Here is a 72,089-nt window from a genome sequence, read left to right as displayed (position 1 = left end):
TGCTCGTGCTGCTATTTTTAATGCACCAACTCAAGCAGAGCTAGCTCATGTCTGTCTACCCAGGCTGGGAGGCATGCTACCAGCTGCATAGCCTCAGAGACAAAGGAGAACTCACACCTTCCCTCTTCTGCAAGCTGTCCCATAGGGTCTTCAATAACGAGGGGTGTCCAGTCTGACTACCTACTCTTCCCCATGTCTATTCCCCGTACTTCCTTTGCTCGGCAACAGTCCCTTAATTCCACTCTCAGGACTTGAATACTCTCTGCCAAATACCGCCCATTTTGAGGGATAACTTACCTAGAAATGTGGCTGCCTTTTTAGGTCTTTTCCCAGGCTCTCTCACCACTCCTTTAAAATGTCCCTGCCAGGCTCTGGCGGGGCAGACAAAGAGCCCAAGCCCCTGCCATAAGACTTACAACAGGTATTGTTTCCTCTTGTGTCTCTCTTGCAGTGAAGAACAGCAAGATATTCAGATCCCTGCCCCCCTTCCCAGCATGCACTACTGCCAAACCCTAAATTCCCATCAGCTCCCAGAATTACCTGTTTTGGGCAGAAGCCAGGAAGAGGGTCCTGGTGGAGCTACACCCTCCCTTAAAGAGCCCTATTATACCCAGGCCATATGGAAATTATATTGTGATTAGACAAACTCTATGTATTTATATGGCCCCCAACATCATGATATGTGAGCACCTCCCATTTCCAACTGCTGGCTGCCTTTGAGTTTTTCCAACACATATCCCTATCCTTAAAAAGAAAAGGAGTACTTGTGGCACCTTAGAGACTAACCAATTTATTTGAGCATAAGCTTTCGTGAGCTACAGCTCAAATAAATTGGTTAGTCTCTAAGGTGCCACAAGTACTCCTTTTCTTTTTGGGAATACAGACTAACACGGCTGTTACTCTGAAACCATCCCTATCCTTGCCACCAAACTAACATTTCACTTGCATTTAGCAAAGCTTCCCCTCCCCCACTTTAGAAACCTTCCAAAATTCTACCACTACTGAGCTTTACTAGACTTGATAGCAGTTGTTAAACTGTTATAAATTGTACAAGCGGAATGAAAACATGCGGGGAAAATGTGCCCAATAACTATTGCTAAGTTATAATGAAACAGAATGTGCATCCTGTTCATATGAATACTAAATAAGTTCGTTGTGATTAGGGCTAAAGTATAACAATGATTTCCAAGTGTAATTCATAATAATGGGCCACAAAGGAAAGTTCTTGTCACATGCAGATTGCTTTAATCGCGTATGACAGATGTGGTTAAAACGAATGCATATTTGTGCAGGCTCTTTCAGCAGAGAAAGTAATAAGAAATAGCAAAACTGTATGCAATATTACAGATCCATATAAATAACATATTACTGCATTTGAGGTGCTTAGTAGGAATTAAACTTTAAATGTTCCCATGCAACACGTGATGGTGGGCATCACAGATTGTTAGTGACTTGCTGGAAGGGGAGGAAATTGATGTCCAGCAGAGAAAAGCACATTTTCGAAGGCAAGAAAACATTTGAGGAACCATTAGAAAAGCGTATATTTGGTGAAAGGGAGGGCCAGTTAGTTTAGTGTTCTCAAAAGAAGAATGGCAGTAGAACTAGATAAAACGTGGTGTTATCTGGGAACAGGACTTTTGCAAGTTTCTTCCACACAGCTCTGCCAATCCACTAGCACCTTACTATTCTAGTCTTGGATGTCTCCTAAAGAGAGAAGGCAGCAGCCGGGTTGAACACTGTGATGATCTTGTGAGGTAGATGAAAAGCCATTAGAGAGCAACTTGAGTCCAAACTATATCACTTGTGACCCATCAAAGTTTAGCCCCAGTTTCCAGTTAGAGAACATTTAACTCACTATTGCACCTTGTCTAGCTGGGCCCTGTCGACCTAGCCAGTATGAGTAACTTCCAGTATCTTCAGACATGGTTATCAACTGTAAATCATTGTGGGACATCTCTCATTTGGCGCCATTATCTGTGACAATCCATTTTTATGAGCAGTACTTCTGGGTGTCATGTCTCAGAAAAAAACCAGCCTCTGGTATGACACAGCTGCGTACTCTGATACTTCTGAGTAGACCTGTGCAAATAACTCATTTTTTGGTTGGCTAGAAATGCTGGAAAAAAACTCAAAACATTTTCTAGTTTGGGGTCAACCTGAAACCATTTTTTTTTAAACTTTCAGCGAATTGAAAAAAACGAACAAACAATAAAAACCCTTGCAGCAGTGAGTCTCAGAGCCCAGACCCGCTGCAGGCTTCTAAATGTCTGCTTAGCCCTTCTCTGAGGTACAAAAGCCTCTGAACAATATACGAGGATGGAGAATGTATTGGTATGAAAGGCCCAGAATATACAGGAAAAATAGCACTTCTGCGGCGCAGTGGAGTTGGTATAAGGAGCAAAGAGCCTTCCCAGAGAATTCTGGCTTCCTGTGTGCCATGAAGGTAAATGCCTCTCTACATGGAAGTGCGGAAATGGGATTGTGCAAGGGCTCCGGCAATGGGTCTCAGATCTTTGTGGATCCATTGGCCCACAAATCCAGGTAAGAGGAGGGGGCACAGCTGTTCACGGTCATGCAGCTTTAGTAATGTCTGTGTCCTCTGAAGTCCGGACGGGGTAGGGAATGTTACATTCCTCAACAATCCATATAGATCTTCCATCAAAACCTTTTAGATCGGGTGTGGTACAGGAAACCAGGGTTTGGACTCTAGTTATAGGCCATTCTAAAAGCTGGAGAAACTTTGGTTAAAGGGATGTCCCTGGGGACCCTTCCCCAAGAGATCTGATAAACAGCAGGGGCCAGGTCTGAACACTCTTCCCTTCCCCATATGCCAAGGGGAGATATCTTCCCACCACAGTAACTGTTGTTACTGAGGGAAAAGAGAGTAAATGAGTGAATGTGGAAAGGCTGCGGGCAGAACATGTGTGTGACTGGACACAGAGGGTTTGTGACTATGTAGATGAGTTGTGTGGATGAATGTGGAGTGAGTGAGAACATGCAACTGGTCATAGGAGAATACATGTGGAAGGGTGTCTGCGGCATATGGATTACAAATAGGCCAGCACATGCAGTGAGTGACTCTCAATGTGAGGGGGAGAGGGGTGGAAGTACATCAGGTGGAAAGAAAGGAAGAGAAACAAGACCAGCTCACAAAGTTTTCCACTTTATCTTTCTGCAGTTTCGGGGTTGTCCAACCCTATCTTAGCACTGACCACGTTTTAATACAGAGATTGTCTTTTGGACATCTGCCCTCACATTCATGGCCACCTAACATCTCTGGGCTAGGTTCACAAAGGGGACTTCGACTCAGTGTTGCCGTGCCTAATGTTTAATTGCCCTGCCACCCCATGGAAACTAGAGCCCTGAGTTATTGGCCAAGACTCCCTACACAGGTCACGGGGAGAGTCAGGCTGTCTAAGAATGGAACCCACATAAGCCAGCAAAATGAGTGGGGAGCTGCTTAAACTAGCCAATCTGAAATGCTAAGGAGAGGGGTATGGCCTAAGCCACCAAAGGGAGTTAGGCACCTAAATTGGGCCAGAGGCAGATGCTTCCCGCAGCTTGGGACTCACAGCCATGGACACTCTCCTGGAGTAGGGACCCAAGCCCTGTCTTTCAAAAAAACAATGGTGGTGGTGCCACTGCCATCTCCACCTTATAACTTCTATGCCAGTAGTTCGGGCACTGTGCGAAGTGGGGCAGCTTCTACAGAAGAGAGTAAGAAAGGCCCACCCCAGTGGTTAGGACACTGACCTGAGAGTTTAAATTCCTGCTCCACGTCAGGCAGAGGGTGGATTTGAACCTCAGTCTAGAAAAGTGCTCTAAGCACTGGGTAAAGGTCATGGTAAAGATACTACCACCACCACCTCCTCCATTTTTGTTTGAGACCTGAAGGAGTAGGTGGGCTCTGAGTGAATCAGGCCCCGCAAGCGAGACAGGCCAGTTAACTCCTACTTTGAGGATCCCACTAGGGCTCAGATGTGAGTGAGGTAGCTGCATGCCCAGTAGCAGAAATTTAGGTACCAATGGAAACTTAGGTATGGGCAAGGTTTGGCGGCAGTTGAGCAAGGGGGATTGAGTATCTAAGTGCTGGCCTTAGGTGCCTAAAGTGGCAGTTAGTTGCCTAGGTCCCTTTGGGGATGAGCCCTCTATGGCAACTACAGCAGTTGCTAACATGGAAAAGTAATATTAGGAATATATTTTTCACTTTCCTTTAATGCAATTTGTTATGATACAGATATTCAGGCCTGTCTGTAAAGGCCTGTACTCTAAGAATTTAGGTGTATTCTTATCACTTGGCTAGTTATAGAGGTATAAAAGAAAGAATCAAAATCACTGTAGGCCGGTGTAAGGGCCTTCTCTTACTGTGACAATCTGAGGCCCTGTGCTTAGGCTAAGGCCTTTGGCTAAGCAACACAGGCAGCCATAAGCTGGGAAGCGACCGGTCACCTCCTCACATTCCAAACTAGTCACATTGAAATAAGGTGCTATTGGGCTGGGAGTGCAGGCCCTAAGTTTCCTGTCTAACAGAGCTGGTTGAAAAATGGAAAGAACAATTTTGTGAAAAAAATTCAAATTTGTTTCAATTTTGCAAGGTTTGAAATGGAACTTTTCATTTTTTTCAAAATGTTTAAAAATTTTAATTTTTTAAAAATTTTCATATTTTTAGTATTTTGAATTTTCATTTCCTCCCTTTTCACTCTTTTTCCTTTTTGTGAGGAGTAACTCATTTTGTGCCTTAGCCTTTTTGATTTTGTTCCTACATGCTTGTGCTATTCTTTTGTACTCCTCCTTAGCAATTTGTCCATGTTTCCACTTCTTGTAGGATTCCTTTTTGACTTTCAGGTCATTAAAGAGCTCTTGATGATATTCTTCCTTATCTTTCCTTCGCATTGGGATACTTTGCAGTTGTGCCTTTCATATTGTCTCCTTGAGAAACTGCCAGCTCTTCTGACCCCCTTTTGCCCGTAGATTTTATTCACATTGTACCTTAGCTTCCTGTTCTCTGAGTTGGTTAAAGTTGGTTCTGCTGCTCTCACTCCTTCCTTTTAGAATAATAAAATATTTTATGATCATTCACCTACTTCAGATTCACAGCCAGTTCCGCCCTGTTAGTCAGACTCAAGTCTAAAATAGCTGCCGCCTTGGTTACTTCCTCCACCAAATGAAACAAGAACTTGTCCCCAGTACATTCCAAGAACTTATTTGACATTTTGTCTTTTTCTGTATTATTTTCCCTATAGATGTCTGGGTAGTTAATGTCCTCCATTATTACAAGGTCTTGTGTTTTGGATATTTATTTGTTCTACAAATGCCTCACCCGCCACATCTTATGAGTGGAGGTCTATGGTAGACCCCCACTTTGACCTCTATTTCTCCCCACTCTTTTATTTTCACCTAGAGATTTTCAGCAGGTCTGCCTCTCTCATCTGGAGCTCAGAATGAATGTAGACTTTCTTTATGTACAATGCAGTACTTCCTCCCTTGTTTCCCTTCCTCTTCTGCCTGAACAAGCTACACTTCTATACCAATAGTCCAGTCACGAGATTTATCCCACCAAGTCTCTGTGAGGCCAGTTATGTCCTTATTTTGCTTGTATACTGAGAGTTCCAGTTCTTCCTGTGTCTTTCCCATACTCCATGCATTTGTGTATATTGACATCTAAGATATTGAGGAGATTTCCCCACTGTTTTTGTTCCTTTGACCCTATTGAAATTTTCCATGACTCTTCCCCCTTTTCCCCAACTTTCAGCCATCTGTCAGGGTCACCTCTTTTTACACTTACCCATGGGCTTTTGTCACCTGCCCTCTTTGAATGTAGTTTAAACCTTCCCTCACTAGTGAGACAGTGTCCAAAGATGCCCTTCCCCTTCTTTGTCAGGTGGACTTCATTTCTTCCCAGCTGTCTTCTTTCCTGAAACACATCCCTTGGTCAAGGAAGCCAAAGCCCTTCTGTCTACACCAGATTGAGGCATTTAGTATGAAATGTCTTTTTGCCACACACATGCACCTTTTAGACATATATGTGGAAGAAAGCATACCCTACAGAGCAAATTCATTGCTATTTACACCTCTTTAAATTACCCTGGAAGCAGTAACACACCAGAGGTAGCTAGCACGAAGACAAAAGTTTGGATTATAGGTGCTGAAGAATTAAACAGAGGTAAATCAAACTTTAATAATGGCACATGGTACCAGGGCAAATCTCACCTGTTTTCCAGTTTCTGGTCTGCCAGTAAAAATAGCCAGGGATGATGCAAATCTTTTCATTAATCTCTCTCAGATCTTAAATTGTTCCTGGAATACCTAATGGAAGCTTGTTATATAGCTGCATCAAAGAAGATGAAAAGGATGAAGCCCATTTAAAGGATTAGTTAGCATTGACCCTGAGTAGCTCTAACGTGGTTTCTTTTCTCTAACTTTCCCTTTATTGTAGCTAACTATGTGCACGGTTGGTGTTGAGAAGATGTGCAATGTGCAACCATTTTGTTGTTGAAAGGAGAGCTGGGAAATGACTGATTTTTTCAGTTCAGTAACTAGCAATAAAGCAAACACCAGGAAAGGATTTGGACTGTACACAATGGGCCAAATCCTTGTTTCACTGAAGTCAGTGGCAAATGTCCCATTAACTTAAATGATACTGTGATTTGGCCCATGTGTTGTCTTCAGAGCAGGGTGGGAGTTACATCAGCTCACATAAATCTGTAACTCGGACTTGAGTATGTGTGGTCTCTTGGGGTCTAGAGAATGTACTCTGAAATTTATGGTGCTGACTGTGAAAAGCAATCTACATAGATGGACCTCTATATTTTTAACATATGTTGACATTTCTAATCTATTTTAACAAGACCTTTAAGAGAAAAATATTTTACATTTATATAAACATGGATTTTTGTGGACAGAATGAGAGATATGTACATGTTAAGATGGAGTTATTTTATTTCCAGAATAGAGATTATACCAGATAGCAACAATGATATACTATTCATAAAAAACATGTGTCAATTGCAGGTCCATAGAGCCTGGAAAGTATCCATGGGGGATTTAAATTTAGAGTTGGTCAGAAAATTGTGATGGTTAAAATTTTCTGTTGGTTGAATGCAGTTCCATCAAAATCTAAAATCTTTGTGAAACTGTCAATTTTGTAGAAATTTCATTTTGGAGAAAAATGGGGTTGGGGGGGGAGGGTTCCAACAATGTCAAAACATCTGGTTTCATCTGGTTATAATGAATATTATAGAAAATAAAAAAGTCCATACCAAAATTAAACAATTTTATTTGAATGAAATACTTCTATCCCTTTCATCAATCTGAAACAATCCCTGCCCCCCTCCACCCTCAAATTTTCCTCTGTGGAGACTTTTGAAATTTTCAGGTTTTGTTCCAATTCAGAAAAATCTCAATCATTCATGAAACTGAATTTCCATCTCCTGCACAACTCGAGTGTAAATATATTATAAAGCCACAAATATGACTAAAAACTGTTTCAAAGATGCATTATCTCACAAATATGTACAGCTTTGTGTATATCCACAATAATATAAATAGCTCATCGGGATCATTTAAAATATCAGTCACCTATATGTGGAGGAGTATAATGAATTAGAATAATCACCATACTTTACACTTCTTATATGACAAATATAATTCTTCTTCCACCACATGAATGTTTTCTGCTCTTCCCTGACAGTTAAATTCCTTGTTTGGTGAATTACAGCACGAATGCATCAGTAGAAGTATCTTTCTCTAATTCCAGTTTATGCTTGTACAGAATTCTGAAGCATGAGGATGACAAACTCTCGATAGGATAGGATTTCTAACAGGAATTACCTAGCTGCATGAAACAAAGATAGGGAAGATATTCCAGCACTACAAACTATACTATCATTAGTAGATCATAATGGGTAGCAGAAAAACATCTATTCTCACTCATATTCACTCAACTCATCTCTTTGCCATGTAATTTCTCTTATTTTTTCTTTGTCAAAAATCAATTGATTTAAATGCCTGCTTATACAGTGACAAATAAACATGTATGCAATTAATGTTATAAAGAATTAATATTTTCTAGAGAATAAATTATTATATCTTTCATTTTAGACTTTCAGTCTGCTTTTCTTTAAGTGTACCACAAAACAAATAGCTACATCTGGTGAATAACCAATTCGATCAGTACATTTTAATTTATTGTCAAGATAGTTATTTTCTTGAATACATTTGTTTTTCTAAACTGTTTGCTAAACAATTTCTGTAAATTTGTGATCTGTACCAGTTTGTGAGCTGTTCATTGTATCTGGCATTTGAAATTAGAGTTTTCATTGGAATTATAGGTCAGTCAGTAAGTTTCTGTTCCCTCACTGGATGAGAATAATTTAGATTAGGTTTCCAGTATGAATCCTCAAAACTGGGAATTTTAAATATACTTCCTGCAAATATTCAGCAAAAATTTGTCTCCGTGAATAACAAGCCCATGAATATTTTTTGCCAGTACATTTATTTTCTATAATATTCAATATTATTACAAGTTATTTATTGCAATAATATGATTTATTTATTAAGTGCCAACAGTGTGCTTATTGCTGCATGAGATGCAAATACAAACAGCCCCTGCTATAAAGAGGTTTTAGAGCATAAACAAGCAAATTTTATTTAAAAAGCAAAAACGTCAAAACAGGCACTTAAAATATATTGTAAAAATGAACATACTTGTCTAAATGTTTTCTCTTGCCATGAGCCTACTTCTATATATCCCATTAATAGGTAGTGCTTCCATTAAGTATTTGCCTAAGATACACTAGAGATCAAAGATATTTGAAAATAAAATCCTCTCTTACAGAGCTTGTGGTATAAAATCTTTCTTACTGTACACCAGCGAGCGGAGTAGATGAATGGCTGTAATACCCATGTACTGCTGACATTTAAAAATGTCATATTCCAGACAAATAATTGGACAAGAGGATTTGCACTGTTAGCCCCAGCCCCCAAAAGATAGGTCACTGAAAACAAATATACAAATTCATATAGAGGAGACAGAGCCAAATGTCTCATAATGAATTACATAAGGAAAGGAATCCTGAAGCCTTTAGACTACAGTATCTTCTTCCCTGCTGAGAAGTTAATAACCTGTTGGCCACGTGTGCTTCTTTTGAACATTAGTTTGAAGAACTTCCATTATTTTTGGTACTAGCTTGAGCTGAAAGCAAATTCTTTGCATCTACTGTTATGAAAAGCAAAATAAATTGCTCTGCCATTTCAGTCATGAAACAAGCCTTTCAAAGAACATCCCTCCACCTTCTGCCCACAGAATACCTGCAAAGATCTTTGACTCTACTCTCACCCCAAAACCTTTTGCTGGGCCCTGCTCCATTCATTTGCCCACTGATTTGTTTTTTCTTCAATTTGCCTCTGAGGTTCCCCACAAACAACTTTTTCGTTTCCCAACTTCAATGGAACCTTGAGGGATGGATTCCATCTCTCCATCCACACCCTGGACTTAACCAACATAAACCATGATCGCTCTGGCTTTATATGGGGGAAACAAATTTCACTCATGAGGACTGACTTGTATACACCTATCCACTGAGCAGAAGGCTATGAAAGTTTTTTTTTTTTAAAGCCTACTTTGCATTTCTAACAAAGCTAATGGTAATGGTGATAAGAAACTCTTCGATGGAGCCTCTCTTAGTATAAATGTTTGGGGTTTAATATAACATAGGAGGAAATGAAAACTATAACCTCAGTAACATTCCCCTCTTCTGAGCTCCGACTGACTCAGTTTCACAAGCTTCAATCTGGAGCTACATGGCCATGAAAAACTGTTTGCCCCTAATAGCAGCTCTCACTTATTTTGAACCTCAGCTCAGTGGGATCCACTTTACTTGCACTCCCCTGCTGGATTCCTTAGTCAAGACTGACAACAGAATCCCATTCCCTGTCAGAGAGAGAGAAACCAGGATTATGGCTTCAGTAAACAGTTAGACAAAGTAGAAAATAAAATTGAAATGACAGAGCTACAATTTTATATTACAAACACCTATTTTAAAAATCCATTATTATTATTAATTATTATTGTTATTGTACCTACAGGCCCAAACCAGATTGGGGCCCCCTTAAGTGCTTCCTATGGGCAGATAAAGGAAATATATCACTCTGACTAGGAAATGAGAGACACAGAGATCAAGAGCCAGATTTCCAAAAGAATTAGGTGCCTCAAGACGCAGATAGGTACATAGTGGGATTTTCTAAACACCGAGATGTGTAACCCCTGTTGAAATTCATGGGAATGGGGCACCTAAGCTGCTGAAGTGCTTTTCAGATTTCAACTAGGCCCCTATCTGCATCTTTTGATGCCTAAATAGCTTTGGAAATATAGGCCGAAGTGATTTCCCAAAGGTTATACAAGAATTCTGCAGTAGAATCAGGAATTGAACCCAGATTTTCTGAACCCCAGTCCACCACTTTAATCACAAGACTAACTTTTCTTTCAGGATGCTTATATGACCCACCCATTGTTTGGGTTATATTTGTGGTAACCAAGCAATGAGTGGGCTACACAAGCTTAATGTGGATTTCGAATATTCTCCCCTCACTCCATGGTGACATAACACTTTCAGTTTTCTTACACCCCCCCCCCCCCACATAGTATTCTGCTCATCAATGAAATCAATGAAAGACACAGGCTCTTATATTTTCCAAAGCTCAAATTCAATTTTTTTTTTGTTAAAGAATTCTTCCTCTTCCCCTTTTCCCAGCTAGCTGGAGTCAAGTCCCCAGGTCTGTCTTTTCCATACTTGTTGGTCCAACGCTCACTCCCCATCCACTTCATCCTCCTATACATAGTCCAGTGGTCCCCAAAATGCGGGGCATGTCTGGAGGGGCATGCGGTGGGGCTCCCTACAGGGGGTGGGGAGGGAGTGGCATGCTTCCAGCTCCGCTCCTCCCCCAGACCAACTCTGCCCCCAGCCTTGCTCCTCCCGAACCTTGTTCAGCCCCCAGTCCTGCTCTTCCTCTGGGCCTGGGCCAACCCCCATGCAGGGTGGAGAGAGGAGCACCACACTTCCAGCCCCGTGCGGCCCACAGACCAACTCCACCTCCAACCCTGTTAAGCCACCAGTTCTGCTCTACCCCTAGCCCCACTGCGACCCCAGCCCCAGCTTCACTCTGCCCAATGCTCTTCCCCCAGCCCAGCTCTGCCCTCATTCCCTCTCCACTCCCAGACCAGCTCTGCCACTAGCCCCAGCTCCTCCCCCCTCCCCAGTTCCACTCGGCCTTCAGCCCAAGCTCCACTATTGTCTTGTAATGGAGTGGGGACACAGACAGATTCGGTTAATGGGTTGGTGGGGCATGACTGGAAAAGTTTGTGCGCTACTGGCATAGTCTATTCACTGATTTCTTGGTTGTCGTCTTACCCTCTCCCTGCAAACTCATCTCAAATGCCTCCATAAGAGGATTCCCTTCATGTATCCCCATACCATCTCAACCTCCTCTCTTGCAGCTTCTCTTTGATACTGCAGACCTGGCTCTCATTCCCAATGACACAATTATGCATGTGGTCCAGCAATGTCACCCCTCTCCCTGCCCTCAAACATCTCATTAGAATGGCTTCAAGTCTTCTCAAGTGCCTTTCTTTGATTGTTCATGTCTCTGATCTATTCAGAAGAGCTAGACTTACCATGGTTTTGTATAGCTGTCCCTTAAGTAGTCTGAGTCTTCATTTATCATAAATCATAGAATGATAGATTCATAGGACTGGAGGGGACCTTGAGAGGTCATCTAGTCCAGTCCCGTGCAGTCATGGCAGGACTAAGTGTTATCTAGACCATCCCTGACAGGTGTTTGTCTCCACTTATCTCGCATCAGACTTCCCCTGCACTCAGCAGCATTGCTTGTAGCTCTGTCGATTTCTCCATTTGTTGCTAACCAGTCCCCAAGGTACTTAAATGCAAAAGCCTTATTCAGGTGTTGGCCCTCAATGTTTATATTCATCTCTCTTGGTTCCATGCAAGTCACCCACATGACTTCAGTCTTTTCTATACTCATTTTGAGGCTACAGTTTGTTAGTTCCCAGTTCCAGCATCAGTTGCCTGGACCTGGACCAAATGTTCCTCACTATCAGCCATTAGTGCAATATCATCTGAATAGATCAACTTTGTACCATTTTCCATTTGGATCTGCTAGCTTATGAAGTTCATCACAATTATGAATAGAATGATGGATCTCTGGTGGAGTCCAACCTTCACCTTGAAAACCTCAGTTACACCAAAGGGCTACAGCACTTTTGTCATGGAGTCATCGTACAAACCCATCACCATGTGGACAAGGTCCTCGGATACCCAATATTATCATAGCAGAGGCACCAGCAGTAGCCTAGGTACTTTATTGAATGCTTACTCCAAACTGAGGAAAGCCCAACAGTGCTCAATGTTTCCTTGCAGCTTCTTTTTCACCAACTATCTAGTGACAAATATATCATTGGTTGTCCCTTTTCCTTTTTGAAAACCTAACTGCTCCTTCCTAAACTGGGCCCCACTATTCAGTGAATGCAACTATCAATGATTCTCTAACAATTTCATGCAGTGGGATAGCAGCTTAATTCCTCAATACTTTGAACATGTATGTCATCTTTTTGTTTGTATATGGGTACCGGTATGGACTTTCTCCATTCTTCTGGGATTTTCTTCTCTTTCCAAATTACATACAGGGCTTGCATGTGCCAGCATACACCAACCCCTGTCAAGGCTTTGATCATTTCTGCTGTGACTTCATTCAGACCTGCTGCTTTTCCAGTTGCCATCTTCAGCAATGCAGCCTTGACATCTGCTTCTGATAGGTCATTGACATCCATAATTATCAGTTCACATGACAGTAGTGTAGCATATAAAGGATTCTCCTCATTAAGTAGACCCTCATAGTGTTCTCACCATCATTTATTGTGTTTCCTTTGTTAAACAATTCAATCAAATATTTTGACTTGGAGATAATATGATTGTTTGACCTTCAATGTCCTATTTTCTATGAGCCTACAACAGTCAGATCTTGTATTTTCCCTTTGTTGCCATTGATCCAAACCATTTTAATATCAATGTGGCAGGCAGCCCCTGTCTAAACGGTCCTCAGCACTTAATTGAGGCTGGCTAACATGACAGCCACCAGAAAAGCAAAGTCTCATTTTTATGCCCCTCTCCCTTCTTTGAGGATTACCCCCAGCTGGGGTGCAGGTGACAAACAGTCTCTTGTGGATGTTAGGTTTGAACTGTCTCTGTGATGAAATATAAATTTCTTGTTTACCTGTTCCCCTGATGGAGAATGGGCACGTAAGCAGGTGATGGCCTTTTAACACCTGGTTGGGGCCAGTGTGTCTTTGTGGGTGTTACCCAGAATTACAGCATATTTCAGTAACAATCATACAGTAGAATCTTATAACTTCACACATAGTGTTGCTACACATATTTCAACAGGATAATGATATTCAGAAGATTATGACTTTTCAAATGATACCTCACAAGGCATACTTTGTACAAAATCATAGTCGTGTAAAAGGGGTGAACATAATGGTATAGACTGTCACATCCTTGCAAAGGAAGAGTTTCTGTGCTGGCCCTGTGTAGATGGGCATGCAGTGTACCATTGAAGTGAGCTAGGGGAGGAGTCAGGGCATCCACAATTATATGCATCCACCAACACCCAGGCATGTGACACAGAGAGGCTGTAGTACCTATTATAACCCAGAGGCTGGAGTTCCAGCCTTAGGGGGTATTACTGAATTCCCATGCCCTGGTCCCAGACTGAAGGGTGGCTTTCACTTTCGACTGTCCACACTACTGTCTGCATAAAGGTCAGATCACTCTGGCTTTGTGTGCCTGAATAAATTTTGCCCATAAGTATTAGTTCTTTTTTATTTGTTTGTTTGTTTGTTTATAAAGAAGTGGAATCTCATTGAGCTATAACACTTCTAACCAAGTCTTTGAGTCAGATACGTCCTGAACAGAAGGCTATGGAAAGCTATTATATAGTTTTGGGCATTTTTTTTTGAAAGCTTGCTTTGCATTTTCTGTGGCTGCTAGGTGTAATGATAATAAAGGACTCGTATGCACAGCATCTGACTGGATGAATATATGGAGCCTAACACAATATGTGAAGGAAATGAAAATTAATAAATTCCGTGAGTAATTGTCATACAGTGAAATAACTTTGTTCTAACAAAACTGTTGGCATCCAACATGGAGTTTATGGACAGTCTAATTTCTCATTAGCTTAAAAAACAGAGATGACTGTGCTCTCTCAGAAGGATATGTGGCTCCAAAAATCGATGCAGTTTGATTACTCAGCTGGAATTGTAAACAACACTAAGATCTAAGTCCTAATATGCAGCATCCACCATTTCATCCATGGTTTCATCATGTTCATCCTAAAAACAAAAATTGTGTAACAACAGAAGATGAAGTTAGTGTTTTTAGTGCAAAAACTGTCTTGGCACTTTGAAAAAAAAATCATCTCATTCTATTTTTCCTCTTCATTGAAGAGATTACATCATCTAATTTGATTTCAGTATTGTTTTAAATGAAGAAGGAAAAACATCAAGCTACTCTTAGGGTTTAGAGCAGAGGTTCCCAAACTTTTCTTATTGTGTACCCCCTTCTAGATCTACCAACTGCTCGCGTACTCCTACCAGAATACAGGTTTTATATTTTAATTTTTTAATGCCCAAGCATTGTAGAAAATGTACAAATTATAATATAAACACACATAATATATAGGACTATGATGATAATAATACATGTGGCTTTAGTTTTAATGTACGCTTACTTTTGACCAACTTAAACAATGGCTTAATAGTACTAGTCACCATTAATGTGATGGATGAGGTTGTTCGAGCACAGGCTCATCATGTTTGGAGTCATTAGTTGTTTGCTGCACAAAGACCCTGACGATACTTTGATTTCATTCCAGTGAGTGAAGAAAATCCACTTTCACACAGGTAAGTTGTAGCAAACAGAACCAAAACCTTGACAGCCCTGTCTGCCAATTCGGGGAACTTTGCTCACATTTGGATTCAAAACTCAGCCATCTACTTTTCTTAGAACTCAGTCTTGAGTCCACTGTCAGTTGAGATGTCCAGGAGATTCTCCTTTTATTGACGAGTCTTGCGGCATGGGTACTGCAGCAAAATTTGTGAAAGGGTAGAGGACGCATCTGTTTGCATTTCCCATTGAGGGAAAGTACTCATGTAATTGCCTCGCTAGTTCCGTGAGATGTTGTTTGATGTCACCCTTAACACTGTCCTGCAACTGTAGTTCATTTGTTGTCAAGAATTCATGCATGTTTGGGAAAATGTCAGCGTGGTTTTCCTCCACACAGCAAGCCCAGAATTCCAGGTTTTTTATCATTGATTCAGTTTTGACTTGGACATTGAAGACAGTTGCATTCAGCCCTTGAAGTTCTAGATTTAGCTCATTCAGGCAAGAGAATATATCTGACAAGTAGCCCAACTGTGAGATCCAGGCCATGTCATGCAGATAGTGAGCAAGTGGGAATGGGTGGTCTGTAAAGAATAACTTGACCTCAGAGTGAAGTTCAAAGAAACATGCAAAGACCTTGCCCTGTGACAGCCATCGAACCCCTGTGGAGCAATAGATTGACATGCTCACTTCCCATATCATTACACAGAGCAGAAAAAATTCTGGAATTCAAGGGTCAAGCTTTTATAACATTTACCATCATTACAGCTCTGTTAAGCAACTCCTTCAACTTGGTAGGCATGCTTTTGGCAGCAAGTGCTTTCTTATGTATACTGCAATGCATCCACATCACATTGGGAGTGACTGCACTGATACTTGTCACTACTCCAGTATGCCTACCAGTCATTGGCTTTGCTCCATTGGTGCAGATACCAATACATCACGAGTAGAGGATATCATGTGGATTTATGAAGCTGTCAAGCAACCGGAAAATCTCCTCAGCCATTGTTCTGGTAGGCAGCGACTGGCAAAACAAAATGTCCTCCTCCTGTATGGCACCTTCATAAATATACTGCACATACAGGAGAAGGTGAGCTAAGGCTGCCATGTCCATGGATTCATCCAGCTGCAGAGCAAAGTCCTTGCTGCTAGCGACACAGTTCACTAACTGAGTTAGGACATCATTGGCCACGTCATCAATTTGACGTGACACTGTGTTTGATAATAGCACTAACTGAATTAATTTTAGGGCCTTCTCCCCAAGCATAGTGCTGACAATATCTGCAGCTGCAGATAGTATTAGTTCCTCCGCTATGGTGTGAGGTTTTCCTGACTTCACAACTCTGTAACTCGCTAAGTATGAAGCTTCGAGGGCCTTAATATTGTCATCAGTATCAGAGCGCAAAACTTTCTTGCTCAACATTACCTGCGCCCACATCCACTTGAAAAATTCTGGTGGTTTGTCCTTGAGTTGTTTATGTTTGTTTTCCAAGTGTCTACGTAGAAGAGATGATTTTAGGCTGTTATTCTACAGGACTAACACACTGTGGTTGAGAGTATTCACTGTCTCCAGTCCAAGTAAATCCTGTTTTTCAATGTACTTTTTGTCATATTTACCTCTCTTTGAGATAGATCCTGTTTTATCCCTTCTGTCAACATTTCGCTTCAAAGGCTGAGATCTGCATGTTGAGTCAGTAGTCATTGTCTCACTAGCAATTTCAGCAAGTGCACTGGCAAGACAAATTTCATCACTTCGCTTCTCATCACTGATACCTTGTGTGCTTCTGCTTAACGCTACCTGTCTTTTAGCCACCTGTCCATATTTCACTGTTACGTAGAGATATAGTTATAGTGCGATGTACACAACAAAAAAAACCCCCCCTAAGTTCTGACCTCAGTTAGACTGGACAGTTGCTGGGCAACTGTACCTGCACTGTATGGTGACTGGAGGTGAGGGCGCTGTACATCAGCATCTCTGTGTATTTGTGTTCTCATTAGTAGATCTTGAAGTAATTAGCTACTATATTTTATATAACAAATTCCCACAGTTTTAAAGATTTGTCTGAGTAGCCTATTATGAAAATGCAATAAATAAAATAATTAATAAATAAAAGCCACCATTACACAATTTCTCCCACGTACCCCCCGAGAGATGTCCCGCGTATCCCCAAGGGTAAATGTACTATAGTTTGGGAACACCTGGTTTAGAAATGTTGAGAACACACACACACACTCTCAGTTTTTCCAATGCACAGATGTTGATGGCGAAAAATAGCCTTATTTCTTTTACAATGCAAAATATATTGTTGAGCATATATACAGGAATATTTTTACATTATCTTTTGAGACATCATGCTCTGATTATAATGTAAAAGCAGAACTAATAGCTATTGGAATGCATTTCATGATAAGTTTGGCACCAGGAGGTTTTGGCTAGAAATGCAGTAACTCGATTTGATGAATCAGTTAGTGTCAGTGCTGATCTTTTTATGCTAAATTTATGCTAAACTTTGGCATAGCAAGAGAACAGTGGTAATGCTATGGCAATAATAAAAAGAACCCTAGCTGAATATTATATTGTTGTTGTACCTTCAGAATGAATATCCGTGAAACACACATTTGAAATATGATGGTGGAACCAAGAAATCAGTTGTCATAGCATTGCATACAGAAATCTTTAATGATTTGTGCTGGATGTGAATGATTGAGTTTTACAGTGTAAAGGTACATCTACACTAGTGACTGTATACATTCCATGAGCGGGCTTATGCAATAACTCCCTCGATTGTCCTCACAAACTCCGGAAGCATGTGTTTCAAGGTGAATAAGCTAGCATGCTGGAGGGTGTGGGAAAGTACATGCCTTAGCTATGGCCCTGCCACATACCAATTTGCAGTATAAATGAAGGAGGGGTGAGGGATTTGTACCTGGTCTTGAGTTTCATTAGTCTTCCACCCCCATTCCTACAATGCACAGAACCCTTTTCTTCCTGGAACTTGACCCTTACACAATCTACGTCCCTGTCCCCTTGTGCACTGGCAGTAGCATGATGCACTGATCACAGCAGACCAGCTTTCCATTGAACATGTTATACGTGACAACGGATCCAGCTCCAAGAGCAGCTGCTTGGTCTGCGAGTGTGCTCGGGTGCTGCTCAATGGGTAAGGGGAAGTACACTGTCCCCTCATGATTTCAATTGGAGGAGCAGCAGGAACATTCACTTCTACCAGGACATTTCACAGAGGCTGGAGCAGGCAGGCATTCAGCAGACTCCGACCCAGTGCTGAGAACGGATGAAGCATTTAAGGCTTCCGTACAGGGGGGCAAATGACTCCAATTGTCAGTGTAAGAGGTCTTGTCATACAAGCCCCTTCTAGGAGGAGCTTGCTTGAGTGCTGCCAAGGCCCCCCCCCAGTACTGAGGTTGAAGTGGCTCACAATCTCCTCCTCAACTCTTCTGTCATGTTGTCCGACAGGGTGAAGAGGCAGCAGGGACCAAGGAGGATACCCTAGATGACCGAAAGGGTGAGGAGCAGATTGAAGAGGCTCCCAGTGATGAATGTGAGGAGGAACCCGAGCTGTGGCAGGAACCAGGCTGGCAAGGAACCCAGACTGGCAAATTACAATGGCTCCCCACCCTACCCACTAATATCGCCTCTTGCTTTGATGTGAAGTTCCTGAGTTTAAGATTAAGGGCATTTTGAAGTAATGTGCACTTATTGTTCCTCCCTGGATAATAATCTATGCATTGCTATGTCTCTGTCAGTTTGAACTGAAATGCTGAAGCCCCATTCCCTTTTGGAAACACCTTCAATTTTCCCCTCTCCCTCCAGTGCCCACTCTTCTCCACCCTTAAATGGTGGATTTTATTCATTAAAGATTGAAGATTTTATTCATTTATGATAAGCCACAATTACTGTCTGTGCATTGGCTTCTAAAGCTAATTTTTCAAACATGGCAGAAAGGAAAAATCAGTGGCTCCCTGTGCCAGTGCATTTCTTGGCCCCCTGTTAATTGGAAATGGTCCTGGGGCTGCGCAAATTGGTATATTGATGGTTGGTGGAAAGGTCCTGGTTGTGGAAAGGGAACTCGGCTGTAGAAAACGTACAACTGGTTCTCTAAGGAACTGAAAGCACTTTTTTTCCCCCCTTGGAAGTTTACAGACTTCCAGCGCTTCTCCCACCCCCCCCGGATCTTTTCTTCCCTGAACAAACCAGAAAGGGGGTGGCAGGTGAGAGGTTGGGATAAGGTCGCAGAGGGGAAAGGGAACACACAACTGTAGAAAACCTTCAGTTGGTCGTCTTGAGAAAAGTTAGAGCAGACTTTTCTCCCTTGGAATATTAGTGTCTGGCCTGGTCTCTCCCTTCTCTGTACAGAAATCCAGGAGAGGGGGTGACAGAAGGGTCTGGTCTGTGGTTCAGAAAAAACAATGTCCCTTTCCAGCTGTCTGAGGGGAAGGCTTGTGGTGTTGAGCTGTATCTTTGGGAAACCTAATAAACTTGCACTGTGTGTCTTTCTTTCCCTGTCCATTTCACCATTGTTAGGCAGGCAAAGGGGCAGGAATTTCAAATGGACCTGGGAGGTGTGGGCATGGTTCAGATCATATTTTAAATGAAATTTTCATATGCTAGCTCAGTATGGAGTCAATTTCCAGTTGAATTGCTTCCCAATCCTGCAACGTATTTCAGAAAATTTATATTGCAGCAGGAACTCCAGCTGGTTCTTGAGGTTCATCCTTGGAAGTGCAAATTTGCTTAGTCCACTTTCATAGTTGACCAAACTCCTCCATTCAGCAGTATGTAGCAGGAACCGCTCCCTGGCACAGATTGCTGAAGCTCCTCCCCAGGACTGGAAAGCCAGTTCTTTTTTCCATGCTGGTACCTTGAATATTGCTATGTTTTCCAAATGTTGGCCGTAAAGGAAGAAATTGTGAACTTATAGCCCCAGGAAGGAATTTCCCCACTTTGCCCCACCCCTTTAGGACAATCTAAACATTTTAAATTGATAAAAACACAAGTAAATATTTCTCACCATTATGTGCCTCTGCTCCTGCCTCATGGACAGCTAAAGGTTGCTGAGAGCCAAGGATATTGCAACAGTTACATTCCTGGAATGCTGAAAGTATCAAAATTGTGGCTTTCTACAGCAAAGGTATGTTTTGTGTGTGTGTGTGTGTGTGTGTGTGTGTGGCGGGGGGTTCTCAGCTTGTTTCAAAGGCCAAAAATATAATACTGTCCTTCTTTTTGAACTGGCAGGAACTATGGCTCCCAAGAGCAAAACCTTGCTGTCAAGAGGGCAAAAGCAGCACCCCAGAGGGCAGAGGTAGACAAATGTGGGCCCTGGATGAGCTGTTCATAGAAACAGGAGAAATCATGAGCAATCTAAATTCCTAAAAACAGGAGGAGTGGTTCTTCAGCAGGAGGAGACACTCCTGAACATAGGTAGAGACATATCACAGGGAATGGGAACAGTCCCTAATGGAAAGTCTAATTGAACAAGTGGCTGAAGGACTGCAGCATCCACCAGCTGACAAGGCCCCAAACCGCCTCCTCCTCCGCTGACCTGCTGACCAGGGTGCTGCTGAGCCAGATGATCCCATTCCAATGACCCTCTTGACCAACCAGGAGGAGGACACTGAGCCTCCAGGTGTCTCAGAGCAACACCATATACTGGCCCCTGAAGCTCCTTCACAGGAGATGTCCCTGCTTTTCACTGAGAGTAATTTTCCTTCTTTATTCCCCCTTCTGATGAAGAGGGAAAAGAGATGGGTGCAAAGACATGGAACTGTGGGCAGTGTTCTTGGGTGGGACCAGTTAATTTTTTAAAAAGAAGTCCTGATTCCAAAATCTTTCCACTAAACCTTCTACCTCATACTTCTAATAAATGTTACACTTTGTTTAACTGTGCATGGCTCCTCCTTGTGAAGTATGCTGACTTGAGCATGTTTTTTTGGCTTGGGAATGGGCCCCATGCTTTTTAATTCATGTAACTGAATGGTGTGTAAAAGTCTGGTGTCATTGCAGTTCAAATACTTTTAAGTGTCCCTCCTTCCATGCTCCCCAAGGTTCAGAAATATCTGAAGTCCTGCAGGTACACAGGAGGGATGGGGAATGTGCAAGGCATGTGTTTATGTGTTTTAAAAATACTATACATTTTCAGTGTAACAGATAGGGTCAATCAAAGTCTTAATGGCTTTATTAAACATGTTGAAAATCCAAACCCAATAATAATAACAAAGAAAGAGGGAACATATGGGCAATAATAGTCTGCCAGGATCCTGTACAGAAACTGTCCCTCCCACCCTCCGCCTCAAAATCTCAAGCAGTTCAACTGTAATAGGAATTAGTGCTCTCTAACAGCCATTACACTGAGCCTGCTGACAATAAAAAGTCACAAAACACAATGGCTGCAATACTTCCCCCCCCCCCGACCAAAGCAAACTGCCATAAGCTCATTAAGAAAAGTTTAAGCGTTTCTGATAATAGAGTTTTCAAAAGACATTTGAATAGTCAGAAAGAAAACATTGAACAAGTGCATAACAACTCGGCCACCACCCTCTTCAGCAGAAGCCCAGCCCAACACAGTGCAGATGCCCTGTTATCATTGCCTTTGATGTGGGCAATGTCACAGGCAGGAACAGCTAACGACTTTCAGCTACAAGTACATCAAAGGTGAACAAAACCCTCACAGAGCTGTAGCCCCACAAGTACGTGCCAATGTTCCCTCATGTCCATTTCAAGCAGCCTTACAGGCTGTGAAGGTGTCCCATGGCACAGGCAGATGTCATTCTCTGCATCTCTGCTGTTCCAAGATGTGAGCACATATGGCATTCCTGGTTTCCTGGCCTGCTGGGAACCAGGACCAGCATGCTGGTGGGTGGAAACTGGTTGCTGGTGCAGAGTTTGTTAACCAGACTTGTCCTGAGCCTATTTGGGATGGAGAAACTCTCCTTCATCTTCACAAATGTTACGTAGTGCACTGCAGGTGACAATCACACAAACACATTTTTGCCACACTGGCATCCAGACGGGTGCAAAGTGCCAATGAGACTTCAGCTTATCAAATGAGTATTCCACGACTGTTCTGATCTTGGTTGGTTGTTGAAGTAGACTTACGTGAGCTTGCTTTCTCTTTTCTGTAAGTGGCATTTTCTATAAACAGTGTTATACCCATGCCCAGTACAGCATATGTGGACTCTCTGGCATTGGTATGGGGAACATGAGTGTGCATGAATATGATCCAGCACTTGGGTACACATGACAGTGTAGGCATAGTCTAAAAGAAAATTTTACCTGTTTTGCTCAGTACAGTGGTGTAATACTGTTGAGGTGTATCTTCATCATTTTTACAGTTGTTATTTCTCAGTGTTTGAAAAACATTTTGTAAGTTTAAAACTGAAATTTGTCACCTTATCAGTTTTTCCCTTGTATTCACATATGTACATGATAATGGGAAAACAATTTACGTCTTGTGAAATTACTTAGCTTTACTGTTTCCTACCCCCCCCATACACACACCACGAGCCATACGTTGTATTCCCAGGAGAATAACACGCGCCATAAGGAGGAAGTGTTAGAGATAGCAATAGAACTCTGCAAATGGACACAGGTGGACTTGCAGGTTACACCTCAAAACGAAAGCCGCTCCACTCATGTGATTTTACAACCTAAGAGCTACAAAACCCACCATTAAAGTACAATTTATTTATGAAAGACTTATAAGAACCATTACAAACTGCATATAGCTGCAAGTGTGGTATAATTAATAAAGCATTTATATTGAAATATACAAGCTCAAAGAAAATAAATTTCCAGTTAGTCCCAACGTAAATGTTCTGTACATTTAAAATATTTGCAAAGATGCTATTTATTATTTAATCAATCATTTATAAGTACAGTATAGGCCCACATTTTAAAAATATGCATACAAACTGTTCTTAGTACAAAACATGCATTTGCACTAACAAAAGGAGTAATTGTATGTACATCGGTATGTGCATGCATGTGCAGGGGAGCATGCTAAGTGGGTGATTTGGGTGAGCAACTGTTGTATTTGTGTGCACAGGTTTGGATGTTCAGAAAACTTGGGAAGTTTCCAAAGCAGAGGGTGGATGGGTATAGTTTTGAAAATGTGGCCCTTCTTTTTTCCATGCAAGCTGCCTGAGTTCTCTCACCCTAGCTGTGCAGCTAGCCAATGAGATAATTAAAAGTCAGCTGTCATAAAGCTATGGTGCTCACTTACCGCTGTGCCTACTTGTTGCCTAACAGCCTCATCACCTCTTTGCTGCTCTGGACCACCAAGCACTCATCAGGGAGTCATGCAGGGTCTGCCTGGTGACAACTGGATTATTACGAGGGCTGACCAGAAAACAAGAACTCTGTTTGGTGAACACTGAATGATTTTGGCATATGGCTCCATTCCACAATGGGACAAAACTGAAACCTTTCCAAACATTTTAATGTAAAAACAAAAAGGATTGAGAGATGCTCCACTCCAGAATGGCCAGTAGCCCTATGATCTGCAACTGGGGCATGGAAGGTCAAAGAATGTCTTCCTTGGCCCATGAATCCTGTTTGGAGGGTTATAGGCCAGTCCTAAATATTTCAGCTATAGGAAGTTTCACACTCCTCATTTGCCTCAGCACATACAACCATAGCATGGTCTTGATTTTATTTTTATTTGTAAGACTTTTGACACAGTCCTTCATGACATGCTCATAAACAAACTACGGAAATGTGGTCCAGAGGACATTACCGTAAAGTGGGTACACAACTGATTGAAAGACCATGCTCAAAGAGTAGTTATCAATGGGTTGCTGTCAAACTGAGAGGGCATGTCTAGTGGGGGGGTCAGTCCTGGGTCCAATGCTTTTGAAGATTTTCATTAATGATTTGGATAATGGAGTGGAGATCATGCTTAGAAAATCTGCAGATGACACCAAGCTCAGAGGGCTTGCACACACTTTGGAGCATAGGTTTAGAATTCAAAATGACCTTGACAAATTGGAGAATTGGTCTGAAATCAACAAGATGAAATTCAATAAAGACAAGTGCAAAGTTCTCCAGGTAGGACAGACAAATGAAATACACAACTACAAAATGAGGAATAACTGCATAGGTGGTAGTACTGCTGAAAAGGATCTGGGGGTGAAAGTGGAGCGCAAACTGGAGAGAGTACAGAGGAGAGCAACAAAAATGATAAGCTTTAGAAAAACCTGACCTATAAGGAAAAGTTTAAAAACTGAAGGAGGATCTGATAGTCTTCAAATATGTTAAGGGCTTTAATAAAGAAGATGGTGATCCATTGTACTCCATGTCCACTGAAGGGAAGACAAGAAGGAATGGGCTTAATCTGCAGCAGGGGAGATTTATGTCAGATATTAGGAAAAAGCTTTCTAACTATAGGGGTAGTTAAACTCTGGAATAGGCTTCCAAGTGAGGTTGTAGAATCACCATCACTAGAGGTTTTTAAGAACCAGTTAGACAAACACCTGCCAGGGATGGGTCCAGATTTGTTTGGTCCTGCCTCAGCCATGGTTGGACTTTGGGGGGCACAGGAGGTGTTGCCCCTCCAAATTGCAATGCCATAACCACAGCAGGCCAGCCCCGGGGGCAGCTCCAACCCCCGCCCCCTTCTTCCTGTCAAGCCCCACCCCCTGGCCAAGTCAGAGGTTGGAAGATGGCTGGAACCAGAGAGCGTGGGGCAGCTGCTGCTCTGGCTCATTCCATGGAGCAGGCAGCCCTGACATTCCCCTGTCTGCTGGCTGGTGCCTGGGGATATGGCTGCGCCTCAGCACCCAGTCCCCTTTGAATGCTCACACAACTGGTCAGAGCCGCCTGGGTCAGCAGACCCAGCTCCGGGGCTGGCAGAGCCCTTGGGGAGCAGCAACCATGGGGGGGCAGGGGACCCTCCCTGCAAACAGCCCTAGCTATCCCCCCCCTCACCCTGAGCTTCCCCCGGCCTGCACACAGGACCTAGCTACCCTTCTCCTTGCATCCTCAACTACCCCTCCTGCCCCCCCCCACACCAGCTACCCTCTCCCTGCAGGAGGAGGTTCCAACCTGGGTCAGGGGTATGGGAGGGGGTTTGGGGTACAAGCTTCAGCCAGGCGGCGTTTACCTCAGGCGGTTCCCAGTCGGCGGTGCAGCAGGGCTAAGGCAGGCTACTCTAAGGTAGGTGCATAACTGGTTGGAAAACCATTCCCAGAGAATAGTTTTCAGTAGCTCACAGTCATACTGGAAGGGCATAATGAGTGGGGTCCTGCAGGGATCAGTTCTGGATCCAGTTCTGTTCAATATCTTCATCAATGATTTAGATAATGGTATAGAGAGTACACTTATATAGTTTGGGGACGATACCAAGCTGGGTGGGGTTGCTTTGGAGGGTCAGATTAAAATTCAAAATGATCTGGACAAACAGGAGAAATGGTCTGAAGTAAACAGGATTAAATTCAATAAGGACAAGCTAAATATAAGTCAACAGTGTAACACTGTTGCAAAAAAACTGAACATAATTCTGGGATATATTAGCAGGAATGTTGTAAACAGGACATGAGAAGTAATTCTTCCACTCTACTCTGCGCTGATTAGGCCTCAGCTGGAGTATTGTGTCCAGTTCTGGGTGCCACATTTCAGGAAAGATGTGGACAAATTCGAGAAAGTGCAGAGAAGAGCAACAAAAATGATTAAAGGTCTAGAATACATGACCTATGAGGGAAGATTGAAAAAAAAATCGGTTTGTTTAATCTGGAAAAGAGAAGACTGAGAGGGGACACGTACCGTTTTCAAGTACATAAAAGGTTGTTACAAGGAGGAGGGTGAAGAATTGTTCTTCTTAACCTCTGAGGATAGGACAAGAAGCAATGGGCTTAAATTGCAGCAAGGGAGGTTTAGGTTGGACATTAGAAAAAACTTCCTAACTGTCAGAGTGGTTAAGCACTGGAATAAATTGCCTAGGGAGGTTGTGGAATCTCCATCACTGGAGATTTTTAAGAGCAGGTTAGACAAACACCTGCCAGGGATGGTCTAGCTAATATTTAGTCCTGCCATGAGCATAGGTGCCGACTTCATGAGTGCTCCGGGGCTGGAGCACCCACGGGGAAAAATTGGTGGGTGCGAAGCGCCCATCGGCAGCTTCCCAACCCGCCCCCCCTGCCCCAGCTCACCTCCGTCTCTGCCTCCTCCCCTGAGCGGGCTGCCACGTCCTGCTTCTCCCCCCGAAACAGTTGTGTCGCGCGGCAAGCCTGGGAGGGACGGAGGGGGAAGGAGGAGGAACGTGGTGCGCTTGGGGAAGAGGCGGGGCCAGGGCGGGGATTTGGGGAGGGATCCAATAGGGGCAAGGAGGGGGCAGAGTCGGAGCGGGGCTGGGGGTGGTGCCGGGGGGCCGCGAGCACCCACTGGTGCCAACGAAAGTTGGTGCCTGTGGCCATGAGTTCAGGGGACTGTACTAGATGACCTCTCGAGGTCCCTTCCAGTCCTATGATTCTATGACTGTCATAAGACCTGACTAAGCACACAGAGGCCTCTGAAGATGTTGACTCGCCACCCACCCCCTAAATTACACCTCAGCACTACTCTCTTGGAGTACTCACCCCTAAGGTACCTGAGCATGACTCCTGAAGATCCTCTGATGCCCCAATATGCAGTGAACCACAGTAGGGTTTAGACATTGACAAAGGACACAATCCAACTCCCACTGAAGTCAGTGTGAGTCTTTCCATTGACTTCAGTGGGAGCTGGATTGGACCCCTATTGTGAAGGTGCTGTGTATTATCAATAGAAGTGCAGATTTTCAAAAACACCCACAGGGTTTAGGAGTACAAGCTGACTTTCAGGTAGACTTGTGCTCCTAAATCCTTTAGAAACTTTTCAAAATCTTCTCCATAATGTATAGAGACTGTTAATGCTATAACTCATCAGTAGGCAGAAGTGAAAGCAAGTGCCAGGAAGTAGGATTATTTTATTCTTATTTTTCAGCTCTTGAACAGAATTTAACTGAAATTTCATTTTCATAATGTGAGTCGCACAAAGTTATTCAAATGATCAACACTTATTTCATTTAGTCATTCTTTCTGAGCACATAGCAATGCAAGTTTCTTTTTGGTTTTTTTACACCTTTTTCTTAACTCCCCAGAGAGCACGTGCTAAATTTCTAAGCATAATAATTATACTGTCACTAAAATATTCTAATCTCCTTATAATTTAATTAAAACATATTTGCAGTGGATTCATTCAGAGATAATGGATTGTGGTGTTTTGCATTCATTTAGCGATTTAAATGCAATCAGGTTCAGTCAAAACAAAAATGATGCAGCCTAATAGCTCTGGGCACAAATTAACTGATCTGAATGGGTTTGTTTTCCCCCCAACAATCCTGATATCTTATTGAAGAATTGCAAATCCTAGTGACACTGGGAAAAACTTCTGGAATTTCCCAAACCTTTTTGACTTCAGTGTTGCATACATGAGTATAGACAGATAGCATCGTTCTCAGGAAATTAAAACCTGTACATGGCACACAGTCTGTTTCAGTTATATCTCTATTAGTAACCATCACCACACTGTTCGTGTTGTGTGGATCAATAAGCAACACACAACCCTTCCATATACAATCATTCCCATTCATGTTTTCTTTGTACCATATTCCTCATTAGCTCATCCATTTATTTTACTTAGTGTATCAACATTCTGTCTCTTTCAGTCTATTAAAAAAATTCATTGTCCTTCTGAATGGGCATGGCTCATCTTCAGAAAATGCATAGATAATCTACCGTAAGAAGTGAAGGAAAAGCTAGAGACTTCTTTTGTTAAAAATGTAGGGGCTGAACTGGGAGAGGGGGGATGAGACAGGAAATCACTGCAGGCAATCAAATCAATCTGACTACTTTGAAAACTTCAATTCAAAATAATTTTTTAATTTTCACAAATTAAAAGCCTTTTTTCCAGATCAATAGCTATAAAATGCTAATTAAAGGCTGGATTCTACCACTCTTATTGACACTGAGTAGTACCTTATTTTCTGAGAACTACCATTGGCTTCCATGGGTCTATTCATGGACTAAGGTACTAAGTGAGGGTAAGCGTGGCAGAATCTAGCCCTAAATGAAATGAAAAGAACAAGAATTATACACTGGGGGAGAAAATGGATCCAGTGTTTTTATATATCCCACTGTTTAATTTTAATAGCTTTCTTTGGACATAATGTAACCCTATTAGCTCCCTCCCTAGGTTTTCTCCAGGGGAGCTTTTTTCAATCTCATCAGAAGCCCATAAATGATTTCAGCCAGTAGAGTGAAAATCACATCAGCAGAGCCAATTGCTAGGTGAAAAGGGCTTGATCCTGCAAACCCTCCTCATCTGAACAGGACCAGTGGGAGTCTTCAGTGGGACTGCTCTTCAGTAGAAGCTGAAGGATTAGCCCTTGTTTGGCCCCTGATGTGGCCAGTCACCCAAAGAGGGTTATTTAGATTCCAGAAAGAACCAATAATTCATCAAAGAGCATCTTAGATCAGTGTTTCTCAACGACAGGTCTGGGGATGGTGCCGATCCCTGAGATCTCCCTGCCACTGTTTAGGAAGGCAGCAAGCCAGTTTGAGAATTATTGTCTTAGATGAACTAATTTCTTCCTAGTGGGCCCATTACCTACTGTGCTGTATCTGAAGATTACCTTTAATTCTTCACTGTCACAAATGGTAAGAAGTAGGAGTGTTGCACAACTACTAGGCAAAGGTAACTGATCAGGCTTGTTAAGACTAGGTAAGCAGAGATATTCCTATAGGCCTAAGATAAGTCTATGGGAATACTTGTTAACAGATCTCTGAACTCTATATGTCAATCAGACAGCTGCTTACAACAATGAGAAAAATCTGATAACCTAACTGCTTTTATCATCTGCCATCTGGATATAAGGCTCAATAGGAGCATTTGCCCAACTCTTCCCTGGTGTGTTGGTACAAATCACTCTGAGTAGGACTTTGGTTTTGTAAATTGAAGCAGCTGTCAATCTTCAGAGGGGGTGTTGTGCTTCGTAACACTGTCCGGGTGTGGGAAGTGAATCTGTCACCTGTCATCTGTTTGACATGAGGCTCCTCAGTCAAAGATTGTTAATTGCACACAATGACAGTGTATAATTCTTTAAAATGTTAAGCACATGTTAAAGGAAAAGTTGGCAGTGAAAAGGCAAATATATATATATATATATATATATATATATATTCATTCTTCTTTCCAGAAGAGTGAAGGAAGATGCTTGAACCAGTCTGTGAAATAAATCATGCGTCGATTGTTTTTTGACAAGTCAAAATGCTCTTAGTGGAAAGCATTTCAAACATTGAAGGGCAGCAGGAGTGTACTTTGACAGCTTGCTATGGTCTGCATCACAATTGCATATTAGCAAGAGGTATTGGTAAAGCTAAGATTATGTCACAGAGGTCGCAGGAGTCGCAGAATCCATGACTTCCAGCAACCTCTGTGACATTGGGGGCCCCACAGCTGACCAGCCAGTGCCCAGCAGCTGCAGGTGGTGGGACCCCCCTGCAACTGGCTGGCTGCCGGTGGCGACCCCTGAGCTGCCCAGCTGCCACCGCCGGCAGGAGTCTCTGCTGCATCGGCTCAGCTGCTGCGAGCAGTTGGTCCCACAGCTGCTCCCAGCTGGAGGCAGCAAAAGAGGGATCCCAGAGCTGCTCAGTGGCCCCACGCAGGTGGGGGGCCCTCCCACAGCTCCCAGCTGCCGCCAGCGTTGGCGAGAGAGGGACCCCAGAGCTGCTCAGCAGCCGGGGGTGGGGTCCCTCTGCAGCTCCCCAACCTCCACCACTGGCAGGCCCCGCCCCCACAGATCCTCTGCCATGCAGGCTGCGGGCACTCCCCACAGCTCCCAGCCCCACAGGGCGGTGGGGGGAATCCCCAGCCACCGGGAAATGGGGTCCATGCAGCTCCCAGTTGCTTCTGGGGTCAGGGGTCAGGGTGCTGGACCCTCCTCCTGCCCCATTTTGTCATGGATATTTTTAGTAAAAATCAGGGACAGGACACGGCTTCTGTGATTTTTTGTTTATTGCCTGTGACCTGTCCCTGACTTTTATTAAAAATATCCATGACAAAATCTCAGCCTTAGGTATTGGTTTTAGAGCATGCAGAGCAAAACTCCATATTTTGTTTTCATTGGCTCTCTCTGGTTTCGTACCTGAGAATGTTATAGAATCTTAGAATTTCATGGAAAATCTTGGCATTCTGTAAATGTACAGAATTATATGGAATATATCTTAATAAAAATAATAATAGTAAACACAACATTCAAGCTATGAGATAGGTGAGTGGCCAGAATCCTGATACCGTTGAGTATTCTAAATATGACCCAGATTCAGACTACTGCTTGATTTCAGTGGGCTCTCTGCAGATACAGTGGTCTGATCGTATGCAACAAACTGGAGAACATTCCATTACAAACATAAATAAATAAACAAATAAATACAGAAAACCAGACTTACCAGATCATCTCTGTGGAGATATTCTCAATGGTGGGAATTTTTTTTAGAAAACATCCCAAATACAGACAGAATGTTGGTCTCTATTGCAGTGACCAGTGGAACCTGATTCACAAGGAGAGAGCAAGATAGGAGAATCCAAGCCCACAAGAAACAGTGAGAGCTTCGCTCTTAGTTTAAGAATAATTAAATAGTCCGCTGACAGTTGGAGTCTTGTCCTGACCTTTGGGGAGATCTTCCAATATGGTGTAAAAGCCCCTTTTCTGCTGGCAATTTGCGAAACTGAATGCAATTTTGAGATTTTATTTCTGCATGTTTTTTCAGCAGCGATTAAGATAATACTATAACAAATGCTTTGAGATTAAAAATGGCAGCTGTCACCAGAAGTATCTATTGAGTACGAGGCAAGGGGTACTTACTTGTTCCCCCACCCCTCTCAATCCCTCATCAGCTGCTTTGTACTGTTTTTTTTAATTTGGATCTGGTTTTTTTTTTATAATTCCTGAGGATTTGGATATCCAGCTGCACTCCACAAAAACAAAAAGAGAACAATGTTCAGGATTAAAGTCCTTGTACAGTTACTTATGGACTAGCCCTTACTGTACACACCAGCCACCCTCATCACCAAAAGAAATCCTCCCTACTTAGCAGCTCAAGTAGGGGATGGTGGGGTCGCATTCTTCTCTCACTCATACTGCTTTCACACTAGCGTAACTCCATTGATTGCAGTTGCTCCTGATTTATATTCGTGTAAGGGAGAGGAAATTCATCTGCCATGTCTTAGAAAACAGCTTCTCCTGTAAATCACACCACTAGGGGATCCCAGAGAGATCTCTGTTAATGAAAATATTACTGGATTAAATAACCATAAATCTTTGTCTCCTTTGACTCAAATGGGAAAAGAAGCTAAATTCAATTACGCTGTCTGTTAAAGGCTTAGAAACAAAATCTCAGCATCTTGAAAAAGCAGTTGCACTATGGAATACAAGGAACAGGAAGACTCTAATATCAGCATTACAAGCCCAATTGTATACTTTCCTAACAGCTGTATGGTGCTCAACTTGTGGCCCGTGGGCCTCTTGCAGTCTAATCAGCACACAGCTGTGGCCCATGTGACATGGCTCAGGACCATACAGGTAGTATTGGATGCAGCCCACATAACTCATTGTGGGCTGCATATGCGGCCCAGAATAGTAAATAGGTTGAGAACCACAGCTTGACTCAGATATTGTGGGGAAAGAGACCTTGTATCATTTTGTAAATTTTCCATCAATTGCATCTAATAATTTGCTTAAATATATTCAACGTTTACTTGCAGCAAGCTAAGCCTTAGCTATTTGAAAATATATTTTTCATTCTGTAATCCAGGCTTTTTCCCCCTTCTGTTTTTCTAAATAACCTTCTCTGGTTCAATTAGCTGTATCAGAAACTAACAAATGCTGTTCCAACAGTTCAGAAAAATGCAACAGTTAGGAGAACCCTCTAGGATGTCTTCCCACCACCCCCAACAGACAAACGGGGGTTTTCAGCGTCGTCAGCGTTTTTTGTTCTCTTTATTGTTATCTTTGTCATTTCCATGTAACTCAGAGAATTCAAACACTTTTTGGCTGGATCAGTTGTAAACATTTATACATAGCAACACTGATCTTCATGTGACACTATTAACCCACCACTCAAACATGGCTTTACTAGCTGTCCAGAGTAAGGGGCAACTTATTGCAGCTTGGGAGGGAGATTCTGATTCACAGTGATTGACTGTCCATTTCCAGTTCCAGGGAGGCAATGGTGTGGGCAGCACACGCTGTCTAACGTGCTAGCTTAGCTACCCAGCCAGGCACGGCAGGGTGGGACATAGCAGCTCTTTGGAGCCTGCTTTATTGTTTCTACCTTCCCCAAGGTAGTGAAAATATTGAAGTTGTTACAGGTGCTTGTTGAAATTGATTGGGCTATCGTCATTCTAAATTTTAGCGATGGCACAGGACCATCAATGGGCCATAAGCACATGCTTCCAGTTGGATGGTTGAAGACAACAGTTTCTTTTTCTATATTTCAGTTTCCTTAACTCTCTTTTTCAGGGACATAGGACAAGTGAAGTAAAGTGTTCTTTAAACGCAGCATTCCTGCTCTCAGCAAAGTGTTAATATAGTTCAATCAAAGGTGGTATTTTGTTTGACACACGTAGACTGTCAGCTCCTTTCCATTTTCAGAGAAAGCACAATTCAATAGCTGGTGCCTGCTTGAACAACAGCAAAGGAGGTGAAAATCCCTTTGGTTTATGGGGCATGCTTACGGATATCTGGCCTTACAGGGCTGCCGCTACCAAAATAAAGACCAGCCGGGAAATTAAAGATAAGCAGTTTGCTGGTATGCATCCACGCTGACTGAGAAGCACAGAAGTGGTCACGTCGACCAGCAGCCACACTCAACCTTTTGGGATTGACTTAGGGACCAAGAAGTATGAAAGGAATAAAATTGAAAAGGAATCAAGATGAATTAAATGTTTGGGCACCTTCAAACTGTGGGCTAATTAATGTCTGAGGCTTTTCTCACCGAGATCATCATCTCAATTCCATTCTGGCAGTGAAGGAAAAAAGCAGGGTGTATGAGGCAAACTGCAACTGGAGGCAGTATGATCATTAGCGAGTCTATCGAAACACCCCCTTCTTTCTGATATCAAAGACAAGCAGCTGTCAGGGCACACATCCAAGGGTTTCACGGCTCTGCTGGAATCCTAGTGGCGTTAGCTTCTATAGGCAGCACCTGTTCCTCCCCATCAAAAAGCACAACTCCTGCGCCTCTGTAATTACCTATGGTACTTTGCTCCTTTGTTAAATTCTGCTTCTTTAAGAAACATCAGATATAATACACGATGGGCTTAATGAATTAAAAATTGCACCCACAGGGCTGGATGTGGCCAGACCAGGGACTTTCATAGATTAGGATGCAGTACAAACAGTACTGGGAGTAGGATTCATTAAAGAATGTACATGTTAGCCTGTATGTCCATGCCTCTACTGGATATAGCCGACCACATCAGAAAAGCTTTGTTCTGAACATACCAGGGCTGATCATATGCCTTTAGCTGCAGTTTATTTGGATCTTTATTAACTGCCTGCCACCACTTAATCCTGCTACTTCTTCTACATAAAACTGCCCATGAAGTGAGGCCATAAACAATGACACTGGAATGTAGTCTATTGCTTTGTCTACAGTTAGGATTAGCCTCAATTCAGTTATCGGTAGCTGGTAACCAGCGTGGCTGCAGTGATACAAACTCCTAGCATAGACAAGGAAAGTGGTGCATTGCACCACTTAAATTAACTCTGCCTCCTAACTGACTTCGGGATTAAGTTGTGCCATGCAGTCTACATTAGGGATTTGCATTGGTGTAAGTATATTGATGTGTGGGGCACATTTTTCTACTGCAGACAGGGCCCTGCAGCACTAATATTTGATTTTCACTTAATTATGGACAAGTTAGGGACAATGCCTTTGGGACCTCCCCAATGAGTCTGCCTTCAATTAACTCTCCATGCTGGGAATTCCCTAAGGGATTCAAATGCCTGGGGATAAATATGTCACACAATTTAATGCTAAATCTGCAGCCCACTTCTGTTATCAGCTGATATTGCATTTGGTACTCAGATTTCCATATGACTGCTCCTCTCTTTGAGGTTACCTGAAATAACTGGGATTTTGCAGACCAGGATTAAAGTGCATTGGCAGAGTTATGCAAGAAAACTTAACTTAAGCCTGGCTCTTGCAAGTGTTATCAGTCCTTCGTTTGGGATGAGCACCAGATATACTTAAAATATAAATGTATGGAAAAAACCAAATGACAATGACAATGTCCTTCATAGAACTCTGATGATCTGAAAGCAGAGCAGGAGGAATGAGTGGCAACATGATGACTTTCAACTTTTTAAAAAATCAGTCTCAATAGAATACTGCAGTTACAAATGAAAAGTTAGCATAAGACCAACTGCATTGTGTTTCTGGTTTTCAATACATCACGGAATGTCCTTAGTCTCTTCACTTCAGGTTGCTCAGCCATTCGTCACAAGAAAGGGAAAAGGAGCTTACCATTGGTTTCAGAGTAACAGCCGTGTTAGTCTGTATTCGTAAAAAGAAAAAGGAAAAGGAGTACTTGTGGCACCTTAGAGACTAACCAGTTTATTTGAGCATGAGCTTTCGTGAGCTACAGCTCACTTCATCGGATGCATAGCATATCGTGGAAACTGCAGAAGACATTATATACACACAGAGACCATGAAACAAAACTTCCTCCCACCCCACTGTCCTGCTGGTAACAGCTTATCTAAAGTGATCATCAGGGAGGGCCATTTCCAGCACAAATCCAGGTTTTCTCACCCTTCCCCCCCCCCCCCACAGACACACATACAAACTCACTCTCCTGCTGGTAATAGCCCATCCCTCTTTGAAACCTCTCTTTATAATGCGCATGATAATCAAGGTGGGTCATTTCCAGCACTAATCCAGGTTTTCTCACCCCCCCCCCCCACACACCCCCCTCCAAAAACCACACACACAAACTCACTCTCCTGCTGGCAATAGCTCATCTTACAATGTGCACAGCAATAATCCAAGTTTAACCAGAACGTCTTGGGGGGGGTTTGTAGGAAAAAAACAAGGGGAGATAGGTTACCTTGCATAATGACTTAGCCACTCCCAGTCTCTATTCAAGCCCAAATTAATAGTATCCAATTATCCCTGTGATGGTGTTCCCTCAATAGATATGTGGGCACAGTTGGCAACGGGCTTTGTTACAAATCTTGGGAGAAAGGCCAGTCCTTGCCTACAGACAGCCCCCCAACCTGAAGCGAATACTCACCAACAACCACATACCACACAACAGAACCACTAACCCAGGAACCTATCCTTGCAACAAAGCCCGTTGCCAACTGTGCCCACATATCTATTCAGGGAACACCATCACAGGGCCTAACAACATCAGCCACACTATCAGAGGCTCGTTCACCTGCACATCCACCAATGTGATATATGCCATCATGTGCCAGCAATGCCCCTCTGCCATGTACATTGGTCAAACTGGACAGTCTCTACGTAAAACAATAAATGGACACAAATCAGATGTTAAGAATTATAACATTCATAAACCAGTCGGAGAACACTTCAATCTCTCTGGTCACGCAATCACAGACATGAGGGTCGCTATCTTAAAGCAAAAAAACTTCAAATCCAGACTCCAGCGAGAAACTGCTGAATTGGAATTCATTTGCAAATTGGATACTATTAATTTGGGCTTGAATAGAGACTGGGAGTGGCTAAGTCATTATGCAAGGTAGCCTATCTCCCCTTGTTTTTTTCCTACAAACCCCCCCCCCCCCCAAGACGTTCTGGTTAAACTTGGATTATTGCTGTGCACATTGTAAGATGAGCTATTGCCAGCAGGAGAGTGAGTTTGTGTGTGTGGTTTTTGGAGGGGTGTGTGTGTGTGTGTGTGGGTGGTGGTGGTGAGAAAACCTGGATTAGTGCTGGAAATGACCCACCTTGATTATCATGCGCATTATAAAGAGAGGTTTCAAAGAGGGATGGGCTATTACCAGCAGGAGAGTGAGTTTGTATGTGTGTCTGTGGGGGGGGGGGGGAAGGGTGAGAAAACCTGGATTTGTGCTGGAAATGGCCCTCCCTGATGATCACTTTAGATAAGCTGTTACCAGCAGGACAGTGGGGTGGGAGGAAGTTTTGTTTCATGGTCTCTGTGTGTATATAATGTCTTCTGCAGTTTCCACGATATGCTATGCATCCGATGAAGTGAGCTGTAGCTCACGAAAGCTCATGCTCAAATAAACTGGTTAGTCTCTAAGGTGCCACAAGTACTCCTTGAGCTTACCATTAACTTTTGTGGTTTTGTTGCATTATGTTATAAAACAGCAACACACCAGGTTTTTTCTTAAAAAACAACAGCAACCCCTTACCTACATGGATCTGACGCAGGGTTAGGGAGTAAGGTGCTGATACTGCAAACACATGTGCAAGTGAGTAGTTCCATGGAATTCATACAGAACATATTTATCTTTGGGCAAGCATGTGTCCTCTCTGCATTACAGATCCTTGGTCTTTCAACAGCAGAAAATAAATCAGGACTTATGTCCTGATCCTGCCAAGACTTCCATTTGACCTTAGTGGGAATTGGATAAAGTCTTTTGTGGCTCATATCCTCCTCTTCTGGATGAATCTAAGCATCATAATATTGAGAACGGAAGAATAAAGTAAAAGGAATTCTAGCTTATTATTCAGGAGTTTCTACTTGAGGTTCAAAAATAAATCGGATTCCAGCCCATTGCTTATTACTTGTACCCTAGGGTTTCTGATATGATATTACTGTCTAACAGCTGAATCCATGCCTAGACACGGTTTCTTAAGAGCCAAAAGGAAAGATTGTCATTTGAGAGTTCTGTGTGATTTTTTTGGCCCTGGGGAGATGGCCGAGACTCCCAGCCACTTAGTCTGAAAGAATTCAAGCAACCTTTTACATCACTAAGGGCTCAATCTAACTCTCACTGAAGTCAGTGTAAAGACTCTATTCATTTCACTGAGAGGTGGACCATACCTTAAACAAGGATTTTGAATAAAATTCTTAGGTGGTTTGGCTTCTTTAACTATGAAACAGATACAGGGCAGCTAATTATATTTTAGAAATTTTTTTAAATCTACTGTATGTACAAATAGTATTATTATTTATTATTTGTATTATTGTGGTAGTGCCTAGAGCCCCAGTTAAAGTCAAGACCCTACAGCACTGGGTGCTGTACAAACATATGGCAAACGATGCTCCTCACCCCAAAGAATTTACAATCTCATTTTAGACAAGATGTAACGTGTGAGTGTGACAAATAAACAAAACATCAGATCATGTGGTTACATAGGTAACAATTCCACAGCTTGAATATTCCACATGGTTTCAAGTTTTTGAAAAACAAAATAATTAAAAAATAAATGGACCTATATCGTCTTTTGTTCCTTTGAATCATTTTACTCAATCAATACCCCATCATATGGTCTATTTTGGCAAGAAGTGTTGTCCAGGGTCACATCCATTTACAAGAATTTTTCAAAGTTAGTAAGCACATCATATCTCCTTCTTCCTCTGATATAAAATACAGTTTTAATTTATCAAGAAAATGGAAAGTGGACTCAGATACTAACAGATCAAAGTAATATTGCGAAAAGCCCTGATTTCAAATAACTTCCTTCATCAAATACATTATTTCCCCCTTTTTATAAAGTACAAGTACTGCTACATATCCTGAACCTGTTTGATCTTTAATCAGATTCACAGGTAATTTACCAGATTTATTTATGTATGTAATCTGTCAAAGGAAGAATGAAAGAGAATTAAGATCAGAATGCACTGTAATTAACTGATTAAAGGCTGAGTTTTCAGCTTCCAGTTTTACACTCAAAAGAGGAGCAGAGCCTTTCTGAAGCCTTCAGAAATTTCATCCTTTGTCCTATTGTGTTCTAGCCTCTTTTCACTGGTTGATAGAACATTATATCCCTTCAAAATGTTTCTAGGAACCAGTGCACTGGCTTGGAATTCATCCTTCCTCAGATAGTCCTCTTGTGATTGTAAATGTAAAGCTAACGTTTCATTTGTGAATAATACTGTGTTTAAATATACCCTAGAAGTGGGGTCTGAAAAGAGGTTATTAAAATCAATATGAATTATACAGGAATGTGCAGTACAAATTATTTGGATCCCTCTAAAATTGTCTAGCCCTGAATAGGAGTCATGAAATGGAATAGTTCATTTCAAGTGAATATAATGTACACCAACATATACCAGCTTTTACCCCTTTGGATCTCAGGGGACATGTTTTGCACGTGGGTTTTCCCTCCATCCCACAAAGTGGTTGTACCCCCCCCCCCCGCCATCCTAGGGAGCCCGCTATTGGCCTGGGTACCCTAGCAGGAGGGAGTGAGGAAGAGAGTGGGCATCATCCTTCCAAGTTGCATAAGGATGACTTGAAAAAGTGAAGACATCCTGAGGCTCTGTTAGCTTTTTGCAGTGCCCTCTGCACTGGGGAATCCACCTTTAACACAGGGCAGGGGTTCTCAAACTTCATTGCACTGCAACCCCCTTCTGACAACAAAAATTACTACTCGGCCCCAGCAGGGGGGACTGAAGCCTGAATCTGCCTGATTCCCACTGCCCTGGGTGGGGGAGCCAAAGCCCGAGTCCCATTGCCCTGGGTGAGGAAGGGGTAAAAGCTGAAACCCAAGTGCTTCAGCCCCAGGCAAGGGGCCTGTAACCTGAGCCCCGCAACCCAGGGCTGAATCCCTCAGGCTTCAGCTTCAGCCCTGGGCAGTGGGGCTTGGGCTTCAGTCCTGAGCCCCAGCAAGTCAAAGCCAGCCCTGGAGACCCCATTAAAATGGGGTCGCAACCCATTATGGGGTCCTGACCCATAGTTTGAGAACCACTGATATAGGAGAAACTTCGTAGCCACACAATAGAAAATTGCTGTCCTTTTTTGGTATTGAGTTGAAAAGCTGACAGCCACCAAAAACACTGAAGTCACTGGGCCCTTAAGCTAAAAGTTACCTTGTGTCAGGGATACCTAGAACTCAGGACACAGACTGCCCCACACAGGCAGACTCCTTCCCACGCACATACAAACAGGCTGCTCACAACTCATACACACCAATACATGTAAATTGCCTAGGGAGGTTGTGGAATCTCCATCATTGGTGAATTTTATAAGAGCAGGTTAGACAAACACCTGTCAGGGATGGTCTAGATAATACATAATCCTGCCATGAGTGCAGGGAACTGAACTAGATGACCTCTTGAGGTCCCTTCCAGTCCTACATTTCTATGATTCTCTGTAGGCTCCCCGCACTAGCCAACATGCACTACACACACACACACATTGGCTGGGGTAGTAAAGGGAAGAAGAGGATGAAAACTATAGAGCGGTCAGATGTTGATAGATGTAGATGGAAAATGTTTTAGTCTTGTTCAATTGCTGAGATACAGTTATGATAAGTCACAGAAGAACTCCATTAATGGACTCATTAGGTAGTTATCAATGTCAGAAGAATAAGACAGTGATCAGAGAAGGGGAAGTCTAAGGGTATGTCTACACTGCAGTTAGACACCTGTGTTTGTGTTTGGCCCATGCCAACTGACTCGAGCTCACAGGACTTGGGGTAAGAACAGGTCAGGCTCTACCAATTTTGCCGCCCCAAGCAGTCGCCGCTGAATTGCCATCGCGCCCGGAAGAGCGGTGGAACTGCCGCCGAATTGCTGCTGCGGGACACAGACTGCCGCCCCATTCTGAATGCCGCCTCAAGCACCTGCTTGGAAAGCTGGTGCCTGGAGCCGGCCCTGGGTAAGAGGCTGTTTAATTTTGGTATAGACATTCCGGCTCAGGCTGCAGTCCGAACTCTGGGATCCTCCCCACTCACAGGGTCCTAGAGCCTGGGCTTCAGTCCAAGACCGAATGTCTACACCACAGTTAAACAACCCCTTAGCCCGAGCCCTACAAGCTTGAGTCAGCTGGCACAGGCCAGTTGTGGGTGTTGAATTGCAGTGTCGATCATCAAGACAATAGAGGGAGGAGGTAGCAGGAAACAGAACAGTTTGCATTTCAGTAAACGGAAGCGGGGAAAGAAAGAGCATGGAGTTTTCTTCACCACCAGACTCTGTGTCACCTTCCTCACAGTTTGAATAAACTTTACTTGGAGGGGTAACCTTCAGAAGCATCCACTTCAAAGATTCAATGGACTATAAAAGGGGATGGAGAATCCCAATTTATCTCCTTCACCTAAGAAGAAAAAGACAGCCGCACCTTTGGGCCTCTGGAAGAGATCCTGACTGAAGGGAGGGTCAGCCACAATCTTTCTGGAAGACTGGGTGAGAAAGGCCATCTTGAACAAAGCCTTGAATCAAAACTTGCTAGATTACGTTTTAGACTTTCAGATGCGTGCTTTGATGTGCTTGTAACCATTTCTCACTTTATCTCTTGTACTTGAACACACCTAAAATCCTATCTTCTTGTGTTGTTAAACTTGTTCCACCATTAAACTAAATCAACAGTGCTGCATTTGTACTAAAGTGAATGTCAACTCCAATTTAGGTGGCAAACTGGTGTGTTTTCTCTCCTTGAAGGAGCAAATGGATCTCATTATTCCTGTGAATGTTGCAGGAGAGGACTTGACATATCAGAGCACATGGGTCTGGGGAAGTTCATGGGAGTGTGTTGGGGTCACCCTGCAAGTAGTGGAAGCAAGAGCAGGGCTGTAGCCAGGCTGCTGGAGTCAGAGCTGCTGAACCAGGGCTGCCTAGCACACAGACACTCAGGGTAGGCTGGTTGTGAGTGGCCCAGGCTGGGAGCTACAACAAGAAAACATTCTGAGGCACCCCAGGTTACAAAGCAGATGGTGGCTCAAACCCTCACTGGTCTGGATTGTATCCAGGAACATGACAATGGAGCAGCTGTAAATGGCATCCTTGACAGACAGCAGAACATAGAAGGTATTTTTGGATTTTTTTGATTGTGGCATTACTGACCTAATTAGCATCTTCAGAGCTGCTGTGACATAGATGAACAGTTATTGAAAGTGCCAAAGCTTGGAATGTATTTTGCAGCAGGTTTTCCACCTCAGCTGTACTGCCTGCTTTAGCTGGCTGTGTTCTTTTAGGGCCTTGTTCCTATATATAGGCTTTAACTCCACTGTATCTCTTTTCTAATTGAGGGTAGGGAATAACTGATGAATATACAATCTGCTCTTTTAAACTGTCATGAAGCTGAGTACATTGAATATCATATCCCTTTCTCATTTCGGTATTTGTCAGAAAAAGAAATAATTGCTGGACCTTTTGTCTATATTCATGGCAATGATGAGGTTGTCTCCACAAACTTCATCTTGTTTCATTGCAAAAGCACTTTGAACAAGAGTGACTTGTCACACTATTGCTGTGTTTCATATGCTTTGTTCTCTTTCCTCAGACCAGAGGATCTCAAAAGCTGAAAATGGCATAAGATTAATGCATTCTGTGATGAAAACTGCAAGAAGTAGAGAAAGCGGGATATTATTAATCAATTGTTGTGACTAGTTTATGTTTTTAATCTCATGGATTTCTCGGGCTACGTTCACACAGAATAAGGGCTGCAGTACTGAAGTCTAGAAGCTACGTGTGAAGTTTTAGTAAATTACTCCAGGGAAAGCATCCATGGAACAGTTTTTCATGAAAGCCCCTGTATTATATCAACAATGTAAGAGCTGTACACACACTACAAATCCTCTGTCAACTGCCTCACAGCCTATCAGCACCATTCCTAGCAGTTTAGTATAGTTGTTAGAAGGACCACATGCTCTGGATTTTGCAGGGTGAACCCAGAATCCAGGGTCTTGCCTGCCAGAAAACTGTCATTGAGTCATGATCTTCATCACAGTGTGCACCTGCTCTGTGCGTGTGCTAGTAGGCAGACACGAAGTCTCAGAAAACATCTAATCTTCATTTGTGGAATACTGTTCTCTGGAAAAAGAAAAGGAGGACTTGTGGCACCTTAGAGACTAACAAATTTGAGCATAAGCTTCTCCAACTGGTTCTCCAACACTTCAGTCTCTTTGGTCACTCGATTACAGACCTAAAAGTTGCAATTCTTCAACAAAAAAACTTCAAAAACAGACTCCAGCGAGAGACTGCTGAATTGGAATTAATTTGCAAACTGGATACAATTAACTTAGGCTTGAATAAAGACTGGGAGTGGATGGGTCATTACACAAAGTAAAACTATTTCCCCATGTTTATTCCCCCCCACACACCGTTCCTCAGACATTCTTGTCAACTGCTGGAAATGGCCCACCTTGATTATCACTACAAAAGGTTTGTTCCCCCCGCTCTCCTGCTGGTAATAGCTCACCTTAAGTGATCACTCTCGTTACAGTGTGTATGGTAACACCCATTGTTTCATGTTCTCTATGTATATCAATCTCCCCTCTGTATTTTCCACTGAATGCATCCGATGACGTGAGCTATAGCTCACGAAAGCTTATGCTCAAATAAATTTGTTAGTTTCTAAGGTGCCACAAGTACTCCTTTTCTTTTTGCGAATACAGACTAACACAGCTGCTACTCTGAAACCTGTTCTCTGGAACTCATTTATCATTTGTAATAGAAAGCTGCTACTGAATGTATTGTCCTTGTGATCGCGTATCATGGTCATTCAGTCTCATTGAACTCTTCAGCATAATTTAAAATAAGGATCTTAACAGAGAGGTATAAAAAAAGGGTCTTAACAGAGAGGTATACGTTCACATAAACTTGACTGATTGGTGGCATTAGGCAGGCAGGATGGATAGATAATGTGTGTGGGGGTTGGATGTCGGAGGGAGAAGGTTATGTAATGGGAGTTTTGTTCTTAAGGAAGTCCATTCACAAGTTGTTACACCTTGGAATGGGCAGAAAAAAGGTTGGCTGAGGATGGAAAAGGTGGAATATCAGAGAAGTGCTTGTGACCTTGAGGGTGGGAGGGAAGGAGACTAGAGTGACCAGATAGCAAGGTGAAAAATTGGGACCTTTTCTTTTTTTGGTAAGGTGTGGGGGGGTATAGTTGCCTATATAAGACAAACCCACTAATATAGGGATGTCTGGTCACCCTAAAGGAGACAGAATGTGAAAGTAAGAGATAGCAATAGAGGAAGATAGATGAGAATAAAATAATCTTATGGGAATCTTATTGCTGGCTTTTCATTAAGTCAATATAGGCATGTTTGGGTAAGGCTTAATACCCCACCTAGGGATCTTTGCTCCAAAGAGCTTGTAATTTAGGAAACATTTAGGTTTGTGATTTTTCTACCTAATAGCCATTACTATTGCTATTATTAAAAAACTAAAATCACTTTGCTAAATTACATGTACAGTTCAATACAAGAGAAGTTTCCTACCACTAAACAGATCTATTGCCCCGAGATGAAAACTCATGGAAATAAGCTAAGATCACAAACAATTCTGATGTCAACCTTAATGCACAATTCTCATGACAGAACATTAAACAAAAACATCTCTTTGAGTACTTTTTCCGTGTATTCAGGTATGTTCAGACAGAGATGAACACCTACAGGATCTCTATCAAGCGTTCTTAAAACTATAATACCCACTGGGGAAGTGAAGAAACAGATTGACAGAGCCAGAAGGGTACCCAGAAGTCACCTACTACAGGACAGGCCCAAAAAAGAAAGTAGAAGAACCCCACTAGCCATTACCTACAGCCCCCAACTAAAACCTCTCCAACGCATCATCAAGGATCTACAACCTATCCTGAAGGATGATCACTCACTCTCACAGACCTTGGGAGACAGGCCAGTCCTCGCTTACAGAAGCAAATACTCACCAGCAACTATACACTACACAACAGAAACACTAACCCAGGAACCAATCCCTGCAACAAATCCCGTTGCCAACTCTGTCTGCATATCTATTCAAGGGACACCATCATAGGACCTAATCACATCAGCCATACCATCAGGGGCTCGTTCACCTGCACATCTACCAATGTGATATATGCCATCATGTGCCAGCAATGCCCCTCTGCCATGTACATTGGCCAAACTGGAAAGTCTCTACGCAAAAGAATAAATGGACACAAATCAGAATTGTAACATTCAAAAACCAGTAGGAGAGCACTTCAATCTCCCTGGACACTCAATAACAGACTTAAAAGTGGCCATTCTTCAACAAAAAAGCTTCAAAAACAGACTTCAAAGAGAAACTGCAGAACTGGAATTAATTTGCAAACTTGACACCATCAAATTAGGCCTGAATAAGACTGGGCATGGCTGGGTCACTACAAAAAATAATTTTCCTTCTGTTGATACTCACACCTTCTTGTCAACTGTTGGGAATGGGCCACATCCACCATGATTGAATCGGCTTTGTTAGCACTGACCCCCCACTTGGTAAGGCAACTCCCATCTTTTCATGTGCTGTATATTTATACCTGCTTACTGTTTTTTTCACTCTAGGCATCTGATGAAGTGGGTTTTAGCCCACAAAAGCTTATGCCAAATAAATTGGTTAGTCTCTAAGGTGCCACAAGGACTCCTCGTTGTATATACAACAGTCACTATTGTCACTATTAAGAAATCAGCATGTACCAAAAGTTACCACATACAAATATGGCAGCTTTGTATGTATAGAATAAGAAATAGCTGCACTGTCTCAGACACCACATAACTGTTGGTAAATGCTGACTTTTCACGGGAGACTGTTGTACGAATCACAGCTCGCTTTCGCACCCACAACAAGTGGAGAAGGGGACTCTTCCAGGTTGTACGGTAGCCTATATTATGGGCTTGCTCCAAAACCAACTCAAGTCAAGGGAAAGATTTCCATTCACTTCAGTGCACTTTGGATCAGGCCCTAAGTACCAAATTCTGCCCTCGTGAAATGCCTTTTGATTTCAGCACAGATTGAGGATGGGTTTCTAATGGTAGATTTGTCCATTTTTGTGGGATTGAGAGGTCCGATGGTATGTGAGCTCATTAATTAGGCAGAGAAGGGAAGGTGTTTGAGGGGATCTGGATGGGGAAAAGGAGTGATTTATGGAACAAGAGGCCCAAAATTTCTACAGGAAGCTCTATTATTGGCATGAGCTCTGTGTGATTATTTTCCATTGGAAATACAATATTGACATTTTAGTGTGTTTTATTTTATTTTGAACATAGAAAATATACGCTCTTTTGACAACATCAGCCCACATTCCTACCTTTTTTTGATTTCTAAATACTTGGGGAAATCCTACTCTTGGGAGTTCTGCTTGTATTTGAAAAGTAAAGTCTAGGTGAGCCTTTCAACTTGATGGGTAAAAATCAATGTTATAACGTAAAAAACCAGAGTAATAACATTCAGTCAGCTGAAAACTATTTCCTTTTCCTCAAGAACAGATTAATTATTTACAGGTTCTTAAAGGCTTTTATAATGCTAGTTGCTAACCTTTCACTGTTGCTTTGCTTTCTTTTTGTATTGGGTAGAGGGGAGGGAAAGGCTGTGAAAACCTTTAGCAGGAAGACAGAATCAATTTTGTGGGGCGTGAGAAGCTCCAAATGGAGAACAGAAGGCTGGAATGTAGACTTGAGGTATCTATTGCTCTGCAGTTCACACACTTTTGCCTTCCTCCTGTCCTAGGTACCTGTTATCAACACACCAGTGTAGCAGCTACAGACACAGCATCTTCACTAGCGGAGCATGAAAACCTCTGGTCCTGTTTGTTTGTTTTTATTAACTCTGCTGATGAAAGCCAAGGGACTGTCATAGCAGCAGCAAGAAGACCTCTATTCATCAGTCAGCCGGGCTGAGTGTAAACACTTCACAAGATTGTGCCTCCTCAAAGAACCTCAGCCCCCACCTGGATGTTTCCAAAGATGAAATAAATTTTTGCATTGCTTCCTGCTGTCTTTTCCCGACCAATCATGTGGCATTGCTCCACGCTGGGTCTGTAAGGTGTAGGATACAGCCTGCTGGGATTAAATCGATGAACATGAAGCACGTTTCACAAAGGCAAGCTGAACTCAATTCTGGTTACAAACATGAAACACAGTAATTGAATTTCCTGGGGAAAAGAAGTCATATTTTAAAGCCAGGAGACCGCAAGCCTCTACTTCTAAAAAAATTTTTTTTTAAATTGTGTAGGCACATATTTGAACTTTGCAATAGTACCAGGGGCTACTTAACCTGTACAAAACTGTATTGTTAACTGGTACAATTAGCAATGCAAATGTTTAAAATACAGAGTAGGCTGTAGTGTTACATGTGAATCTGGGAGGAGGGGGGGGAAATTGAGGTTATATGCTTTATCTTCAGACTGACACAGTACACTTATTTTAGATGATATCTCCATTCCTGGATATATCACCACAGCAAATAGCACTTTTGGGAATGGTCCCATAGTGTTACACCATGATGTGGGTTTCATAATTATTATTTCCAAGGACATTGGACTGTTTTAATTTGAATTAGAGGGAAAAACAATCTTTGGAAGATCCCTACAGTTGTTAGGGTTTGTAATAGCTTGTTCTTACAATATTTAAATTTTGGGCCTAAACCATCATAACAGTATCTCATTAACATCAAGTCTAGCTTTGTCCCTGGTATAAGCTATTGGGGCTTGTATCTCCTTACACGATGGCAGTGTTAGGCTTAAGAAGTCTATATTTTTATGAATACATTCATATATCTTCTAGGTTCACCTGCTATGTCCAGTATGTAACCTGTTTCTCCTAGGGTTAGGACTTTCTGCTAGCGTACAGAGAACTTTTGTTATAGCAAATGCCCAGAAGAAAGGCTGAACCAGGTTCCTGAACTTTAATAACTGGAAAAGTATAAATAATAATTTAAAGTTTTCCAGAACATGTTAATTAGCTTAAAAGGGACCTTGTCTTGCAGGGGTATCAAATTCACCTGTGAGGTAAATATGCATTTTCAACAGTTCCAATTTGAGTCAGAACTGTTAAACTTTTATGCCCTGAATCCAAATTTAGGCACAGTAAAGCCCATGATGAACCAATTCCCAGCCTCTACCAGTTTCCTCAGTTACCACTAACTGGTAACTTCAGAGTAGCAGCTGTGTTAGTCTGTATTCACAAAAAGAAAAGGAGGACTTGTGGCACCTTAGAGACTAACCAATTTATTTGAGCATAAGCTTTCGTGAGCTAGAGCTCACTTCATCGGAATCTTCTGCTTCCTGAAGCCTATCACTCATCTCAGCTGCCAATCTCAGATGCTTTATACTGCCCCTTATATATACACACACAATTTAAGGGTGCATAACTCCCAGGTCTGATTGGCTGATGAACTGTCCTCTTTCAAACCCTCTTAGTTCATGCATTTTTATTGCCCAGAAAATGCAGTCTAAATATACTTATGAATTAAAGAGAGAGAGATGAACAACAAAAGCCCAAACCTCTTAAACACACTACCATAACATTTACCACCAATACAATAGTTATAAACCATTGCTACAGGTTACATTTTCACTAACTCCAACTAACGCTACTCTGCAGCAGTGTCAGCAAGTTTGCAACACACATCAGCAGAGAGAGCCGTGTGCTGATTACACACATGTAAGGTGGGGATCTTTATTTTTAGCAATTGCTTCTTTCTCTTCTTCCCTCGATAAATGTGTGCTTCTCTCATTTGCGTATGTGAGAGCTGGATGGAGGCAATGGTATGAGACAGACAAATGGGCCAAGTAGGGAGCAGTGACAAATTTACATCAGTTCCATGTTGTGTTCATGGCATATGCGCAAAGAAGTTAAACAAATCACACACTTTTGCTGGAAAGTTGTTCTGAATTCTACGAACTTTCTGAATTTATTGCAACACCATACCACAATCCCAAAACAGACACAAAGCATTCTGCTCTCTAAAACAGAGAGGCATATCTCACCAAACCTTACCATAGGCTAGCTGTCCGCAGACTAACTGCTGCTAGGCCCACATTGCACGCTTCCTTGCAGAGCCCCCTACACTGCAAACAGGATCAAGAAAACTCCCTGAAATGTGTAAAAGGACAGCTTACAATCTTAATACAGTTTTCAATACACCACACAGAGAATCTGTCCCAATGTTTTACAGCTCTGACAGCACATTATGATCTATTAAAGAGAAAAATTTATAATCACAAGGATCCCTTTAAAAAAATCTGTAATGTTTATCACTCAGATTAATATAATACTCATGGAACTTTATTTAGATAATTTTTAAAAACGTTCTCACTTGCAAAATTAAATTACTACAGTGAATTTTCCTAGCCACGTTACTATACTAATCTATATTTTTTCCAATATGCAGTCTACCCTGAGCAAGCACTGAAGCAATGTGATGATTTATATTTTCTTACCGCAGATAAGAATATAGTATATTATGGTCCTCATATATTTTCATGCAGTATTTCTGTGATGAATTACGGAGGGCTTGTCTACACTACCGCTTAAGTCGATGTAACTTACGTCACTCAAGGGTGTGAAAAACCCACCCAAGAACATAAGAACATAAGAGTGGCAATACTCGGTCAGACCAAAGGTCCACCCAGCCCAGTATGCTGTCTACCAACAGTGGCCAATGCCAGGTGCCCCAGAGGGAGTGAACCTAACAGGTAATGATCAAGTGATATCTCTCCTGCCATCCATCTGCACCCTCTGACAAACAGAGGCTAGGGACACCATTCCTTACCCATCCTGGATAATAGCAATTAATGGACTTAACCTCCATGAATTTACCCAGTTCTCTTTTAAATCCTGTTATAGTCCTAGCCTTCACAACCTCCTCAGGCAAGGAGTTCCACAGGTTGACTGTGTGCTGAGTGAAGAACTTCCTTTTATTTGTTTTAAACCTGCTACCCATTAATTTCATTTGGTGGCCCCTAGTTCTTATATTATGGGAACAAGTAAATAACTTTTCCTTATTCACTTTCTCCACACCACTCATGATTTTATATACCTCTATCCATATCCCCCCTCAGTCTCCTCTTTTCCAAGCTGAAAAGTCCTACCCTCTTTAATCTCTCCTCATATGGGAACCGTTCCAAACCCCTAATCATTTTAGTTGCCCTTTCCTGAACCTTTTCTAAGGCCAGTATATCTTTTTTGAGATGAGGGGACCACATCTGTACTCAGTATTCTAGATGTGGGCGTACCATGGGTTTATATAAGGGCAATAAGATAGTCTCCGTCTTATTCTCTATCCCTTTTTTAATGATTCCTAACATCCCATTTGCTTTTTTGACTGATGCTGCACACTGCATGGACATCTTCAGAGAACTGTCCTCAATGATTCCAAGATCTGTCTCCTGATTAGTTGTAGCTAAATTAGCCTCCATCGTATTGTATGTATAGTTGGGGTTATTTTTTCCAATGTGCATTACTTTACATTTATCCACATTAAATTTCATTTGCCATTTTGTTGCCCAATCACTTAGTTTTGTGAGATATTTTTGAAGTTCTTCACAGTCTGCTTTGGTCTTAACTATCATGAGCAGTTTAGTATGATCTGCAAACTTTGCCACCTTTCTCCAGATCATTTGTGAATAAGTTGAATAGAATTCGTCCTAGGACTGACCCTTGGGGAACACCACTAGTTACCCCTCTCCATTCTGAAAATTTACCAGTTATTCCTACCCTTTGTTCCAGTTCCTTGTACCCTTTTAACCAGTTCTCAATCCATGAAAGGATCTTCCCTCTTATCCCATGACAACTTAATTTATGTAAGAGCCTTTGGTGAGGGACCTTGTCAAAGGCTTTCTGGAAATCTAAGTACACTATGTCTACTGGATCCCCCTTGTCCACATGTTTGTTGACCTCCCTCAAAGATCTCTAATAGATTAGTAAGACATGATCTCCCTCTGTAGAAACCATGTTGACTTTTGTGCAACAATTTATGTTCTTCTATGTGTCTGACAATTTTATTCTTTACTATTGTTTCAACTAATTTGCCCGGTATTGACGTTAGACTTATCGGTCTGTAATTGCCAGGATCACCTCTAGAGCCCTTCTTAAATATTGGCATTACATTAGCTATCTTCCAGTCACTGGGTACAGCTGATTTAAAGGACAGGTTACAAACCACAGTTAATAGTTCCGCAATTTCACATTTGAGTTCTTTCAGAACTCTTGGGTGAATGCCATCTGGTCCCGGTGACTTGTTACTGTGAAGTTTCTCAATTAATTCCAAAACCTCCTCTAGTGACCCTTCAATCTGTGACAATTCCTCAGATTTGTCACCTACAAAAGATGGCTCAGGTTTGGGAATCTCCGTAACATCCTCAGCCGTGAAGACTGAAGCAAAGAATTCATTTAGTTTCTCTGCAATGACTTTATCATCTTTAAGTGCTCCTTTTGTATCTCGATTGTCCAGGGGCCCCACTGGTTGTTTAGCAGGCTTCCTGCTTCTGGTGTACTTAAAAAACATTTTGTTATTACCTTTTGTTATTACACCCCCCGAGCAACGTAAATTACATTGACTTAAAGTGATGTCTACACCACGCTATATCAGCAGGCGATGCTCTCCCACAACATAGCTTCCCCCTCTCATTAAGGTGGAGTAATTATGTTGATGGGAGAGTGCTTTTCCATTGACATAGCACATCTTCACCAGACGTGTTACATCAGTGCAGCTGTATTGATGTAGTATGGTAGTAAAGACAAGCCCTGAATAATGGTATAACAGTTGCACAATCATCCAATTCACAAGATCCAGCAGTTCACTAATTTTAATGAAACAGCTGCTGATATATTTTAAAGCTCTACACCCCACCATTTTTATATAAAATAATTGGATTTAAAACTAACTCAAAATAGCAACACTATTCTATTCATAACTATACAGATTCTCATAGCCCAGTGATTAGGGAGTCTCCTGTAAAGTGGGAAGACATACATTCAAATCTCTGCTCCACGTCAGGCAGAGAGGGGTGTTGAGCCCAGTTCCCATATCCCAGGTGAGTACCCTAAGCACTGAGCTAAAAGTTACAAGGTCACTTCCTCCTGTTCTGTGAATGGTGCCTAAGTCCAGAAAAAAAAATGTGGCAAAGTTTTTTTGGCAAATTGAGGTCAAATTTGCTAATAGTTTCTGGTTGACTGAGACTGCATTTTTGGGGGGAAATAAAAGATTCTTCCACAGACATTGCCCATTTCTAGTTACAGCACAGTTATCAAAAATACCATGAATTTCACCCCATCTGTGGCACAGGAAATAACAGTTGACAAATGGTGACCATTAATGGCAGACCCTGTACTTAATTGTTTGTGATTCTTTCAGATTTCACAAGCTAAACAGAGTTGATAAGTGTCAACCTATGAATGGAAAAATCTCCAGTGAGCACCATCTTGGACCCAAATATCCACGATTTTTGGAATGTTCAAAATCCAGGTAAAATTTGCGTAGCTTGAGCTCATTTCTAATACTGAAGCAATGCCCTGATATTCAGGAAGGGAAAACATGCCTGTTTTGTAGATTTCTGTTGGCTGGGCTTGGGGCTGATTTTTCCCTCCAAGAAAACTGTTACCAGCCCTCAGGGATAGGCTGGGTCCTACTTTTCATTATCTAGGGGCTCTGTGTACAAGCGAAGGACAGCTAAAATTAAACCATACTTTGTCAGTTGCCATTAAGGCTTTCACATCTGGAACAAACCGTGCTTCAGTTTGCACACACCAGATATGAAATGTTATTGAATCACACTCATCTACCTTTTCCTTATGAACACAGTAACTATCTGAAGAACTCAGTAGGGGTGTTCTTTTTGATAATGTCTCTTATGTGAGATGCTATTGATCAGAGGAAATGGAGGAACTACTATGAGACAGAAAGCCTAGACTTATTTTTCTCATTCCAATGTTATAAAAAAACCCCCTTAAGATACAGAGCTAAGTGCAGTCAGATGCTAGAAAGTCACTAAGGTCTAAGTTTTGAAGTGGATACTTTCATACTCAGAGAAATGGCAAAAACAGCCCATGAGAGACAAAAACATTTGGAAACTAGAAAACGTGCTAAAAGTTAATGGCAAGAACTTTTAAAGTGACCAGTGATTTTTGGTGATTTACTAGAGACACTTGAAAGGGGCCAGATATACAGAAATTCTGAGGATCCATACTGTGAAAAACAGGCCCCACATGTCTCCATTAACTTCCAGGCTACTCTCTACTCCTGGACTACTATGCTTTCTGCACTGTAGGATTTCAGAGTGAAACTTTCTACAGTTATTGTTAAGGTTTCACTTTGCCCTGGAGCTATAGAACGGGATAGATGTGCTGGGGCTTCGAGCAAAATAACATTTAGTAATTTTCAACACGAAGATCTGCTTTGTCTGGAGCATAGCGGGGGTTGGGGGGGGGGGAAAGAAAAGAGGCAACAGATCAAGGGAAAGTTAGTAGCAGTCTCCCTGCCAGGAGTTTGAGAGTGCTCTAAAGAGCTAGTGTTCTCCTCCCTTCAACCACTCATCAACACTCCTTCTTCAGTCTGAAGCATAGAGCTGCCACAGTGCTCCGTGCGCTAATTAGGGAAGTGTACGGTTTAACACATTCAACTGCTCCTCCACTCGGCTTCGTGCATCAGGCTGAGCATAGAGCACTGATCACTGGAGTGCCAAATGACAAAGAACATGACAGCTGCTCTTTCCTACTGCCTGTAATACTGGTAAGTGAAGGAGAAAAGAAATGGTCAGAAAGGGAGCGGGAAAATGATGATACCCAGAGGTATAGGTCTTTCTCCTTATGACCATCTGGATAGAATGTGGTCCAGGGTGTGGGATCATTTTGTTTCAAGGTACCAGGAAATGTGTTACTTGCAACCATTGCTACAAAAATAGTTAAATATCATCGGTGGCAGCAAAGATCAAAACACAAAAATGGCTATGTGGAAACCCTTAAAAACAGCAGCATTGGAGAGCCAGTATGGTGCTGGCAGTAGGGTTGTAGTGCCGGGACAATGGCTGTCCCGAAGAAGTGTGTGCATCTAATGAATAGCCACAGCAGCAGTGAACCTTGGTGGAAGACTGGTTCCAAATATTATGGGTCAAGTCACGACTCAGAGTCAGGCAACTTTTCTTTGAAAAAACTCTAGCCCAGTAACATATGCTGAAGGGCCAAACAAAAATTAACATTTGCTAACTGTTGGAAGGAAAAACAATACGCTAGCACAGGCCATTCCATGATGGGGTGAGAAGCAGAGGCTAAGATTCTATTTAAAATGTTCTGCTGTTTTCCAGCCAGATCAGAAAGATTGATTAAAACCTGGGTTCTCTCTAAGAAAACGAGTGAAATTGTTTCTGCTGTTTGATCAGTACGATCTATCAGGAATCCTAGAAAGATACCATCTGCCCTTTCCCAAGTAACCTACATTACTAGTGAAGAGAAGAATCAGACTACTTAAGTTGGGGGGAGAGGTAGATACTCTGGAGGGTAGGGATAGAGTCCAGAGACACCTAGAAAAATTGGAGGATTGGGCCAAAAGAAATCTGGATGAGGTTCAACAAGGACAAGTGCAGAGTCCTGCACTTAGGACGGAAGAATCCCATGTACCGCTACAGGCTGGGGACCGACTGGCTAAGCGGCAGTTCTGCAGAAAAGGACCTGGGGATTACAGTGGATGAGAAGCTGGATATGAGTCAACAGTGCGCCCTTGTTGCCAAGAAGGCTAATGGCATATTGGGCTGCGTTAGTAGGAGCATTGCCAGCAGATCGAGGGAAGTGATTATTCCCCTCTATTCTGCATTGTTGAGACCACATCTGAAGTATTGTGTCTGGTTTTGGGGCCCCCACTACAGAAAGGATGTGGACAAATTGGAGAGAGTTCAGTGGAGGCCAACAAAAATGATTAGGGGTCTGGGGCACATGACTTATGAGGAGAGGCTGAAGGAACTGGGCTTATTTAGTCTGCAGAAGTGAAGAGTGAGGGGGGATTTGATAACAGCCTGCAACTACCTGAAGGGGAGTTCCAAAGAGGATGGAGCTAGGCTTGCTCAGTGGTGGCAGATGACAGAACAAAAAGCAATGGTCTCAAGTTGCAGTGGAAGAGGTCTAGCTTGGATATTAGGAAAAACTATTTCACTAGGAGGGTGATGAAGCACTGGAATGGGTTACCTAGGGAGGTGGTGGAATCTCCATCCTTAAGTTTTTAAGGCCTAGCTTGACAAAGCCCTGGCTGGGATGATTTAGTTGGGGTTGGTGCTGCTTTGAGCAGGGGGTTGGACTAGATGACCTCCTGAGGTCTCTTCCAACCCTAATCTTCTATGATTCTACCCAGACAGGGAAAAAAGTTCATACTCAGCTTTGACAAAAGGTTTTAGAACACACAATAATATTCAGGCAAACCACAGCTGGTTGATAAAAACAAGCTTAACTCAACAAAGGCTGATTTATAAAACATTCATTCATTTCACTCCACAACTCCTTTTCCCATTTACACAGGACTAGAGGTACCCAAGATTCTTCACCACTCCTTCCAAAGCAGGTTCTTAGGTCTTGGAGTTCCAGCCCTTTTCTCTCCAAACGTCTCTTGACAGAGTCTTTCCATTGTATCCTCAATCTTCCACATCCTTTCTTCCTATCCACTACCTTCTATGCTTTCTCCACTGGTCATCCTTCTCCCATTCTTATCTCATGTCTAGCTCACCTCAAAAGGATGCTCTCTAGATTATCTATCATTGACAGTCCTGGATTCATCTTGCCCCTAATTTCCTCCATGTGCACTCCATCTACCCTTCTCTTGCCTGGCATTCTCCTCAGTATATTATTTTCTACTACTTATATCTTTTTTCTCCCATTTTCATCAGACCCACCATTTCCAAACCATAGAGCGGGCAGGGACAAACACACACAGCAAACACTTTTCCTTTCAGTTTGTTACTTAATTGCTGGTCTCATAGTACTGCTGCCACCTTTTTCACTGCTGCCCACACACATTAGGTTCTTTTTTCAGTTCTCCAGATCTCTCTCTGATGGCACTAAGTGTACTTCCCAAGTACACAAATCATTTCTTCTGCTTCAACTTCTCTCCTGAATCTTCAAACAACAGCTCTTCTTCCACCTTCCCTACTTGCATAAAGTTTGTGTTTACCATCAAACCATAGTCTTCAAACACAGATGGCTTCTTTGATCCCATGTTTACCAATTCTGCTCTTCTGTTAGCCAAAAAGGGCTAGATCATCAGCACACATTAGTTTTCTCTGAGTATGTCTGCACTGCAATATAAGCCCAGGGTTAGTGGGACTCGAATCACCTGACCCTGGGTTAGACAACCCAGGGTTTGAGCATCTACACTGATTGTTAACCCTAGGTTAAGAATTTTCTAATCCAGACTCAATCCCGGGGTTCTGGCATCTACACTGCAGCATGCTGATCTGCATCCAGCTAACCATATTCCAGACTTTTTAGCACCCTCTCGAAATGTGGCCACTTTAGTCCTTTGACCCTGGCGCAGTGTGGGAAAATTTGACTGCCCTCCCTGCACATTACAGGAAGTTTGAACAGCCCACCAACACATCTTGCTGAGCCACCATTTTAGTTTGTGCGCTCCCAGTAATTGGAGCCAGAAATATGGAGGGGGCACCATGTGGTGAACTTCTCTTGCTTGCACTTTCACTCCTGTTTTAGAGAATAGGCAGAGCTTCTGTGAGACACTAGTGGACATTTTGGAAGCATCTTCTGACCTACTGATGGTGCCTGACAGAGTTGATGATGCAGGAGGACAAGGAGGCAGATACAGACATGGTAGACTCAAACAGACTGATGCTGCTCATGACACTTGTTATATGCTTGCCTATGCATTCTAGCACTTCTGGCACAGGGCCACAAGCACAGACTGGTGGGACCACACCACCATGTAGACCTGGGATGACCAGTAGTGGGTCCAAAACTTTTGCATGAAGAAAACTACATTTCTGCAGCTTTGTGCATAAAGACACACAGGAGGGCAGGTATGCCAGTCCAGAAGCTGGTAGCTATAGCCATGTGGAAGCTGGCTACCCAGACTACTAAAGAGTCATTGCCATCCACTTTGGTGTTGGAAAGTTGACTGTGGGTAAAGTGGTGGCAGAGGTTTCTGAGGAATCAGGCATGTGGTTTACCCCAAGGTGGTGGCTATTGAAGATATTCCTTGAAGTAAGGGCTGACGTTGAGAAAATGGGGTTTCCAAACTGCACCGGGGCCATTGATGGGAATCATGAACCCATGGTTTGTCATCCCCAAGGAGCATAGGAGTACATAAACTTCAGTGGGTACTACTCCATTGTTATGCTGGATTTTTTCACCAATCATGAATTTACATTCATAGACAGGCTGGGACACTGTTTATGACAATGTCATTTGTTGGGAATAGAGTTACTGTCCCCATCAGTATCTGGGTCATCTTGCATGTCCCTTTTGCCTTGGCTTATGAAATCGTACCCTGAGATCAGAAAGGCAAAAAAAGGTTTAATTACACTCATAGCAGGTGTAGAATGGTTGTTGAATGTGCTTTTGACCGTTTTAAATCCCATTGGAGATGTCTACAGATGCTATCCACATTACTGTGGCTTGCTGCGCTCTTCACAATCTTTGTGAAGCAGACATGAGCCATTTCCTCCAAAATGGACCTAGGACAGTGAGGGGCTGCTGAACTGGTACCCTCAGCCAGAAAATGCAGCTACCAGAGCTGGAGCTCAGTGTACCTGGGCAACAGAATGGACTTGCATGGCCCAATGGAAGAGGCGGGAAAGTACCTTAATGAATGTGCCTGGGGTGGGAGGAAAGGGGCTGATTGCTTGCGGAGGCTTGCGGATGGGTGGAGGGTTGATTGCCTGGCAATGTACTTATGAATGACCCGACCACTTATCAAATAGGGGGCAGGTGAGTTGATTCACAGTGTGGCTTGATGTAAGGAAGCGATTGATGTAGCTAATTGTAATAAGGCATAGCATTTACATACAAAATTCCCAGTTGTCCCATATCATGTGTTTCTATTTATTATATGATATACATGTTGTATGAGGAGATGCAGTGATAACAATATTTTGTTTTTGATAACATAAAAAAGCTTTATTTATAAACATCTGTTAGAAAAGTACAACTTTAACTCATTGCTAGGCAGCTGCCATTACTACAAAACCCCAGTAACAACAAAACCTTTAAAATAATCACCACAAAAATAAAGTGCAAGAACAAGTACAAACTGTGAAACCATGTACAAGGCCAAAACTCCCCTTCTGTTGCATCGCCCCTGTTCTCCTTTCCCTTTCTTCCACATTTGCTGCACACTTGATGCTAGGAGAGAAGGGTGGAGGTGTCCACCTGGGAGGAGGTCAATATGGATAACTGCATGGGGCGCCAGCAGCTCATAGGGCCCAAATGCACAAGCCACCCAGCCATGGAGTTGTCCACACTCCTCCTGGACTGCACAGAGGTAGCACGGAAAGGACGCAGGCTGTGGTGCAGGTGCAGTAGGAGCTGGTACTCTTGAGGTCATTAGTAGTAGCAGATGCTCAAACAGTTCTTCCTGCTGGGCTCTGTAATCCTCTCTTAGTCACTGTTCCTGTTCTCAGTCTTTATAGACAGCCTACGCCTTTCCTTTTGCCATGCCTTTCCCCTAGCTGTAAGTCCCTCTGTCTTTGGTACTGAATGTGCTTGTTGGACCTGTCCAGCACTTCCACTAGAAGTTCATCACGGAAATGCTTCCTCGCTGAACAGTCAGTGAAGGTATGTTGACCCAGGCTTCTTCTGCAGTGTGGGCAAAATGTGTAGTTACTGCACTCTGCAGAGGTTGAGAGGCCTGGACTAGGACACAATACAGAGGGTTATTGCCCCACATAGCTCAGTGCAGGAGCACAGAAGAAAAATCCTTGTGGAATTTTAAGGACATAAAATGTTACTTTTCCAAACTGAACTTCAGTACATTGTGAGAGAGATGTTTCAGGCCACAGAAGTTCCTTGGACACAGCCACAGTGAAAGAAGTGCCAAGACAATGGTAAGTTGAAAAAAATTACAGCTGCTTTTTTCCCCCTTGAAAATTGCAGAACAACTTGGGATGGGGTGTGGGGAGGAGGGAAGCAGCTGGTGGCTGAGCTATAAAAAGTTTCTCTATCATTTCAGGCATTCCACATTTTGGAGGACATAACAGTTCTAGTGGTGCCAAGCTGGCAAAGACAGGTAGTATTCCAAGTTGCCGGTGGGAAACCAGCAGTATATGGTCTAGTTATTACTTACTTAGCTCTGATTTGAGTGCAGGGGACTGGACTAGATGACCTCTCAAGGTCCCTTCCAGTCCTATGACTCCATGATTGTTGGAGTTCAATGTTTCACACCCCACAGATTTTGTAGAGTTAATTTTGATATATTTGTTGTAACGTTCATGTGCATAACACGTGTTCTATTTGTGTGTGTGATAAATGAAGGGAGGGGGTAGCTCCCTTTTATGGACACCCAGCCAGCCAGTAGCTACAAAATCCCTCTTAGTTGCTGTTCTCTCATTGCTCTACCTGTAAAGGGTTAAAAAGTCTCACTGCTATGCATAGGTAAAAAGAAGTGAGTGGGCACCTGGCCAAAAGAGCCAATGGGAAGGCTAGAATGTTTAAAAATTGAACAAAGACTCCCCTTTTGTCTGTTGTTCTTCCACGGAGAGGTGGACAGGGCAGAACTATGCTGTAAGAAGCTTGGGCCAGGTTTGAATCAGTGTCATACCTAGGAACTTACTCATTTAAAACCCCAGATATGTAAGTAGATCAGGAAATGTCTAGGAAGACGCAATTAGGTTTATCCCTTTTATTTTATTATGGCTTGTGGATTACTCTGTGCTAACCCCAGGTGTTTTTGTTTTGCTTGTAACCTTCAAGCTGGACCTCAAGAAAGCTATTCTTGGTGCTTAATTCTTGTAGTTGTTCTTTTAAAATCTAGCAATAACCTGAGCTCCCAGATGTATTTTCTTTCTTTTTTTTATTAATAAAATTTACCTTTTTAAAGAACAGAACTGGATTTTTGTGTCTTAAGACGTTTGTGAACATGTTGTTTAATTACCTGGTGGCAACCGCTGATTTCTTTTTTCTTTTCTTTCTCGGCTCTTCCCCGTAGGAGGGGTGAAAGGGCTTGAGGGTACCCCACAGGGAGGAATTCCCAAGTGTGCCTTCGTGGGCTCTCAAAGGGGTTCTGCACTTGGGTGGTGGCAGCATCTACCCATCCAAGGTCAGAGAAAAGATGTAATCTTGGAAGTTTAATACAGACCTGGAGTGGCCAGTATTAATTTTTAGAATCCTTGAGGGCCCCCACCTTCTGCACTTGAAGTGCCAGAGTGGGGAATCAGCCTTAACAGTGTGAAAAAAAAATAATGCCCCCCAGAACCTCAACCTTAACCCACCATACACAAGACTTTAGAAGAACAGAGAATGTCTGACAGGCTTATTAGCTTTTTAAAAAAATGTTCAGATAAAGTTGCCATGAAATTAACAACTGTCACGCATCTGTGAAACTGTGACCTGCTTTGTTACCATTAGGCATGATCGTTTATACTCTACAGTGTACTACAACTAGAAACCATTGAGCAATGATATCCTGCACTGAGTAATTACTACTCCCCAATTTACCAGGTGGCTGAATTTATCCTTTATCCAGCATTTTTTTTCCTGTGCTAAAAAGCAAAGCTCAGTCTATTTCCTATGTCGTTTTGTGACAAAGAGCTGATTTTAGCTAGCAAAACCTAATACATCACAGCTGCTAGTAAAGGAAACCGATAGACGAGCAGTTCTGAAGATCAACTTTCTGAGAGTCCAAGGTCTTCTGTGAAATGCAGATATCTAAGTGTGCTGAGTTAAAACCTGTTATACTGGACTTGCAGATAAGAAAAAAAAAAGTTTCATCATTTAAATCAATTTTGGTCCCACGCGTGATGTAGGGAGTAATTGTCTCAGTTCCAGCTGAAACTTTCCTAACTAGAAGACTCCTAACTAGAAAGTCTCCCATGAAATTACATGTAAAAAGGAGTCAATTTACAACTATTTTCTCTCTTTTATAACAACATGACTGTTACCCAAAGAGAGTATCACTGGCATTGCAACATTCATCTAAGCATGTGTAATGCTGCCATGTCAGAAGATGCACTTCATTTCCATGCCTCGTTACTTAACTAAGTCTGCTATTGGCCACAAAGAGATTTTATTATGATAAATATAATTCTGATTTTCTTTTCTGTTTTAAATAGATAAATTTGGGACTCATGAAAGTGAGGGGAAAACCAGCGGTAGCTTAAGGAAATGCTGATGTCAGGCAGGTGCAGCTGTGGAAGCTTCTGCCAGCATCTCTGCTAAAGCAGCTGAATCCTGACCTGCAACAACTCCTGCTTTATCAGTCTTTAAGCTAAGAGCACCCCCAAGTCTGCAAGATCTTTGGGGTACTTTTACAATTTGTTGGTATAACTTGTTGGTATTTTGGTACAAAATGGCCCGGGTCATTATAGTAATCTTATTAATAAATATATTACCACAAGGTTACCTTCATTGATGCCCTACCAGCAGGTATTAGTATTGCCAATCCCAGAAGTTCCAACATCACAACCCATGTTAAGGGCTTTCCCTTCATCCTCCCCGGCTCTTGTCATGCAGACAGAAAGCAGAAGACCAGAAGTCCAAAGTACAGGCAATGCGATGTTTATTGGGGTTAATCGAGCAAGCATCTCCATAGCTCTGTATGCCACAGAGCCTTCACAGTGTTCCCCTTTCCCTTCCTTAGCAGGCATAATTATATCTGTAGTGCATGCCCCTGGTCCCACCCCTTACCATTTATGGTCATGTTCCATTTTGGAGGGTCTTGGTACCACCTCTTTTGTATCCCAGGGGAGACATAAGGAGTAAGGTTGTGTACTGGCCAAGGCCAGGCTTTTCTTTGGCTTTTAGTGTTTCTTATACCTCCCCACACACCCCGCTTGCCCCTCCTGACTGGTTGTCTCAGGAGAGGAGTTGAGGCAGGATTGTCCTTCAAATGTACACTCGTATACTAAACTCCCACTCTACCCAGAAACACTTTAGCTCTCTCTCTTTTCACCCCATCTACTCGTGGGGAAATGTAACACACAGTGTCTTTGTTCAAACATATTAGTAAGAATATACAAATATCAAAAGTCAAATGGGAAAGCATGACCCAAAATTCTATCCCAGGCAAATATACAGGCCTGACTACTACGCTACTTAACAACTCCTAGCAACCCAGAAGCAATACGTCATGCGATTGCCCCTCCCCACCCCTCCCCTCCCCCAGCACAAAAAGATGAAATCATGTTTTTTTTTTGGGGGGGGGGAGTCTATATTCTGATTTTTGAACTCGCCCAGCCCACAAGTGTCAATTAGTATTGCCAGCTCTCTCAAACGTACCGTAAGGAGATTTTGGACCCAACACTCCTACATCAACTATTAATGCAGCTTGTTAGCCTCACATCACTTTTCTGGTCCACCCAATACCTAGACACAATTAGCTTTGCACAACCCCTTCCCGCAGAGCCCCAGCTCTGCTCCTCCTGCAGCTCAGGAGGCTTTTCACCCTTTTCCAGATCTGAGAGGGGCAGCTCTGGAGTCTTTCCCCTTCCCTCCCAGGGCTAGGGGAGAGGAGCTGCTCCAGCTGGGTTCCTCTTCTCCCCTTTCCCAGGCCTGGTGTTGCAGAGATGTGGAGGGAGAAGTCAGGAGAAAGAAAGAGAAGGAGGTATAGAGTTATCCAAGCTTCTGGGCTCTTTTCTGTTCCCTTCTCTCTTTCCCCCGGGGAAAGTGGTACCAGCTGTTCTCTGAACCTCCGCCCCATCCCAACTCCTGAAAAAGCTCTGATTGGCTGCTGTTCCCCAGGAGATGGGGAAGGACTCTAATCAGAAGTGGGTTTTCCTTTTGGCGGTTTGAAAGTTGCCTGAAAACTTCAGCTTTTCCTTTCTCCGGGAGACTAACTGCAGCAGGGGCCAACATTCATTAATGGCAATAAAATCACAAGAGTCATCACCAACATCTGGTCTCAAGTCTAAAGAGACCAAAAGCAAGGCTGCAATTTTTAGAAGCAGCCACTGATTTTGAGTGCCTTTCATTTTGGCTTGAAGATACCTTTGACCTGATTTTTAAAAAGATGCTGAGTGTCTGTTGCTCCCGCTAGCTTTCTTGGGATCTGGGGGTGAAAATCAGAGGCAAAGATCTCAAGATGGACATGCAGGAACTGAGATGCTTCTAATTCGTGATTACATGTAAAAAAAAGAGTGGCCAGTCTGCTATGATTTTTGCTATTTTAGTTTACTTACAAAGTTAAGCCTCTATTGTGCAATGTGCTAGGTGGGGGATCTGATGCACAGATGGAGCTCATTGCAGGACCTTAGAAGGAAAAAGGCAGACATGTAGTTTTAGTAATTCCATTGTACTCTACTTAACTCTGAAAATTAGTTGGAAAGCATCTTGGTTTTAGCTAAGTTAGTGAGATAAGGCTCACAATATACATGCTTGCCACATGTGTTGCTGAAAGTGCAAAAAGCCAAAAAAGGGAAGATTTTCTGTTAAATTTTTGTGAACACTGATTTCCCACTTAATGGATTTTTCACTTGTATGTGTTGTGCTATTTGATTTATTAGACTTTTCCTGCTGTTTCCTTATCATAGTGTGATCTTCTACAGGGAAAAAAAAAGCAATTTAAAACTTATTGTGGCTTGAAGGCAAATTATGCTAGAGCTAGTAAGATATTAAATAGAAAATACACTTGCATTTCAAATGGTCAGTTTGATGAAGTGAGTGAAGCTAGTTTACATACCAAATGATACAAATGGCTATTTTATGTCCCAAAATAACCAACATGTTACAAGGAGCTCAGGGCACCTGTTTAAATTGCCATTTTCCACATACACAAATATAACCACTTAATGTATACAGACAGCTGAAGTAAGCACAGTGAACTAAATTTGTAGGAAGTCTCTAAGATTAGTAGGCTAATTAAAGTAATATTTCATCATGAAAGGAAGCGAAAAAGCAGCAATTAGCCTAATGCTTTTGCTACTCAAAAGAACGATTAAAAATGATGATTTTTCTTAATTCATTCTTTCATTTCCCACTTATCATTGAAAATAGATTCTAAACACTTATTAGCCAGATCCCCAGCTAGTGTAAATTGGCATAGGTCCATAGACTGCAATAGAGCAATGCTGATTTACACCAGCTAAGGATCTGGCCCCGTGTACTTTGTTTTTTGGCAATTCTTTAGCAAGAAATAGAACAGAGAAAACATTTCACTGAGTTAGGAGAGTCAGAAAAAAATGGAACTAGAAGTGTTTCTATTTCTTCCAAGACTAGATCTGTGAATGCTTTCCTTCCTGGGAGTGAGGGATCACATTTCTTCACTTTGCCTAGAGTTTAGGGCAGAAAAGTCATACTTACTGGGCCAGATCCTTATGCGTACTCTTTTTTCTTATTCCTTTCCTAGGAACTGCTCTTCACCGTGGAAGGCTTCATTGCATAAAACAAACTGTTTTAAAAAGCGACATGTAAAATTTACCACCTTTACTCCAATAACAATAAGTCATTAGGGGGTGTGCATTAAATAGGGGTTTGACACACTTTTGGGTGGTTGAAGACACTCTGCTTTCAGCTATGTGCTCTACAATTCATTGACAGTGTGCCCAATAATCTACTGTTGTGTCTTATTGATATAATAGAATTTAGCTCACATTCTAAGCCTTGCTGGCTCTGCTTTACTAAACGGTGTAGAAAGCCATAGAAACTTACTTTGGTAACTAAAGTGAGCATATAGAACTGAATATACATGGGAGCAAAGCAGATCTGTTGTTTGTTTTTTCCAAAGTAGATTTGCATTTTGGATGAAATTCACTCCTGTGCAAAGATCCAGCAGAAGGCATATAAAACTACTGATATCTCACTTATTAAGCCCTATTTCTTCAAGAAAACTGCAGGGTTAGTAGAAAAGCCTACTGTCCCATGCATATGAGACCAAAAGGTAAGTACCTGCTGAAATCCTGCATAGAGTTGCTCACTGGGACTCTGTTCCACAAAATATCTATTACTAGTTTTAATTTTTTTGCAGGAATTTTCTGGGGTTTCTTTTACCCTATGGGCTGATGATAACTTCAAGGAAATCTACTTGTTCATCCATAATTATTAGCACTGAAACTGATGTTATAAAACAAAAGCTATTTGGGTGTATGCATTTGAATTAGAACAAGTTGGAAGTATTGCGAGTACATGCTACATAAAGTCAGAGACTTTGAGAAAGGTCAAAGTGGAAGAGTACTTAAAAAGGCACAATATCTTGTATCTTCTGACAGGAACAGTCAGTGAAGTGAGGGATAATAAATGAAAAAATAGCATTTAAATATAATTTGCCTTGCTGTTATCTGGCTTCTTGGAATATGAGAATGCTACTTCACTTTCTCTGTGCTGTGTACTGTGGAAACAGAAGGCCACCCACTGGGATCTATTACACCTGCAAAACCGTTCTTCTAATGGTGAGCTGTCTGTTCAATGTTGTTCCAAAGTACGAGTAATACAGATACAGTATTACAAATCTGGAAGAATTTTAATGGAATACTAATGTTACTGTGATTTCTACTGGAGTATCTTTACATTGTGTATATAATAGACACATTCATACTGTAAAGCATTTTACGTATGAAAATTGTCTCCTACAACTGTCTGTATATATGCTTTATGTGTGAGCAATACAGATTAAAATCAATTTAATCTCTGCCTCAGTGAGGAGATTTCTCTGTGAAAATCCTGAACTGTAAGAAAAAGTGCAAAGTAAACTCTAGCTCCAAGTCTGAGATTAGAAGTTGATTTTTAGATGAAATAAGAAAAAAAAATGAACATTTTTGCATCCAAAGCCTATCAGGGGAATTGATCCAATTCAGCTTATCTTCGAGATTCATTTAAATATAAATACACAACCAAAGAAGAAACAAACATGGTTCTGAAAGTTACATTAGATACAACATGACTAGAAAAAATGTATTAAATGCTGACATCAGAAATACTCCAGGTTATGAGAACTGGTGGTGTACAGAGATTTTGCTGGAGGAGGAATGATTTATTATTCCCATTTGATATTTCTCAAGTCAAAACCAATAAAATGATCACCATTATTGTCTGATTTCCTGCAGCTCTCTTCTGAGCAGAATCTTAAAAAGATTTTAGACTGATTTAAAAAAAGAAGACAGGAAAATGGTAAGCAAACTGTTTTACATTTTTCTAAGCAGTGGCTCTCAACCTTTCCAGACTACTGTACCCCTTTCAGGAGTATGATTTGTCTTGCATACATCCAAGTTCCACCTCACTTAAAAGCTACTTGATTACAGACACATAAAAATACAAAAGTGACACAGCACACTATTACAGAAAAAATTGCTTACTTTCTCATTTTACCATATAATTATAAAATAAATCAATTGGAATATAAATATTGTACGTACATTTCTGTGTATAGTATATAAAGCAGTATAAACAAGTCATTGTCCATATGAAATTTTAGTTTGTACTGGCTTCGCTCGTGCTTTTTATGTAACCTGTTGTAAAACTAGGCAAATATCTAGATGAGTTGATGTACCCCCGGAAGACCTATGTACCCCTGCTTGAGAACCACCGCTTTAGAACATGCCTCCTCCATCGATTTCTTAGTTAAAGCATCTAGCAGATTAATATTGGGAAAGCTTTTTCTTCATTAGACTATTTCAGATGGTGTAGACCCTCTCAAATTAATGGAATTAAGACAAAGGATTGGAGCTCTTTAATCCTTACCATCTCCTTTTGTTTGTTTGTTTTTGAGGGCTTGTGTTTTTTGTTTGAGGACTAGGATCTTCACTGGAAAAAAAATTACATCCTTCCTAAAGACGTGTTTATTCTGCAAGGCCTTAAAACAATAGGTCTCATTCTAGGCATCCCTCGTGACCTCAGGGCAGCCCTACAAGTGGCCCCTTGCCACAGTTTCCCTCTAGGGTAATCCAAAAGACTCCACTTCAGGGTTTTATTTAAACAATACCCATCTTGGGGGCCAGTTTATTTCAACAAGATAGTCCAAAACAAAAGTCCCCAAACACAGTCCATATAACCCCAGTATGCATAGTCCTTGTTTTCACCATACCCCAATGTCTTTTGTCCCTAGGCTCCTTATCCATCGTTTTCCATCCTTGTGTCAGGACAGCCACCACAGCCCTTCCTTCTGGGGCCCAACCCGGCTCTTCCCAGTGAGAACTCCGACAGCCTCTTTGCTGGGAGCATCTGTGCTGTGGGAACATCCCTCACTCCCCTGGGACCTCAGACTGTTCCTTGGGGTCCAGGTCTCCAGCAAGGAGACATCAGCGAGAAAGCCCCTCCGCTGCTCCCACTTCTTTCAGCCCTCTCTGGCCCTTGGCTCCACCCAACTGGCTCTAAGCCAGAGAGAGATCTCCCATGGCTGCTGCCGCCGCCAACTTTGGCCTTCTCCAGCCCTGGCTCGGGGACACCAGCCAGGAAACTCCTTTTGCTTCTCTCCTGCCTTCAGTCCTCTCCCAGGAACCACCTTCTCTCTCTGGCCATGCTCATCTCCTGTTCTTCTGCCTGACTCCTGACTGACCTTCTGTAGCCCCCCTGGTTTTGCTCATCCCTCTTAATTGGCCTAACTGGGAGCATCGGGTGTGAAACAGGAAAGCTGAGACCTGTTTAGCCAGCTACTCTGTTGTCTGCCCATGAAAACCAAAATGATTTTAAAACAAAGAATTATCAAATTTAACTCACTCTTCTAGGATTCCCATTGCCACCTCTCTTACTTCTGGCCATCTCAGACCTTCAGCTCTCTGAGACATGGACTGTCTTTATCTTTATCTTGTGCAGCATGGAACACATCATCAGGGTCAAACAAAAAAGCAAACAATTTTGGCCTACTGTCTTGCCAGTCCAGGATATCAATGTCAGTAATCAGAGAGAGACTGCCATAGGAAAGGTGACAGATGGGCTATATCAAGGCAAGGCTCAGACACTGATCCAGTTGAGAGCATGACGAATACCCAGAGAATGAGTGATTAGCCTGTGAGAACACAGACCCACATAGGCTATGGCTGCACTATGAGCTAGGGGTACGATTCTCCTACTACCGTAATGCAGAAGCACGGGACGTAGTGGCGGAGGCATGGCTGAACCGGTTGATATATGCTTGGTACTGCTAGGCTGGCCTCTGCTGCTGCTACCTGTGCTAGCGTGACAATGTGACGGCGTCCCTCCGCCCGCACCGCTTCCAGCAGCCCCCATTGGCCTGGAGAGGCGAACCACGGCCAGTAGGAGCTGTGATCGGCCGAACCTGCGGACGCGGCAGGTAAACAAACCGGCCCAGGCCGTCAGGGGCTTTCCCTGAACAAGCGGCGTCCCAAGTTTGGGAAATACTGCATTAAGATAATAAACTTTTCAGGGAAAGGGCTTGCTTCTGTCTGTACATTGCTTAGAACAACGTGGTCCTGATTATAGCTCGTCAGCTGGAAGAGAAACACTCATGCCCATTACCAGTGCCCTTGTACCAGGGTCCTCTGGCTCCTGCCTCTGTTCTGGTCCACAAACTGCTCAGAGACCTTCATGCTCTCAAATAAATTGTGTAGTTTATTTACAATATTGGTACCCACCAACTTCATACTCTATATAGTTCTGCTCCAACAGTCTTAGGGAGTCCCCAGCTCCTGCAACAAGCAGGGAAGATCAATCTCTCTCCTCCCCCTGCTACCTGCTTTTCCACCCCCTTTTAGTGACTCTTTTGCCTAGTAGTAGCCTTTGTCTACTGGCTTAATTAGCCTTCCAGCTTTCCTCCACCCACAAATTAGGCACAGCTTTGTTTAATCAGCTCCATACTGTATGGATTGGCACTGCTGTGACCAGAGGGCTGGCTCCTGTGTTCTTGCCCAGCACTCTGTCACAGTTCTACATTGAATTTTTTTAACTTCCCTGGCCCAAATGTAGGAGCAGGATTTTATATTTCTACTATAAGAATTAATGTATGATTTGATCATCCTGCCAGCCACCCTTTTGAATAGCAGAAAGGAATGACCCTCTGGGACATAGGTAGAAACGCATCTAACAGACTGCCAGTGTCTTACTGATGTTAAGGCAGGGACAGACCAGAACAATCCTTATGACTGATTATGGTCACCCTTTTGTTTAACCATTTTGTTATAATGTCTACTATGGTTTCCTATACGTATTATAAATTAGGCACTCTAGTTAAATATACATTTTTTTGTTTTAAAGTTTAGTAAGTAAGAGACAGGATCTTGTATTGTGTCTATGTTCATGAGATTAAATGAATGTTGAAGGCCCGGGCCACAATGTGAACTGTTTTGATTACACGATTTAGTAAGGTTTAATTTACAATGCCTTTCTTGCTCAACATAAAAACTGCCGTATACCTTTGAAGGTCTCTGTAAAAGACTGTTTGTGTGAATGAGGAATGTATGCATCAGGAAAAGATAAGGTGTGAAGGCCATTGTTACAGTCAGATGGTCAAGGAAGAAGGAATGAAGAGACTTAACGACATCAGAGAACCATCAACGTGCATCCATAATGAAGGAAGGGCAGATTGACGATCCTGAGGTGGAGGCTGGCACCCCTAAAGACAGAACAATTGATTAAATTGAAACCAGGACAGGATGACCCTCTTAGAGGTGTTTTGGAATGTTAACATCAAAAGATAACACCAATTAAGGAATAAACGGTCACAAACTGACACAGCGAAATCCATAGACTTCAACAGAGAAAAAAGACTAGAAGAACAGGGTGCTTGGCCATGGGACTTTGGGTTCATCTTGCCACAATTCCAGGAGCATGGGATCGCGACTGACAGAGCCCGGCTCCCCTCTGGGACCAATCTGGCTGGCCACTAGATTGATCCAGACTCTGGACTGGTAACGATAAACATCAACTGGCAGGAGTGTGTGTGTGTGTGTAAAACTGAAAAGCATATGCTAACTGCTGTATTCTCAATAAATGCAGCATATTGCCTTTTTCCGTGAAAAAGATCCCTTGTGCTTCTTATAAGCATAACACAAATTCCAAATCCCACTCTTATGAGGTAACAACTCCCAGATGAAAGAGGATGTGCAGGATGTATTCAAGCCACATCAGTCTAATTGACAAGACATCTACCAAAAATGTAGGGACAAATTCTACCTTCAGATTTACTTGGGCAGCTCCCATTGAAGTCAATGGTGTATATGCCTGGGTGCGAACCGGAGAACAAAATTTTCAATTCAACAGCTTCTGTTGACAAAGCCTTTGAAATTCTTTTCTACATTTAAGTGGATATAAATTAGCAAGTGGTGCCCATTTTTTATACCTTTATCACTGTCAATGGGCCAAAATCCAAACCTTTTATCTGATATTCTCTGGAATTTAGTGCTTCCGATAGAACCCAGAGCCACATTAACCTAGGTTTGTTATTTTTTAATGTCAATGTGCTCTATCCCATGGTGGTCTTTGCAGTAGAAGCAGGGGAAGGAGATGACTTGGGGGACAAGACATCTGCAATTGTGGCCTTCTTGTGCCTATACTCACAAGTTCATCTGGCACCATGGCCTTGCAGGTGGTGGTTATCCTTCTTAGGGTAGGATTTCAACACTTTCACGAGCAAACCAACTTATCACATCATCCTTCTAATGCAATGGAGGGAAAGCTGATTATTATTTATCATTGGTTCCTATAGTGTTGCCAACCAAGGACAGGGCTCCATTGTTTTAGGCACTGTACAAACACAGGGTAGCAGACCCTCTCTGTTGTGAAGAGCTTACAAACTAAAGAGATGAGCAGACACAGGGTGTGGTACAAAGCAGGACAAACAAAGTAATAGCAGCAAACATCATGTTAGTTCCACAATTCGTTTTAGTTGAGGGGATAAGCTAAATGAAAATGGGAGAATGAACAAGGCAAAAGAAAAGAGGGGCAGGAGTGGAGTGAAGAGACTGGGGTATGGGGATGGAGCAAACAGCCAATCAGCACAAGGCTGAGAAAGTCCAGTCAGAACTGTAGAAAGTTCTTTAAATGTCCAGAAGTTATGCCTTTGGCTGTTTGTGCTCTTACCAGCTAACATCTCTGGCTGGCTCCTCTCTGCAATTTTCCCCAAAGGCTATGTGTTACCCGCAAGCCCACAAACTGACGTCTCCTTGTTCTTTTTTGCTCTTCCCTTATCAGCCATGGCCCTTGGCAGTACACCTTAATAAGAGAGGTTTCAGAGTAGCAGCCATGTTAGTCTGTATTCGCAAAAAGAAAAGGAGGACTTGTGGCACCTTAGAGACTAACACATTTATTTGAGCATAGCTGTAGCTCACGAAAGCTTATGCTCAAATAAATTGGTTAGTCTCTAAGGTGCCACAAGTACTCCTTAATAAGAGAGGACATCTCTCTGTTCATGCCCTATCTGGCTGAGACCATGAGGGGAAAATGAAGTGTCTCAAGGTTGTGGAATTCTCATTTCTTTTGGGGCATTGTGCGTGAAATTATCTGATACAAGAGCAGTACAAGAGAACTGGTTGACATTTTTTGGCCAAAACGTTTTCCTGCCCAAAAGTTGGATTTTATTGAAAATTAAATTTTTCATGGGAAAACTTTTTTGATACATTTTTTTTAAAATTCAACAGAAAATTTCAAAACAAAATCACTTTTATTTTGAGCTGAAATTTGTTTCAGTTTTGAACATTGAAACATTTTTAAAGTTTGGATTTGATTCTCCCCCCCCCTTTCCCTTTGCCACTGAATGCAAGAAAATGAATGTCGAGGGTTGGATGGTTGGTTTCCTTTTTCTACACTGTAACTAACTTTTTCAAAGTTGAGGAAGCTTGTAAGTGGCAAAAGGATAAATAAAACATTGTTATTCTGTGTCCAAAGTTGAGGCAGGTTTGAAAATTAGAATGTCAATATAACAGATTTTCATTTTTCCTCTTGCTATTCTGAAGCTTTATCAAAGTTGAGAAAGTTTGAAAAGGCATAGGAAGAAAGACAGGCAGACGGAAAAATGAAAGTGTAAAATCAAAACAAAAACAAACAAACTTCATTCTATTGCAATCAGTGTCAAAAAGGAATAAGGGGAGAAGGGGAACATAAAATTAAAATCCAAACATTTATGAAATTTCAAAACTTTCTGTTTTGAGAAAAAGTGGAAAACATTTTTTACAAGGCTTTCCTGGAAAGTATTTGGCTTTCATAAAAGGCCAATTTTAATTGACAAGAAGTTTTGAACAAAAAATTATGACCATCTCTTCGCTTGCTCTCTCATATATGACACATACACACATCAGTGAACTACAAACTGATAATGCTGTTGGAAATGACTCGGCAAAACTGCATAACAGTTAAGGACAGGAAGTAGAAAAATATTTGTATTGGAATTCCAAGGGAATTCTAGATATAATGTAATTACTGTGCCCAGTATATTAATCCATTTGACTTATCAGAAAGAACAAATTGTAATGACTACAGTCTGCAGCTGTCTCCTAGGGTACCAATATAATATGAGAATTACACACTAACAAGGTCAGAAAGCCAATAGATTTTAGAAATGTGTGTTGTACTTTCTTCTATATTGTGCAATTGATTTACTGACAGTCTTGCCCACAGCAAGACTTCTTGTAAAGCTCCCATGATTAGCCTTTGCAGCAATAGAGTGCTCAGTGTTGCTTCACTTTCTATAACCTCCTCTTGTGTCAAAGAGCTTGCCTGATCAGTGACTGGATTTTTGTCTTCTGCTGTATTCTAGGCCCTACATTTTTATAAATAGAAAAATGGCATGTTTTTCACACAAAAAACTCTGCTGCATGACTATCAATGAAAATATAAATCATCATATTTTCATCCTATTTGGAAAACCTAATCTAATAATTGAGGTCCTCTCATACACATGATTTACCTCCATCCTTATCGTGACACCTACTTATATAGATACATACGCACATACTTTATTTACCTCCTGTTGTGATGGTGATTTCATAGGAAGTTGGGTGTCATGAAATTTTCTAGAGTTTTTTTTACCACAGTGGCCTCCATTATGCAAAAACTTAAGTATGAATAACTCATAAGTATATTTGGAACAAATTAGTACTCTAAAATAAAATCAACTTGATTTTCAGATCATGATTCATGAACAATTACAATAAATAGTTTCCTTCCTGAGACTGAGATATG

The sequence above is a fragment of the Natator depressus genome, chromosome 2, assembly GCF_965152275.1.
Source record: "Natator depressus isolate rNatDep1 chromosome 2, rNatDep2.hap1, whole genome shotgun sequence".
Lineage (NCBI taxonomy): Eukaryota > Metazoa > Chordata > Testudines > Cheloniidae > Natator > Natator depressus.
This window is presented reverse-complemented; position numbering follows the sequence as displayed.